General features: G+C 42.0%; 3 protein-coding genes and 1 pseudogene across 3 annotated transcripts; 1 reads left to right on the forward strand and 3 right to left on the reverse strand.

The window, feature by feature from the left end:
- Positions 1-4,812: 4,812 nt before the first annotated feature.
- LOC129339558 (protein transport protein Sec61 subunit gamma-like) lies at positions 4,813-5,401 on the reverse strand (annotated as a pseudogene).
- Positions 5,402-8,291: 2,890 nt separating this feature from the next.
- Positions 8,292-22,092, reverse strand: LOC129339559 (vomeronasal type-2 receptor 26-like). The gene is made up of 7 exons (XM_054994138.1): positions 22,066-22,092; positions 21,304-21,431; positions 18,653-18,944; positions 18,142-18,411; positions 11,538-11,765; positions 10,738-10,864; positions 8,292-9,202 (listed from the first exon to the last, which is right to left on the reverse strand). The coding sequence occupies exons 1-7, from the start codon at positions 22,090-22,092 to the stop codon at positions 8,292-8,294; spliced, it is 1,983 nt and encodes a 660-aa protein (XP_054850113.1).
- An 8,619-nt stretch (positions 22,093-30,711) lies between these two features.
- LOC129339560 (vomeronasal type-2 receptor 26-like) lies at positions 30,712-41,308 on the reverse strand. Its single transcript, XM_054994139.1, has 3 exons — positions 41,282-41,308; positions 36,334-36,529; positions 30,712-31,622 (listed from the first exon to the last, which is right to left on the reverse strand). The coding sequence occupies exons 1-3, from the start codon at positions 41,306-41,308 to the stop codon at positions 30,712-30,714; spliced, it is 1,134 nt and encodes a 377-aa protein (XP_054850114.1).
- Positions 41,309-53,854: 12,546 nt separating this feature from the next.
- LOC129339561 (vomeronasal type-2 receptor 26-like) lies at positions 53,855-62,971 on the forward strand. Its single transcript, XM_054994141.1, has 4 exons — positions 53,855-54,349; positions 57,794-58,021; positions 61,539-61,665; positions 62,061-62,971. Exons 1-4 carry the CDS (start codon positions 53,855-53,857, stop codon positions 62,969-62,971), a joined length of 1,761 nt encoding a protein of 586 aa, XP_054850116.1.
- The last annotated feature ends 8,969 nt before the right edge of the window (positions 62,972-71,940 follow it).

Consider the following 71,940-nt stretch of genomic DNA (forward strand, 5'->3'; position numbering starts at 1 on the left):
GGCAGGGCACCGTGAAACTTTCTAACCCATTGTTCAAGGAGGTTCATCCTGAGCCGAAGCCCCCTGGTGGTCCTGAAGAACTGTGGGATGCCCACATGGCCACTGCTACGATCCACTGTGCTGGCACACCCTCTCTAGGACGTGGCCGTCGCCGTCCCTCTGGCAAGTCCGTACCAGAACCAGGTCAGAACCTGCAGCTAAAAGAGAGAATCAGCAGGGAGCTTAGGATCTAACAATGTAGCTCAGCACCTCTGGCTGCGTGAAACACCCCCATCCACAGCAGGGAATCCCTGGACCATCCTGCTGGGGACCACCTTCCCAACCCCAAAAAGTAAGTATACTTACTGAGCTACCTTAGAAACCCTCATCTGGCAGTATCTGTCTTCATTTTGCAGATGTCTAACACACTTAGGCAAAAGGAAAAGGGGAAAAATGCTTCTTCCGGCTCCTTCTGGCTTTAGATGAGCCATTCTCTCACGAGCCCAGACGTTTTCAACCAGTACTATTTCTTGTAACGATGTCATTTGGTGCTGAAGAACTGATACGTTCTCTTTGCACAGGTGATGTGTACAGTAAGAGAGAGATACTGGCTAGATTTTGATACAACCATAAATGATTTTTGAAAAGTTACCGAATACGAAAGCAATGATACCATTATCAACTTTCACTCAAATTATAAAACTATCTTAACATTGGAAAGATCTGACAACTTCAGTAGAAATTCCAGTTAGGTACATAAAACATTTTAGCTGTGCTGGCCAATTGTGTTTAGTCAGAAGGTCGTCCCGCTGTGTTTTTAGAAGATCATTCTGCTATTTGCACTTTCCATAAAACCACTGCCTGGATTACACTATAAACATCAGAGATGCAGAAAGTCCCAGCTGGCCGCACCCACTTTCTAAAAACCCTTGGTAGATGCCAAGAAAGCTCTTGGGGGGCAAGATGGCACCTACAGGCACCATGCTGGGGCACAGGAATATGGTGTATCTCTATTTCCAAATATGCAATGGACAAAGCTTAGAAAACAGATATAGGATCTGAGCATTGCATATCAACATTATCATCTGTTTTCTCTTTGGAGACAGACATTGCTCATTTACTTCCTTAACACACATAACAAAACATACCTGGGGAAGCTTGATGATATTTAAAATGTTTGACATCTGGATGGAGTTTCGGGAGGTGAGACCACCAACGGCAGCTACTATCTTCATTTTTCGTGGCACAATGGTAATTGTGGACTTTTCCTGGTTGAGTGAAGAGTAGGTCCAGTGCATTCCTACTGGCTGTGATTGGATCAAAACTGTTGTCATAGATCTCAGATTGCAGCGTCATGTTGGGTAGCATCTTGGGATTGTTGTTAATCTCATCAATGGCAAACACAAAAGCAAGTACATGCTGGTAGTTTTTAAGGAGTGGGCTACGATAAGAAAAAAATGGGGGGAGTGATTATTAGAGCATGAAAATATGTTGAATTGCTCAATTTAGAGGAAGGTTTTAAGAATCAGAACACATTAGGTAGCTGAGGAAAGTAGATTTTAAAAAGCCTACAGCATTATGGTCACACAACAAGAGCCTGTATGGTGTAGTGATTCAAGAGTTGGACTAGGACCAGTAAACTTCTATTCAAATTCAAATATCCTCTCTATTAGCCCAATCTACCTCACGACGGTTTTGATCAATGATCAATGAAGAACCACGTACACCACGAGGAGCTGCCCGAGCAAAGGGGCAGAAGAAAAAGACAAATAAATGACAGGTGGAGGAGTTAGATGATCCTTTTATAGGGCAATTCTAGGCAGAGTGTCACTCTTCTGAGTCCATTGACTTCAATGCATTTCAAAGGGTGTAGCTGTTATTTTGCCAGGTCTCACTGTTATTTTGCCAGTGAGATTTGAGTCCAGCGGCACCTCTTCATAAAGTCAGTTTTCGAGAGTCAGAGCTCCCTTATTCAGATGAGTAGGAGACTCTGAAGAAGGGAGCTCTGACTTTCTGGCTCTGAAAAGCTTACGCACTGAAAACCTCGTTGGTCTCTAAGGTGCCACCAGACTCAAATCCTACTGTTCAATTGCAGATCAACACAGCTACCCACCTACCTTTACCAGTGAAATTTCACAGGTATCATCAGTGATTCTTCCATGATACCAGCATCATAATGATCCCCATAGCCCTCAACGCAGAATGGCTACCCTTGCAGAAATTTACATTGCAGTGCTATGAATATGTGACTTTTAACCACAAGAATGAATATTGTGACTGCCAGCAAATTTCAGAAACATTTTCACTCATGGGGTCCTGCAGAGAATTTGCTGAGAGTAGAAAATATCTTTACAATCTTTTCATTTACTATGTCTCCATTTTTTTATATGAATGGTGTTAAAACTGTGGGAAAGTTATTGGGATTTTTTTCTATGATGCATTAGATATGACTCATTGCCTGGCCAAGCTCTTCAAAGACTTCTTACCCAGTGACTTTGGATGCAGGTGGAGTTTCTGTAAAACTGGGTGAAGGCACTTCAAGAAACAGAAGGGATACAAATGCCCCAAGTATGACATCATCGGTGCTGCCACTCATCCATTTCCTGAAAGGTATCCAAGGAAGAATACAACATTTTACAGAAAGATGGAGGCAGCATCAAAAGCAGCAACAGCAACAACAGGGGCTTGTGGGCTTGAAACTCTGAAGCCCATCTCCACCTGCACACTTTCATTGTCACCAAAAGAGACCCCAGTACTGCTACTGGCAACATCAATCTCAAAAGAAACCACATACCGCCATCTTCAAGACCCATGAAGGTCAAATTGGCTGCCCTCCAACTTAAGTTGAAACCTCGGGCTTTGGGGCTAGGGGATAAGAGTTGAAATTGGATGACCGGTGCCTGTTTTAGCTTAACCCCTCATCTCCAGGTAGTGCTTTTACACAAGTCTTTATAGATTGCACCTGGGTTTCCATGTGTATTCAGCTCTTTCAAGTTATGATTTTTTTCCCAGGCAGCTACCGTCACTCGGGGGCTTCAGCAAGAAGCTGAGTGAAATCACAGTCATTTTCATAATTGCAGGGCTTGACACCAGCTTCTCCAAAGCCATGTATCTCTGCGCATCCCAAAAAAACTTGTTTATGTGATAACACCTTAGCCAACATTTTCTTCCCAATGGGAGCCATGGAGTGAGTGAAGTCTGTACATGGATTGTGAGCCATACCTTTCATATCACACACAAAGCTTGGCACAGAATCTGACCCAAAAACAAATCGACTCCAAATGATCAGAAAAGCTGTTTATTATAGTAATGCTTCATCTCATCTTTTAAAAAGGAAATCATTTATGGCTGTTATGGATCTAGGGATGTCATTGAGCTAGCCTTTATATATCAAAGGAATCGCTGGTGAAGCTAAGCTGGTGCTCAGCCAACGGGCAAGCGTGAAAGAGATGCATAGGAGTAAAATCCATTTACAATAATTGCCTTAATACTTTATGTATTGACTTTATGTCAATACTTATGTATTGAGTCCAGAATAGTCTATGTATTTGTTGCATTCAATAATCCAAACAGAAGAGCAAGATTCAGGTCCAGTAGCACCTTAAAGACCAACTAGATTCCCAGGGTATGAGCTTTTGAGTCAGAGCACCCTACCTGGAGATCTAGTGGGTCCTTAAAATGCTACTGGACCCAAATCTTGCTCTTCTACTACAGACCAACATGGCTACACACCTGAAACAATCCAATAAGGTATCATATAAGAACCCACTTTGGTCCCGTCAGTTTGAATCCAATGGGAAGAAATCAGCCAACTCGGGCATGATAAAATTGCATGAGCGCTCCAGAAGCATGATTCAGGGTCCCCCCAGGAGTCTCAGTGGGGATGGGCAGATGTGATGCAGCAAATACACAAAGAAAGGATATTTTTAAGCCGTTGCATATGGGCACTCCTTTGAGCCAATTAAAGATAAAAATGTGTCAAATCAGAAGGCTGAATGTAAAACAATGATTGTAAAAACAAGGACTGTGAAACCGAATTAATACTAACATAGAAGAAGCACCGACATCTGGATGTTTGGAAAAAAAAAACACTTTCAAGTGAAATACCGCAGGTATTTTTCAGCAGTAAAAATTGCTAAAAGAACTGAACATTAACATGCTTGTATATCTTTATGTCTGGTACTTCACTGATCTGAAAAACTCCCGATGTCTCGGCTGTTAGCCACATCCTGCTTTTTCCTTGCCAATGGTTTCAACATCACAGCAGTCTGATAATGAGTCTTACGACACAGAAGATGCAAATCTAGGTACAGTGTCACACTGTCTAGTATGTCCCTTCCAGTCACAACCAACTTCTGGTGACCTGAACAGGGGCTTTCAAGGCAAATGAGAGGCAGAAGTAGTTTTTGCCATTCCCTTCCCCTGCAGAGTCTTCCTCGGTTGCTGTCCATCCAAGCATCAACCCTGCTTAGTTTCCAACATTTGATGAGATCAGTCTGTGCCATGCCACCTTCAGTCCCATGCACGGAGTAGTGGACAACAACCACTAAGAAGAGACAGCCCCAGCTGTTTAACTCTCCATTAAAATGGCTTATTAAAGCATATTGAAAGTAAAAAATAAATGAAATGCCGGCAACCCTATCAGCACAGTCCTAATTGGAGCTGCCCCCTTATATTGACTTTGCTTAACTGTTTTTTTTTTAATTTTAAAACTTGGTCTATATTGGCAAGTAGTTAAAAGATTCAGTTAACTAGGTGAATTGTTAAGCTAGACAGCAACAACATTTTCTGACGTCACCATGTGTAGTATCAAAACAAGATCTTGCAGTGTATTCAGCCACCCACAATGATATTGATCGGGATATGAATCAGTTTTACAAAGAAACCAATAAATCCCATTATTGCAAAACTAGGGTTGCCAGCTCCAAGTTGGGAAATTCCTGAAGATCTACGGGGTGAAACCTGGAGAAACATGGAGAAAGTGGGGTTTGGGGAGGGAAAGGACCTTGGCATGACATAATTCCATAGAGTCCACCCCCCAAAGTAGCCATTTTCTCCAGGTGAACTGATCTCTGTGGCCTGGAGACCAGATTTCCAGCCACTACCTGGAGGCTGGCAACCCTATGCAAAACCTATTGCTGTTGCCATGACAATCTTCTGGAATTCTTTTGTCTGGTTTTGTGCATCTTTTAACAAGCCTGATGGAATCTTTCACAAATTGCCGGTTGGGCTCCACGAATTGCGTTACTTGATCCAAGATCAACTGCGTCTAGAGCTATGGCTCAACCCCCCCGACTCTGCTTAAATTCAAACTGTAAATGTGCAAAACAAACCAAATTTATGAGAGTCTTTTCCTTACTCAGGTCCTCCTCCTGTTTCCTGGAACTCTAACCCTGAAGGTCAAAGTGAGAACGAAGGTCATTTGAGCGAAGGCAGCAAAGGAAGCCAATAAGGCGATAGAGGCAATGAACATATTACATCATTCATTCTTTCTTGATAGAAGAAACTTGGCTAAATGTATGTATCTCAAGTCCCCACTCAGATATAAACAGCATTTGGGGCCACTTTCACAAAGTACCTCACAGAGTTGTTATAAGGACAAAATGCATGGCATAGAGCCATGGCTGCTACTCTCAGCTTCTTAGAGGAAGTATGGGACAAAAAAGGATGGACAGAAGGAGAGAAGGATTGCTATTAGCAGGGCTCATTTTGAGGGGGAATGCGCAGGAACGCAGTTCCGGTAGTTGTCCCAAGAGGTCATGTGTCAGGTGGCCCTGCCCACCTGATTTTTGGCCATTTGGGGCCTGTTTTGGCCTGGATTGGGGCTCAAATGGCCCAGATCGGGGCTGAAACAGCCCAGATTGGGTTGGTGCCTGGCAATGGACCCCTCCCCTGCCCGGCACTGACCTGGTCTGGGCTGTTTTGGGCCTGATCAAGATCTAAACGTGCCCAAAATGGCCATGGATTGGGCCTGGATTGGGTGGTTTTGTCCCAAATTAGGGCAAAACCAGCCCTGATTGAGCCACTGCCAGGTGGGGGGCCACTCCCCCATCTGGCAGCAGCTGAATCCCAGCCATTTCAGGCCCAATCCTGGCCATTTTGGGCCCCTTTCAGCCATTTTGTGCCTAATTTGGGCCCAAAATGGCCAGGATTGGTCCTGAAACAGCCAGGATCAGGCCTCTGATGGGTGGTGGTTCACTCTCCTGCTCAGCAGCGGCCCAATCCTGACCATTTTGTGTCCCTTTTCAGCCATTTTTAGCCCCTTTTTGCCATTTTGGTCCCAATTTCAGCCCTGAATGGCCAGGATTGGGTCCAAAACAGCCAGGATAGGTGATGTCAGGGGGTGTGGCATATGCAAATCAATCATGCTAACGACACATTTCTGGTGATGTCAAGGGGCGTAGCATATGCTAATGAGTTATGCTAATGGGTTCCTGAGGCTCTTTTTCTACAAAATGACCCCTGGCTATTAGAAATAGCTTTTTAAGAAATGAGGACAAAGATTAAGGTTTTCCTAAAATCAGGGAAACCATTGAAGTTTTAAAATAGATCCCCCTTCTTGAGTTTAAATATCACTTTGGATTCCATTAAAAGTCTTTTAAGTGAAGGGAAGGAAACTTAGTACAAAGGGAGATATTTGTACCCCAAAATGAAGACTCGAGAGTCACAAGTGTGTGACTTAAACTAGGTGTTTATTCTGGGCTGATTGACAGGATTCAATCATTCATAAAGCTAAGTGCATGCTTCTGCTAACAGATAGCCTCTAACAGGTAACAGTGTGGTGGAATAAAATCTACCATGGTTCCAAACTTGTTCACAAGGATGCTGGAACAAATGACAGCTGCTGTAGCATAGTGGTTAAGTGGTTGGGTTGTGAATCAGCACTGTGCCTGTTCGACTCCCACTACTGCTGGTTCGACTCCCACTACTGCCATGAGCTCAGCAGGTGGCCTTGAGTAAGCTGCTCTTCTCAGCCTCAGCTCCCTAGCTGTATTGTGGTGATAACAATAACACTGACTTTGTTAACCACTGTGAGTTGAACACTAATATGTGTAGAAGAATAGTATATAAGCACTCTTATTATTTATCAGCTAGTTTGGCAGTGCTCCTTCATCTGTAGGTTGCTTACCCATCTTTGGTGAAGAACCCTGACATCTTACTTATTACGTACACAGTCAAAGATCAGCCCTAATTATTGTTTTATTTCATTTGTTTCTTTTACAAAATTTATATCCTGCCTTTCTGCCCCAGAAGGCCACCATCTAAGTGAAATCTATCCCCCAACCCAATAAACATGCATGCAAAAAAGGCTGTTCCAGAAGCCAGTTCTAAAGCCGTCCAAAATATGCTCCCATGACCCATCACTCAAGTGGCTAATCCTGCAACATTCCACATGGCTGGGTGGGTGGATAGGAGGACCACATTTTGGCAAATGCCTGATTTAGTGAGATGGTTATGGTGGCATAAGTACCCCTTCCAGCTGAATGGGCTGCTTGGGGATTAACAGTCCTGTCCCAATAGGGTTCTCATGCTTCAATGAGAAAGGGTCTGGCACAATGAATTTCACCCACTGGAATGCGGAGAAAGAATTTCTAAGTGGGAAGTATTTATCCCCCCCCCTTATGTTCATTCAGAGTAAGCCATTGTTGCAGGATTTAGCCCTGACGTACCTGGGAGGGGTAGAGTGAATGACAAAGGTATGAGCATATGCAGAGTATCTTCTCACAGAAGTGAGAAGTAACAGTGTCAGCAGGGCTTTTTTCAGCAGGAATGCGGTGGAATGAAGTTCTGACACCTCTTGAAAATGGCCACATGGCCAGTGGCCTCGCCCCCTGATCTTCAGACAGAGGGGAGTTTAGATTGCTCTCCTCGCCACTGCGTGGAGGGTAATCTAAACTCTGCTCTGTCTGGAGATCAGGGGGTGGGGCCACCGGCCATGTGACCATTTTCGCCAAGGGCTATTTAAACTTTAAAAGACTCCCCCCTTGTTCCAGCTGACTGAAAGTGACATCATTGTGCCGTCCTGAGTTCCACCACTGAGTTCCACCACCTCTTTTCCCAGGAAAAAAGCCCTGAGTGTCAGCATGTTAAAGAAAGGGGCTGAAGCAGAGGGGGAGAGAGAGGGGTAACCTATCTGCACCTGATAAGTTCCTGGTAGAGGCAATGCATGAACCAGGATTTTTTTGATATGTATTTTAGAGTGCAAGCATCAGCTATGTAAGTCTGTTGAAAACATTGGGCTTGCACCCATCAATACTATTTGGATATAATAAAGTGGGGGCATTTCCTTAAGAAAGAACACACCTGAAGAATTAAGTGTGATATTTCTTCTTCCCTACTAACTGTTCTCGGGAGTTCAGCTCAGGTCGTAGTATCATTATGTAATATTTGGGAAGGAAGATGCAGCCCAGCAGTCCCGCACTTGAGGCTAAGATGGAGAAGACCTCCACAGCCACCATGTACTTCCCCTTGGTGCTCAGGTAGGTTGGGACAAAGGACACCCAAACACTGCAGAACACCAGCATGCTGAAGGTGATCAGCTTGGCTTCGTTAAAAGAATCAGGCAACTTTCTGGCAAGGAAGGCTACAGTGAAGCTGATGATGGCCAGAGACCCCATGTAGCCCAGGACAAGATAGAACATGATCTCAGAGCCTTCATTGCATTGTATTATGATCTCACCACTCTGGGAATGCGTGTCAAACTCTGGGAAGGGGGGAGAGGTTGCCAACCACACAGTACAGATGGCAGTTTGAATAAGTAAACAAAGAATGATGACCAAGACTGCCAGTTTCTTCCCAACCCATTTCCTCATCCTGTTTCCTGGCTGGGTGGCCATGAAAGCCACAACCACAGTGATAGTTTTGGCCAAGACAGAAGAAACTGCGATGGAGAAGATGATGCCAAATATTGTTTGCCGGACAAGGCAGGTCACTATTCCTGGCTGGCCAATAAACAGCAAGGAGCACAGAAAACAAATCAGGAGGGAGGAGAGCAAGATGCAGGTAATGCTCCAGTTGTTGGCTCTGACAATGGGAGTATTACGGTTCTGAATGAAGGTCCTCATCACCACACCGGTGCTTATAAAGAAGAAAGCAGCAAAGGATGCCAAAACCATTCCCAAGGGTTCTCTGTAAGATAGGTAGGTCATGGCTTTGGGGACACATTCATTCTGGTTCTTGTTTGGATGCTGATCTTCTGGGCAGTTGTCACAGTGCTCTGCATCTGAAAATAACACACACAGTGCCAAAGCTATACAATAGGTCTTCTGTCTCAAACACGAAACATTGACCCTCACTGCAGCAACCAGTCATGTATAGACATGAGTACGAATGGAAAAAAAAATGAACACCCTGTTCATCGTTCGTTGCCATCCACGAACAACGAACAATGAACATAGATGAACACGAACTGTTTCTGGACAAGTTCATTGTTCATGCGGGACAGAACCACTCCCACCCCCAAACCTCCCCCACTTAGCCCCCTCCCCTCAAATCCACTTACCTGGCCCTTTAAAGATCCCTTTAAACTATCAGCTGGCAGGCGGCAGGGGGATCTTCCCCCTGCCGCCTGTCAGCTGATAGTTTAAAGGGCCTTGTCCTGGCAAAAACAGCAGTGTCTGCTGGCAGCTAGTTTGAGGGGTTACAAACTGACCTTTCCAATGTCCAATACCCACCAAATTTGCAGGGGACATAGTCCTCACTGTCCTCTGAAGACCCCCCAAGTTTCAGAGAGATTGCACCCCGGGAAGAGCATGATCCATGGGTCTCTCCATTGGCTGTCATTTTCTCTTCACAGTGGCAAAAACAGGACTCTCTGCTAGAAGTACTTTGAAGGGTTAAAGCCAGAAGGAAAGCCAGAAGGTGTTCAGACAGAGTTCAGTCCCTGCCTCTGGTTGCCAAGGGGATTGATTGCAGATGCCAGACTGTCTGGCTTGATGAATGGCTGCTGAAGGCAACGAACAAGGCTTGCAATGACCACCTGTTCGTTTAAGATGGGGCCTCACGAACAGCTTGTTCGCGAACAGCAGATTGGGCTGTTCATGTTTTTTTTTCTGTTTGTAATGCTGTTTGTGCCCATGTCTAATCATGTATACTTTAAATATAGAATGATCAGTTGCATCTGAAAACAGCACACATGAAAAGAACTTCAGAAAGTTCCCTGAATGGGCTTGAATTCTGCTTCCCCAGCAGTCTCGGAGTAATGGGACCTCTTTAAAAGATCTTTTTAAAAGATGTTTTTAAAAGATCTTTTAAAGTGCTCTGCCATCTATCTTTTAAAGTGCTCTGCCATCTATCTTTCTTTGGGCTATTGTTACCTGCATATATATATATATATATATTTGTTTACGTCATTTATAGTCTGCCATTCTCACTGAAACTCAAGGCGGATTACACAGTGAGTGTGTGGGTGAGGTTAATTCAATCAGTATCAAGTAAGTACATTTCAATACAATACCATAAGGTAAACATGTACAAGTTTAAAAACATAGCATTAGCAAGGATTTAACATAGTTTTCAAACATATACACACACACAAACACAACAGCGTTTGCCTCCTAAAAAGTAGCAGACAGTATTTGACAAGTATTGACACATGGATGAAGTATCAGATAATATCTTTATGATATCTGAAGGGACCAATCAGCATCTGATGGTTTCTGAGATTCAGCAGCCACCACGAGCCAATACTACACAGCTGATATGCGGTCGCAACCAGCATGCAGTTCCAGCCAGCAGGAGTCAGATTATTTTACTTACCCCTCTGGATGGATATCATTCTTTCAGGGCACAGAGAACAGTCATAGCAGCAAATCTGTTCCCCCTGCTGAACAGTTTTTCTGTATCCAGGCTGGCAGCTTTTGACACATGTGGACTGGGGCGGAGTCTAATAAAACCAGAAGGAAGGGAGTTAATGAAAGGAAAATGATGATTTTTCCTTATTAAGTCATAATAGTAAACTCTGCCTCCTGTCCCTTTGTCAATATCTCCATAGGAGACTTCATGCTTTACATGGAGAAAGATCTAGAGGAATCAAGTGCTAGATTTTGGGAAAGTTTTTGCTTTTCTAGGTATACTGGGCAGCCACTGTCACGACGAATGCTCGAACATCAGCTGGAGTGGGTCATGATTGCCAATTTTGGTAAGGCAGCGGAGTTTTTGATAGGCTCAATGGTCTGTGACTCATTCACAGCTGTCTGAGGGGTTGCTATACTCTTTCTCAACACAAGACAGTGTACGACACAAGGAAATAGCACTTGATGTTTCTGTCAAGGGACTTTGTGATTGATGTGTGTAATGTTCACACCTGATTCAGCAGGTCAGGGGGAAATGTGGGTGATTCTAACAGGGCAAGTCTGGCATACTACGTATCAACAATTTCGGCTGGAGAGGCTGGGAGAGACAAAGTCTAAACTGTCTTAAGTTTGTAGATCCAGGAGAACATACCTTGATGTTCTCTACAGACTGACCCAAAAGCTGCCCCATATTATTTATCCCACGACTGGCCAGGCAAGATGCTTCATAGTACTGCTCATGAGTAAAACAGCCATAATTCTCACCTGTTGTAGCTTTTCATTCCACACAATGATGTCCTTGTCAATGAAAAACTCTTCTCCTGCAGGAGCCCAGATGTCCACCCATCCTACCTGGACCCTACGGATGGACTGATTTGGAAATGTGACCCAATTTATGATATCACATCTAGCTGCCAACTCCCCATTTTCATCAAAAGAAATTTCTTCCCCAGCACTATTGTTGAAGCGAATGTTTTTCAAAAAGGAGTGAAGCTAGGTTGGAGAGAAACAGGGGATTACAGATTATGGCCAAATAATGGATAAAATTCCTCTCTAATTTGCTGAGTCGACCTTTTACCACAAGTATCCAGCTGCTACTTATTTTTTAGTGTACTTTATTTATAGTCCACGTTTCTCACTGAGACTTAAGGCAGCTTAAGTTGTAAATTGATACAATCAGTATAAGGTATCAAATTAGCGATGTACTAGAGCTCAGATTACAGAAATCTGAAACCAGTCATAATAAGTATTAGATGTATATTAAGCAATGCAGAAAATGTTACTACACAAGACAAAAAATGCAGTGAGAGCAGGCCCATATATGCAGCAATGAGAAAATAATACAATTGTTAAGGTTGGGGATTGGAAGGGTAACTTTTCTTGCTGGGTCAAAAAGAGTCCAATAGCACCTTTAAGACTAACCAATTTTGTAGCATAAGCTTTCGAGAATGACAGTTCTCTTCGTCAGATGCATGGAGGGCACAAATGAAACTGGTCAGATATAGAGGAGGAGAGGGGAGGGCGGAGTAGATGCAAACAACTCCTTCTGATATGGAGATGCAAACAACTCCTTCTGATATGGAGATCAGTTTGCTTCTGTAAACTGATTTCCTTTACAGAAGCAAACTGATCTCCATATCAGAAGGAGCTGTTTGCATCTCCATATCAGAAGGAGTTGTTTGCATCTACTCGGCTCTCCCCTCTCCTCCTCTATATCTGACCAGTTTCTTTTTTGCCCTCCATGCATCTGACGAAGAGAACTGTGATTCTCGAAAGCTTATGCTACAATAAAATTGGTTAGTCTTAAAGGTGCTACTGGACTCTTTTTGATTTTGCTACTACAGACTAACACAGCTAACTTTTCTTGCTGGGGACTCCCTTAGGCCAAGGTTTCCCTGGAAAGCATCCTAGCAATTGGTTGCCACCACTCAAGCATCTCCTGAGAACATCTAGACTGACCAACTGAGAAGATGCCCTTCCAGCTGTCCGAGCACAAAAACACAGCAACAGGGTGGAAACCCTAGGAAATATCTTACAGCAAACTTTGTAGCACCTAAGAGGTCTGGCACATAGGGAAGAGATTCAGTGAAAAATTCAATAAAATGTATTTTACCAAGGAAGCCAAAAATGTCTTTATAGAAAGAAGAGTTAATATAGAAAAAAAGGGGAAATGGTGGGTAGATTCAAAAGGGGTAGGAAAGGGAACTAAATACAAAATCAGGTTCCTCAGAGTTTCCAGCAGTACCAAGATAGGGGAGGAGTCAACCATTGGCCCACTGGTCTTGGTATATCCAGATGTTCCAAAGTTAGGACCAGAGAAAAATCCAGATGATCTGGATATTTGTGGGCAATGGATTCTAACTTGAACCAACCTCCTTGGTGAGATTGATTAGCAGATCTAGCCAATCCCCAACAAAGCTCCATCGCTGATATCTGAGACTATTGCTACCACTCAGAGAATTATTACAGGATAGTCCTGCCATTTTAAACAGCTCTGTGCTTCCCTGACAAAAAGGGACTCTGGCTCAAATTGATTGTCAAAAAAAGATTAAGTGGACCAGGTAATACCATGTGGAATGGAGGATAAAGCTTCATTCTCATGTAAGCTAAAGAGGTCCAAGAACTCAGAAAATCTATGGTTTTTGAGCCATTTTGAATCTCAGGGTTCTGTCACAACTATACTCAGTGGTATAGCAAGATGCTTCTTTTTCCTATATTATGGCCACACCATAACATATTTATTTTACTATCTGTAGAAAAGGGCCTCCCATGCTGAGTCAGGCAATTAACCAATTTCCAAACCTGATCTCTCATGCTTTTCATTTTACGGATGGGGAAACTGAGTCTGAGAGTGAATGACTTGTGAGTTTTGTGGCTGAACAGGGCTTTGATACTGGGTACAGATAACAACATTTTTACCACAGTACCTAACTGTAAGAACTAGGCCTTTTACTAGCTTTTATAAAGCATCTAAGTTTCAAACTTTGCTTCAGGCTTCTGTTCATGCAGACTTTTCACTAGGTCTGTTTGGTGGAAAGTCCATGCCTTGTTAATTGGATGTACCCGTGGTTTACTTTTTTCTTGTGAGAAGGTGTCCTTGAGCAGGCCAGAGCCTGGTAGCTGAACTCAGCTCCTAATCAGCATTCCCTATATTTTCACATGCTGTAATGCCTAGAAGTGTACAACAAAAAAAGATTTGGATTTCCTGCTTCAGTATTTCTGAAACAGGAAAAAAAAAGTTGGAAATAAGCGATTTCCAAAGTGGCAAGCCATTTCAGAAACCACTTATTGACATACTTCAGTATGCTCTGTAAAGATTCAAAGCATACCGACAAACTTCCTGGCCCCGCCACTTATTTCACCTGATGGGTGAGGGGGAGGAGGAGATTCCCTCCTCCCATTGGGTGAAATAAGCATCTGGGGGGTAAGTTTAAACCTACATTTTACCCCATGCTGCTTGCTTCAGCTGATGGGCAGGGGAGCCTCCTCCTCCACCAGTCAGTTGAAGCAGGCAGTGCAGGATTTGAAAGTGCCCCTTTCTGTGCTGCAAGTGGCGTGGAAAGGGGTGCTTTTAAGTTTCAAACCCCATGCTGCTTGCTCCAGCTGACTGGTGGGGGGAGGCTCGAATCTGCAATAAAAATATGGAAGCACCTTTGATAGCATACATTGTAGAAAAGGGACACACTGTTGATGATTTGCAGTTCTTTATACTTAGCAAGTATGTATCACATGCATACAATCATTTTGATGCTCAAAAAATGTTGCTCCATCAAGAGGCGGCTTGGATTTATAAGTTAGAAATATATCTGCCCCATGGACTTAATATAAATTTGGATTTGTCACGTTATATATATGAGTTGCTTATTCCATTTTCCTATGTATAAGGATAAATTTAAATCATTGTGGTTTATTACCCCTAATCCTAACTGATGATTTTCAGTCCAAGTGGATGATTGCCACTAGACAGAAAATTAGGGCAATAGGATTTTCCCAAGTGCTTCTCATGATGGGAAGCGATCAAGCAAGGCAAATGGTTAGGCAAAGGATCGATGATATTGAACGACAATCTGACTTACAAGGCACTCCTGCTTTTATAGCTCCTCCTAGTAACAGATATATTTCTGCACCTGCTTCTTATTTATCGATTCTGGAGGTAAATAATCTCAGGAGAGCGCTTACTTTGGCCAGATGTTCTGCCTTACCCTCTGCTGTTCTGGATGGCAGATTTAACAAGATTCCTTGGAATGAGAGGCTATGTCCTTGCATACTTGGGGAGGTTGAAATCCAGGAACATGTTTTCCTGAGATGCCCTTTCTATAAGGAAGCACATATGAGATTTATTATTCCCTTTCTGGATGGTATCTCAGAATATTCGGATAAGAAAAAATTAGAGAAACTGCTGTCAAACTCAGATTTTACTGCGTTACACCAGATAGCGAAATTTTGTGCTCTAGTCGTTAAAGCCCATTAGAGCGTAGGCCTCCATTTTGGTTGCTTGCTTAGAACTATGCTGACTTCCTGGTTTTTACAAATTTTGATAGATATTAGGAAATTATGTTTTTAAATTGTATATACTTATATGCTTCATGTTTCAAATGGTTGTAAAATGTGCACTTAAATTTTATGGTTAACGTACTGGCTAAGTGCTGTAATAATAAACAATATATATGAGTTGCTTCTTTGAGGCCACTTTGCACTTATATTGCATCTGTGATGGGTTGTATTTTGAAATTATGGCATATTGTAATATTAAGGGCATTATTTAAAAAGTATGGAATATTTGAGGTAATGTTATATATTTTAGTAGTTTGATAATGAGCTCTGTCATAATTGTGATCTGTACCTTTAAAGATGTGGTAGTTTCTGCAGCTGCATGGAATTATGGGGGATAATTTTTCTTAAGAAGGGTAGGTTGTTAGTATGTTTAGCCAGCTTTTTGCCATCTAGTATTAGAGCCAACCTACAAGTGACGCCTTACACAGGTTGGACACTTGTCAGCTTACCTCAAATTTTGATGGGAAATGTAGGCGTCCTGGTTTTACAGCTTGGCTCTCCATTACAGCTGCAAGCCCAGGATGCCTACATTTCCCATCAAAACTTGAGGGAAGCTGACAAGTGTCCAACCTGTGTCAGGCGTCACTTGTAGCTTGGCTGTTAGAGCAGTAAGCTTTGTACCTGATTAAGGAAAGGCTATTGGACTGGCTTGCTTCTTATGTAAATGTTGAGTTGAAAATAAGAGGTTAAACTTCAATAACTTAGCATATGCTCTTTCATAATTTTAAGATTCTGTTCCACTATTTAGTCTTCCTTAGTTACAATGATTATGGCTAATTTTAGGGAGATAACTCCTGAGAAAGATCTACTCTAAGAACAATTTCTGAGGATTGTCTACTACAAAACCAGCTTACATCTAGATGCTTGTCTTGTGATTACTACAAATTATAGAAGCTGTTCCACAATAGCACAAGAATGGGACTTTTCAAATTTGTGATATAGGATCACATTTAGTGTTTTAATTTTCTGACTTTTATGTAGGACTATATGGAATTTTATTGATTACAATATATAGTACCTATAAATCACAGTGGTTGTTTGTCTGTTTGTCTTTTAGATATATGAAGGAGTCAAAATCAAAAGGAGTCCAGTAGCACCTTTAAGACTAACCAATTTTATTGTAGCATAAGCTTTCGAGAATCAAGTTCTCTTCATCAGATGCATGGTACAGAAACTGGTCAGATATAGGAGGGGGGAGGAGGGGAGGAGAGAGAAGATGCAATTGGGGGGGAGAGGGAGGGTGCAACCAAAACATTCCTTTGCTAGTAAATGTAAACATCTCCTTTTGGTGTGGGGGTCAGTTGGCCTCCCCACTCCTCTTCTATATTTGACCAGTTTCTGTACCATGCATCTGACGAAGAGAACTTGATTCTCGAAAGCTTATGCTACAATAAAATTGGTTAGTCTTAAAGATGCTACTGGACTCTTTTTGATTTTGCTACCACAGACTAACACGGCTAACTCCTCTGCATCTATGAAGGAGTCAGACGCCAAAGTACTGCAAACAGTATTTTGAAGTATTCATTTTTCATTTATGTGGGCTGAATTTTTCTCACTTTCGAACAGAACTGCACTGCCTCAAAATGTTTTTTTTGTTTGATGTCTCTGTGTTGTAATTTCTGATATGCTGAAACCAGTAATATTGTATCAGGGAGGGTATCACATCCAACCTCCAATGACATTTCTGCGAAATTTCACTAAAATGATGCGCCACTGAATTATAGATAGCCAGAAGATTATGTGGGATCCAGCCAGCTTTCTCACTCATTCACAATTATCACCGTTCCTATTCCACATAACTTTGGTTCATGGAGGTCCCACAGCCCCTACCATAGAGTTTTTGAGTTATCAAAGAGGTCCTTTCCTCCCTTTTTCATGAGAAGAAAAGCTGGTTGGCTGTAAGCCAAAGTCCAGGAGCCAGATCTCTTCCCAAAGCTATTTTATTTGGACATGGACTGTCAGGAGATGCTTCGGCAGATTCAGCAAACTGCCCATCTACCTTTCAAATATGCCAAGTTATTTCTATACAATGAAAGAGTAAGTAGAAAATTACTTTAAAGAACTTTTTAATCGAGCCCATTTGTATAGTTTCAGATGAGCAAAATATTGCTTTTGGATGAAATGGAAAATGTTTTCCTACATCTTAATGGATGTGAAGAGGAAATCTGAAGTCTGTAGTGAACTTATTCTGTTGACATACGAGGTAATTTCTTCGGCTGATGCTAATGAAAGATCCTACCTGCCATGGGTGAAGATTCAAAAGGTTCCTTGCATCTGCATTCCATGTTATTTTCTGTTTTGCTCTCAACGAATCTATGGCTTGGAGAGCATGTGCTACAGCATAGACAGCATTGTAGATACTATAGCTGTGCCCAGACATTCCCATTTCAAATATAAACTCAGGGAGGATCTCCAGTTTTTCCTCCCCTGTACATGCTTCTCCATACAGATGATTATTTGGAAAGTCACACTTAAATACTAGCTGCCAGAAACCATAGAGGAAAGAAAACATAGGCTTGTAGGGATTTACTTTCTGGAGAAAGTCTTGGAATCCTGGGACCACCTTTGTGTGGAGCATGAGGGACAAGGTGCCGTTCAAGGATTTTAAGGGAGCGGCATGTTCAAAAACTACAGTACTAAAATCCCACTGGAGCGTTCTGATCCAAACCTTGTCTCCACAATGCATTTGATAGAACCAGTTATTTTCTAGAATCCGTTGTAAAAGCAGTATAAATTTGCTTTCACCATAGTCAAGAATGACTTTGGCCTTGGTTAAAAAGAGAGCTTTAAGTATTGGTGAAAATGCATTCCGTACGGATTCCTCACCCGTGGATAAAGCCAGTATTGGAGTCTTTTCCACAAATGCTGTACAAATGCTGTCCTGGGTGAGTAGAGGACTGAGGTTCCTCAGAAACATTTCTCCGCTCTCATTATCTGACACAAATAGGCCAATCCACGTCCATCTGAAATGCTTCAGGAGGTGAACAATCCCGACATACTGAGCATTTTCATTTGGCACCATCCGATAGAAGGACGGGAACTGCATTTGGTCACTCAACAGTGGGTCAAAGGATCCATAACTGAGCTAGCAGGAAATACCAAACACTGAGCTAAAATATGTCTTTTATAAACATTATCCAGCCTAAGTAACTGAATCTGATCCTATGATAATCGTATGCAAAATTCCACAACGTGATACTTGTGAGTGAAGTGAGTCTCTATAGTCTATAGTCAAGCGCCATATCAGAGGTGATCTCCAGAGGTGGAGATGAGGCTTGTTTGAAGACAATCTTCACTTACATTCCGAAGACACATAACAAACCTACCTGTGGAATCTTGAAGATATTTAAGATGTTGGCCATCTGGATGGAATTTGTGGAAGCGAGTCCACCAATGGTGGCCAATGCCTTCTCTTTCCTGATACAATTGTAATTTGGGACTTTCCTGGGTTGAGTGAAGAGTAGATCCAGGATGTTCCTACTTGTTGTAGTGGGTTCAAAACTGTTGTCATAGATCTCAGATTGCAGTGTAGTATTAGGCAGCATCTTTGAGTTCTTATTAATCTTATCAGTGGCAAACACAAAGGCTAGTACATGCTGGTAGTTTTTAAGTACTGGGCTGAAGAAAGATTTTTTTAAAAGAAAAGATAATGGGAACAGTGATTATTAAACAAGTAGAAATGAGGTGTTTGTTTGTATTTGGAGAAATTTTAAAGTTGCAGAAACCACAAACTCACCAAAGAAGTTTAAATTTCTTTTAAAGATAATATTCATTATCACAAAAATTATTAGTGCGGTAATTGTTTAAGTTTGCAAATCTGATGTCACAGATATCATTCAACAGGTAATCAATGATACAAGACAGAAATTATTTCCCCTGCCCAGCCTTCACAAACAAAATGTCTTCCCTTGTAAAGATGGAGTGGAGGACCCAAACTGAAATTGACTGTTGCAAATTTATTAAATTGTTATTTGGACCACAACAATAAATAGAGCAACTTCCAGAAATTTTCAGAAATATTGTTCCTTCATAGAGACCTACAGAGACTTTGCTGTGTCAACTCATCTTTACGAGTTAGTCCTTCCCTACTTTCACTCACTAGGAGTCCATTTTTGCCTCAAAAGTGGGGCAAAATTGTAAAAAAAAAAATTGTGATTTTTTTCCTATGATGCATTAGAAATTAGTAGCCCAGACAAGTAAAGCTGTTTCAAAACCTCTTACCCACTGACTTTGGAGGATCGTGGGATTTCTGTAAAGCTGGATGAAGGCAGATCAAAATTTAAAAGGGATACAAACCCCCCAAGTATAATATCTTCTGCAGTTCTAGAGGACCGATGTTCTTCCATTCCCTGAAAGGTATCTGAGGAAGAATAAAAAGTTTTGCAGAAAGAGGGAGGCACCACTAAAAGCAGCAGCAACAAGAACAGGGGCCTGAGTGTTTTCAGTTCTGGAGACCACCTCCAACCGCTCACCTGCATTGTCACCAGTACAGACCCTAGTGCTGCTATTGGCAAAATGGGTCTCAGTAGAAACCACAAACAACTGTCCTCAAGAGTCATGAAGATGATCAAACAAGATCAAGTAGGCTTCGCAATAACTGAAGTTCCAATCTGTAATCTCTTGGATTAGAGAGACTGGCAAAACTCTGCCTACTTCAAGTTAACCTCCCGGCTTTGGGGTGTGTTTCCATACGAGTCTTTATAGATAGTACAGGTTGCCTGAGTACTATTCAGCTGTTTCACTTACAAATGTTGCCAAGAGGCTACTAGCACTTGGGGGCTTCCATGTAAACTTGAGTAAAAAACAGTAATTTTGATAATTACAGGACTGGTCATAACTGTCCCAAACTCATCAAACCAGTACATGACCAAAGAAAACATGTTTGTGTGATAACACTTTCGCCAAGATTTGCTCATGGTTTCAAGCAGTGGTGGGATTCTTATGTACAGATGGACCATGAACCTGACTTAACTCATGGATGGGAGTGTGTGTTAGTCAGAGTGCATATGCAATTGTGATGCGTGGATGAGCAATACATTGTGCAGGAGATTGCTTTCTGCTAAGCTTTTTTATCTCATACACAAACCACCAAATACTATTGATGCATTCTGCCATGCAGGCACACCAATACGAGATGTCTTGTAACATATATTCTACAGTACTCAGAGTTTCATCCATAGCCTTTGGGCCTGGGGATGTTGTTGTCCTAGCACCTTCTACAATTCAAATAAGGCATGGGACCTTATTGGCTAGGGCAGTAATTGCCCAGTCAAAGGGTCATGAGTCAAGTTTCCCCCTGTTTCCATATCCCTTTGCTGACCGGTTGACAATTGACAGATGCAGGGCATGGAGAGCATGTGCAAAGGCATAAACAGCGTTATAGATGTTGTAGCTACACTCAGACATGCTCATTTCAAACCATTGTCCAGTGATGTTCCTCAGCTTCTCCTTCCCAGTGCAGAGAGGAAAGCCTGGCAGTAAGTGCTTCAAAAACGGAAAAGAACAATTAAATGCTGCTGCCCAGAAAACCTGGATCACAGGAAATGTGTCTGGATTGAGGGTGTTCAGGAAGTCCTCAAATCCTGGCACCACTTGTGTGTGTTGGATGAAGGACAAGGTACCACTGAAGGATGCAAATGCATTACTATAAAACACAGCTGTAATATCCCACTTAGCAGTTATGATCCACACCCTCTCCAGTGGATGCAGGTACTCAAATTCATACATGTATAGAAGTAATCGTAACCCATCCATAGACAGAATATCCCCATGTGCAAGAATCACATTGACTTTCTTCAGCCAGAGAAAAGAATATAAGCCTGTCGGGACAGTCAAGAGATTGTGTAGTCTCTTACTGAATACATTCGGCATCATTTGTGTGAAAGCGAGACAGATGTTGTTCTGGAGGAGCCTGGGTCTCAGGGTCTGCAGAAAAGATTCTCCACTCTCATCATCAGACGTGAGGAGGCCGACCCACGTCCAGCCAAAATGCTTGAGCAGCTGAACGATCCCCACATACTGAACATTTTCATTTGGAACCAACCGGTACAGAGATGGGAACTGAATTTTATCACTCAGTGCTCGGTCGAAGGATCCATAATTGAGCTGATATAAGGGGGAGGGGAAGCACATTAGTTTATTATCAAAAATGCATCACTCAGTTTTCTAAACTAGTATTTACATTTCAGATGGGATAAATGGGTTAATCTTTCAACAATCACCTTAATCTTATTCTTACTATTTCTGGAGGAACAATTCCACACTATAGATGTTAATATGATATCTGCCAAAGTCCAATTTGGGAGAATGTGGTCTTGTGAGCTTTGTGTGCCTGAAGTACCCGGCAGGTACAAATTATGACCTTGCAATGGACCAAAGTGGAATCATAGGCTGTTTCCACACACGTTGGATAATCCACTTTCAATACTCTTTAGTGAACATTTGAAACTGCTTTTCCATGTGTGGAGCAAAAAATCCACTTCCAAAGGATTGCTAAAGTGCATTGAAAGTGCATTATTCAACATGTGTGGAAATGGCCACAGTCTGCCTAGATAGCTACACTGCAGCGCATGAGAAGATGTGAGCAACAGTCCTCAAAAGGAGTTGCAGAAAGAAAATTAGTTTTTAAAAGTATATTGAATGTTACAAATTCTGATGTGGACAAAAATACAGTTTTGGAGGATTTCCTGAGTTTCTCTTCTACAAAGCAATTACTTTGTGTTTACCTGAGGACACTTACATGTGGTATCTTGTAGTTCATTAACATGTTGGCCATCAGAATTGAGTTTTCAACTTTCACTTATAACCAAAACAAACTCCCCACTTTGTTGGAAGGAGTGCGGTGAAATAGGAACGTTCAAACATTGCTGATGGGGATGCCCTAAAATAGAATCTTTTTGGAATGAAATTTTAGATTACATTAAAGAAATAACAGGCTATAAAATTCCTTTAGACTCGAAGATCATTTTTTTAAATTTATGGGATACAATTGAAATCCCACAAATCAGAAAAGACCTCATTGGCAATCTCTTGGTTGTGGCAAAGAACTTGCTGGCTTTATATTGGAAATCCAAAATAATCCCCACAAAAGTTAAATGGTTAGAAAAAATTGGGGATCACTATGTACAAGAAAAAATATATGATAAATTATATCAAACTCAACATTACCCAAGGGAAACTGATTTTATAGCAAAATGGCAACCATTTATTGAATTTATTTCTATCACAGATCAGCATCCTCCCAAACATTTACTTTTTGTTACTCAAGATTGAAGTAATAGCTCCCAAAGAAGATCTAGTTATATGAACCTTAACAAAGCTGACTTATTGACTATTATCTGTTATCCTTGTTTCTTGTTCGAAGCTATAACCAATCGTGATTAAGTATTCCGTACATAATTGTATATAGTTAACTATTACTTTGTTGTTCTTTGTTAACTCTGTTCACTGATTTTAATATGTTAATAAAAATATTACTTAAAAAAAAAAGAATTGAGTTTTCAGAGGAGAGAGTACCTATTTATTTATTTATTTAATTTATTTCAAATTCGTATTCCGCCCTCCCCGCAAGCGGGCTCAGGGCGGATACCAACATATTAAAAATACAATTAAAATACAATAAAAAATTCACATTAATTAAAAAACAACACATTTAAAACAAGATGGTGGATAGCCTTCACAGGGAGGGTTTTATACATCCCTTTTTTCCAGGCCGGTGGAGGCCCAGCCTCAGCCATATGCCTGGCGGAACAACTCTGTCTTGCAGGCCTGGCGAAAAGATAGTAAGTCCTGCTGGGCCCTGATTTCAGCAGACAGAGCATACCACCAGGTGGGAGCCAGGACCAAAAAGGCCCTGGCTCTAGTCAAGGCTAGGCGGGCCTCCTTGAGGCCAGGGACCACCAACAGCTGTTTGTCCCCTGATTGGAGTGTCCTCTGGGGAATATATGGGGAGAGATGGTCCTGTAGATATGCTGGTTCCAGTCTGCACAGGGCCTTATAGGTCAATACCAGAACCTTGAATCTGATCCGGTACTCCGCTGGCAACCAATGCAGCTCATGTAAGAATGGTGTTATATGCGCCTTATTTGGCACTCTCATAATAACGTGCCGCTGCATTTTGTACCAGCTGTAATCTCCAGGTCAGGCTCAAAGGCAGCCCCGTGTAGAGTGAGTTACAGTAATCTAGCCTAGAGATGACCGTTGCTTGGATCACTGTAGTTAAGTCACGGGTTGACAGGTAAGGGACAAGTTGCCTGGTCTGCCGCAGATGGGAAAAAGAGGACCTGACAACCACTGTGACCTGTGCCTCCATTTTCAGGGAGGCATCCAAGTTCACCCCCAGGCTCTTAACCCTTGGAACTGGCACTAATGGTAACCCATCGAGGGCCAGGAGCCGGAGTCCTGAACCTAATCCCCCGTGGCTCAAGTACAGGACCTCCATCTTCGTCGGGTTCAGTTTCAGCTGACTCTGCTTCAAACAACCAGTCACGGCTGCAAAAGCATGTTCCAGGACATTTGGGGCTGAGCCGGGCCGTCCGTTCATCATCAGATACAACTGGGTGTCATCTGCATATTGATGTCACCCAAGTCTGAAACTTCGCACCAACTGGGCAAGGGGGTGCATATAGATGTTAAACAATAAAGGGGAGAGTATTGCTCTCTGTGGGACCCCGCACACCAAAGGGTGGCGGGATGACAATTTCTCCCCAAGCGCCACCCTCTGTCCCCGACCATGGAGAAAAGAGATAAGCCACTGTAAGGCAGTCCCTTGTATCCCCACATCAGTGAGGCGGTGAGTCAGAAGATCGTACACTGCCGACAGATCCAATAATATCAGCAGCATCGAGCTGCCTTGATCCAGATGTCTACGAAGATCATCTGTGAGGGCGACCAGCAATGTCTCTGACCCATGTCCCAGATGGAACCTGGACTGGAAGGGGTCTAGGGCTGAGCCATCCTTCAGAAAGCCCTGCAGCTGTTCCACCACCGCCTGCTCAATCACCTTTCCCAGAAAGGGGAGGTTCGAAACCGGGCGGTAATTGACCAGGTCAGTGGGGTCCAGCGATGGTTTCTTCAAAAGAGGCCTCACCACAGCTTCCTTTAATGACCCAGGAAAACCCCCAGAGCCTAAGGATAGGTTAACAATGGCCTCCAATGAGGACTGCAGCTCCTCGGCACTGGCCTTTACCAGCCACGATGGGCATGGGTCCAAGGGACATGTGGTGGGCCTATCTGATAGCAAGGTCCTGTCAATTTCCTCCCCAGAGAGTGGGCTGGAATGATCAAATATTGGCCCCGAAGATGGCCAAGGGGTCTCCAGCTCATTCACTGAATCAACTGTGGCTGGTAAGTCACGGCAGAGAGACAAGATTTTATCAGCAAAAAAGCTCCCAAAAGCCTCACAGCTAATATCTGATTCAAAATTTGATGTCCTCCCTCTGGCAAGGAGACCAATGACCGAACCACATTAAACAGTTTTGCCAGGTATGAGCTAGCTGACGCGATGAAGACTGCATAAAACTCTTTCTTCACAGCCTTCACCGCCACCTCATAGGCTTTCATAAACGTCATATAAGATGATCTTGCCTCTTCGTCCTGAGATCGCCGCCACACTCGCTCAAGCCATCTTAGCTCCCGCTTCTTCTGTTGGAGCTCCTCTGTATACCAGGGAGCCTGTCTTGCACGGGGGCAAAGAGGGTGATGGGGGGGCGATTTCATCGATGGCTTCGGAGAGCCGGCACTGCCAGTCCTCCAACAGCTCATCTAATGAATCTCTGTGGAGCATTGGATCCGGCAAAGCATTCTGGAACCCGATCGGGTCCATAAGTCTCCGCGAGCGAGCATAAATCAGCTCACCGCTCTTGCAAGGGGGGTGGGTGGTATCCCCAGCTGAGCCTTCAGGACTGAGTGGTCTGACCATGGCACTGGTTCTACCCCTTCCAGATCCACATTTAACCCCACCCCAAAGATCAAATCTAGCATGTGGCCTGCTTGATGTGTAGGGGTCGACACAAATTGGGAGAGTCCTAGTGCTGCCATGGAAGACACCAAGTCCACAGCCTGCACAGAGGAGGCATCATCGACATGGATGTTGAAGTCCCCCAGCACCATCAGTCTGGAGTACTTCAAGGCCCACCCCGCTATCACCTCTGGCAGGCGCGACAGGGTATCTGCTGGTGCGCTAGGCAGTCGGTACACCAGACAGACAGCCAAACTCTCCTCGGCACCCCACACAAGGCCTACACATTCAACTATGCATTGATTTAGATTCCTTAGCCGGGCAGTCCCATTTCCCCGGGAAAAGCTGGCATGGTTGCGGGATCTTAACACTTCTGGCCTGCCATATCAAAAATACACTCTGACGGAGCTACAATCTCTCATAGGTCATGTCAACTTGGCCTGCAGAGTAGTTTCCACTGGGTGGGCCTTTTGTGCGCATTTAGCACAAGCCACTGGGGGGGGGGGTGTTTTCACCCCATCTCCACAACAGGCTTAGAAAAGGGATCTAGGAAAACCTCTGGGTCCAGCAGGCCTTCCTGGAACTGTTTAATGGGGTCACACTATGGCAGGAGCTGCAGGACCTGGGATCAAACTTCCAGATGCACTCCGATGCAGCAGGCAGTCTGGGGTTTACTCTGGGGGGGTGTTGGTGCGCCCAGCAGTGGCTGCAGTCTTGGGCCAGGTTTATCATTCTTTGAGACCTCATGTTCTTAGAACTGTTCCCCATCCTGGTAGCCGTGATAGTTTTGCAGGAGCACCTCCAGAATAAGTGGGTTCTCTTTTGGTGCGACAATCAAGTGGTTGTCTGGGTTATTAATAAACAGTCCTTTAGCTCTGAGCAGATCATGCATCTGGTGTGATATTTCATGCTGGTCTGTCTCTCTGCTAAGATTACCTTTTCAGCCCATAATGTAGCAGGTGTAGATAACAGCTTAGTGGATGCCTTGTATTGGTTCCAGATGGAGAGGTCTTCAGCCTGGCACCGACCGCTCAGGGCACCCCAGACCATTTTCTGGAAGATCTGTGGTAGATTGGCAGAGCTCCATAATGTAGGGAGTACTTGGCCTGGTCGCCATGGCCCCCCTCCGGGCTTTTTCTGTGGTGGCAGAGCACTTGCTGGTCTTTGCGGCAAGGTTGGGGGGTTCTGCATCTTGGCCCACCTCACAGCCCATTGTGCTGCACTACATAGCCCACCTAAAGGAGTTGGTCTAGGCACCCAGAACTATGAGGAGGGAACTTGCCCCCATCTCATTCTTAATATACTGTTTATAAGAAAAAAAGAAAAAAGAACTGTTGGTTTATTGTGTATTCCCGGACTTGTTGTTTGCCCATCTCATTCTTCAGCAAGGCTCATGGTTTCCCCATCTATGATTTTGTGGGAAGCAGTATCTGTCAGTGGAGGTTTCTTTGGTTCTCTGAAATCACTATAACAAACTTCTCTCAGGTAACAACAACAACAACAACATTCGGAACTAGAGCAGACGCTTCTAAAAGATGACAAGAAGGGAATATCTAAGGTATACCAAGTATTGTTGAAATGATATACTGAAGATGAAACAGTTAAAGTACAAATGGTGAAGTGGGCCATAAATTTTAACAAAGAAATAACAATGGAGGCATGGGAATACTTGTGGAAGACCACAATGAAGATTACGACGTGCACTAGTATCAAAGAGAACATTTACAAAATGATTTACCGTTGGTACATGACACCAAAGAAGATTGCGCTAGGGAATTTGAATGCTTCTAACAAATGCTGGAAATGTAAAAAACATGAGGGTTCCCTCTATCATATGTGGTGGACGTGTGAGGTAGCTAGGCAGTACTGGGGGGAAATAATAAGAGGAATAAGTGAGATTTTACAATTTCAAATCAATAAGAACCCAGAACTCCTGCTACTAAACTTGGGAATGGAGGGCATTCCAGCTCATCACAGGACATTGTTATTTTATATGACAGCAGCAGCTAGACTTTTGTATGTGCAAAAATGGAAAGTACAAGAAGTGCCAACTATTGAAGACTGGATCTACAAATTGCTGTATATGGCAGAAATGGACAAAATGACAAGAAAACTGAGAAACCTTGACCCAGGACAGTTTAACACAGACTGGGAGAAGCTGAAACAATATCTGGTGAAGAAATGGGAGGTGGGAGGAGAACTGTGGCAGTTTGAGAACTATTGAAGTACAATAAAATGCAGAGGGGGGTGACTTTACCGGGGGGGAGAAGAGGTAAACGTGAATCTCTAAGCAGTTATGTTATTAGATTGATATATATAGAATAACAAATAGAATATTGATAGAAAATAACTAACCATAAGGGTTAACTATAAGGATTGACTAACTAATAATATTTTCTTTCTGGTAAGATTTGTATAATGTACCAAACTGAATATGTTTATCTGAAGATATATATGAGTCAAATTGATTGACATTATATGATGACAGTTATATAGATTTACTATTGAAGGGGAATAGAAATACTAATGTAATCAAATATAACTAAAACAGAAAGAAGAAGATAGAATGAGTAACACATAGAGTATAAATTAAATTGCTTGATTTATATGAATGTATGGTTTATATGGTTTATGATCTATAGAAATATTTGAAATTGGAATTATGAAAAATGGGATAAATTGTCTATCCAATATGGAAATAAGGACTCATAGTTAGGGTACAGAGTATTAAAAATAGTTAAAGAAGTATTGCTTAGAATAAAGGGAGAATATACATTTGTTAGATAGAGGAATTTAAAAGGAGTAAGGGAAAAGGGACAAAGGGTTGGAAAACTGTTGGAAGTCAACAAAAAGGGGGGGAAAGGGAGGGGGTTAGAAACTGGAAAATGGGAGAATTGATTGTAATGTGAAAATAATTGATCCTAACCCAATAAAAATTTTTCAAAAAAAAAAAAAACAACAACATTCGATTTATATACCACCCTTCAGGACAACTTAATGCCCACTCAGAGCGGTTTACAAAGTATGTTATTATTATCCCCACAACAAAACACCCTGTGAGGTGGGTGGGGCTGAGAGAGCTCCAGAGAGCCGTGACTAGCCCAAGGTCACCCAGCTGGCTTCAAACGGAGGAGTGGGGAATCAAACTCGGCTTTCCAGATTAGAGTCCCACACTCTTAACCACTACTCCAAACTGGCTGTCAGGTAGAACATTGGCAGAGCACTTGGGATCAGACCTGTGAGCAATGTTACACAAACTCCACATAGTTGTGGGTTGAACTCAAATCTATCTTCTTTGCAATTTCAGCAAATGGTGTTGTTGGTTTTCTAATGTTACCAAAGGGTTCGTGATAACTTCTGTCATACTGCCAGGTTGGCTTTCCAGGAATGGGACCTTCCTGTCCTCCTTTCCCTCTTTTTATGCTTCCTCTGGGCAAAGGGGTTTTACCCCTTCCAATTGCACCTTAGTTTATGGAAATGTCTTTATTTGTACAATAGTTTGCAAAGAATTCCCACTCCATTTCCTTTTCCATTCTCTGGTTAATATGCTTCTGACTGTCCCTCAAGCTCCAATTTCAGATCCTACTGTGGAATGTTTATACTGGGTAAGACTGCTTTACTGGCCATTATTTTGTTTGCGGGAACACAGCCTACAAGAGGTTACCTAGAAACTGGTATGGTTCTTGTTTCCTTGCCCATCTTCTCCCTCACCTGTCTGTTTATAGTGAGCTTCTGGCAGAATAGGTCCAAAAATACCGAGATCTTGTCCAATTCCAAGTCATTGAGAAAAAGTACACTTCCTTCACTGTTTCCCAATATTTTTGATGTGTAATATTGCCTATGTATGGCTCAGGCAGGATCGGTGCTGCCCTCCTACATCTACAGGAAGTGGTTGAGATTTTAGCAAATGAGATTGCCACATCTCTGTTGCTCACTGCTAAAGAACTGGTCCTACGAAGTCATATGGCTTTAGATTCGCTCACAGCAGTGTAAGTAATTAAAGGTAAGTAATTAAAGGTTTATTGTATTTAGCCATAGGCCATTTCAAGACAAACAGTAAAAAGTAAAAAGCAGAAACATATAATTAAGTAAAATTGGTATGACTTAGTCAGAACAATAGTGTTTAAAACTAAATAAAACCAATAAACCATTTTCAGTTGTCAAATTCAGATAAGACAATAAAAGAGTTCATAGGTGATAAAAACAGTAAAAATTCTGAATATTCAGTATTAATTGAATCCTTTAAGAACCGCATTAACCCGTATTTTTGTTGCAGCAAGTGCGTATAAAGCTATTTTATAAGATATATTGCCATCAGAACCGGCTAGTAAAGCTACAATCTTATAGAATCTGAGAGGGTACAGAGGTCGGACAACATCTCAGAAAGAAATTTAGTCCAGGGTTGGACATACAATGGGCAGTGAAGAATATAATGGAGTAAGTCCTCATTTGCGGATATTCCGCATGGACAAAAGTGCTGATTCTTAGGTGTTTTACTGTAGTGGCAAGCTTAAACTGCAGTTGGCATTGTTTCAACGCAAAGGGAAGTAAAAGCTGCTCTAAGATTGTAATTTGCAATACTGACTAGGGGTGTGTAGGGCCAGGTCGATTTGGGTTTCCCGCTTATGGTTTACCCAAAGTGGGAAAAAAAATTGGGAATACCATAATTCCAAAGCAGCAAGCTGCTTTGGAATTATGGTATTTTACTTGCTTCGGTATGCTCCTTAAATATTTGGAGCACACTGAAGCGACTACCCCACCAGCACCTCACACCCCCTGGGGCAACCCCTTCATCCCCACCCCCCGGGGCAAACTCTCCACCCCCCACCCACTTACCTTGCGCTGGAGGGAGAGGGGGAGGGGGATTAACTGAGCGGTGGCAGGCTGCCATGTGGCAGCAGTGCGCATCATTGTTGTTTCACGACAGCAGCCGTGGCATTGGTGTTGTTGCTCAGCGGTGGCCACGGCAGTGGCAGCAGTGGCAGCTGCCATATGGCAGCTGTACGGTAGCAGCAGCAGCCTGGAGCCAGCTGGCTCCTTTGCCACCGCACCGCCTCCTGCCACACCGCCTCCTCCACCACTCCATGGACTCATGGGCAGTAGGGAGGGCCAGAGCCATGGCTGACCATGGGGCCAATGTAAGTGGGGGTGGGGGGTGGCTGTTTGGATGGTGTTTAAAGGACCCCTCCACTGCTTGCAAGCAGTGGTGGGGTCTTTTAAACTAAGTCCCGAAGCTTTCCGAGGAATTCTGAATGCTTTGGAAAGCTTTGATTTGGGATTTCCAAATCGTGGCCAGCATGCTGGCCCCAATTCGGAGATCTTGAATCTTTACAGATCGGGTCCAGTTCGGGTGTTGGTGTTTCATGTATTCATTGGAGAGTGCTAGTTTAAGAGAGAGAAATCTTAAGAGCAAAAGGAGATTAAGAACTAAGGGAGACCGTTCTTCTTCCTAACAAGTTGCTCCCTGGTGTTCAGCTGAGGCCTCACTAAAATAATGTAGCATTTGGGGAAGAAGATGCAGCCCAAGAGGCCAGCACTAGAGGCCAAGATGGAGAAGATCTCCACGGCCACCATGTATTTCCCTTTGGTGCTCAGATATGTTGGGATAAAGGACACCCAAACACCACAGAAGAGCAGCATGCTGAAGGTGATCAGCTTGGCTTCATTGAAACTGTCAGGCAAATTTCGGGCAAAGAAAGCTGCAGTGAAACTGAGGATGGCCAGAAATCCCATGTAGCTCAGGACAGTATAGAACATGACCTCTGAGCCTTCATTGCACTGCACTGTGATCTGGCTGATCTGGGAGTGCATGTCCAACTCTGGGAATGGGGGAGAAGTTGCCGTCCAGAGGGTACAGATGGCGATTTGAATGAGAGAAGAGAGAATTATTATAGATGTTGCTAGCCTCTTCCCTGTCCATTTCATGATGCTGTTTCCTGGCTTGGTGGCCATGAAGACGAGAACCACAGTGATGGTTTTGGCCAACACACATGAAACCGAGATGGAAAAGGTGATGCTGAACACAGTTTGCCGCAGAAGACAGGTGACCTTCCCAGGCTGACCAATGAACAGGAAAGAGCAAAGGAAGCCGAGCAGCAGAGAGGCCAGGAGGGTGCAGGTGATGCTCCTGTTGTTGGCTTTGACAATGGGAGTGTCCCAGTGCAGAACAAAGAGCCCCATCACCATGATAGTGGTCAAGGAAGATAAAAGGGCCAAGGAAGCCAAGGCTGCTCCCAATGGTTCTCCATAGGATAAGAAGTTGGTTCTTCGGGGTATGCATCGGTCTTGCTTTGCATTTGGATACTGATCCTCTGGGCACTTCTGACATTGATCAGCATCTGAAATTAACAGGGAAGATCTTTGTAAAAAAGATGCTCAGCAAGCTTAATTTTACACAAAATCTTTTTTCGCTTTAAAGTGATAATAGAATTTGACTTTGTATATAAAAATGTGATAGTGACATTAATATGATATAGGAATTCTGATTGTTACTTTCCCTTATTCTTGAATTATGCTAAAAAGATCCTGTATGAAAATGTAATTGGGACTGAAAGAAGAGGAAGAAAAGGGTATCCTTGATAGGAAACCCCTTTGTCAGGTCAAACATGTCCCATAACCATCCTATTTTCTATCCCAGTTCAAGAAATGAGATTTTTGCAAACCCATTTTTACAACTGCGGTTGAAATAAGGGATGGGTATTTGAACTGGCCCAGTATTTAGCTCAGTATTTTTTTCTGACAATTATTTCTTCTTTCCTTACCGATTTGCACTGAAATCCTTCCTTCAGGGCACTGAGAACAATTGTAGCAACAGACTTCTTTCCCCTCCACAACAATTTTGCTGGATCCAGGTTGGCAGCTCTTGACACATGTTGAAGATGGCACCCCCTAACAGGAGCCAGAAAGAATGTTTTTTAGAATGAAAATAGTGTACCTCTAGAGTGGCCAATGCCAGATTAGGAAATGGATGGAGAATTTAGAACAGTGCATGGGAAGCAGCTCTGTTTGTATATGATTGTACATCTTGCGATGTCACATATTTGATGTCACATCACAGTTAAAGATGAGCTCTTGCAACTCCTCACCTTCCCATGAGGTCTTTTCCATCAGCCAAAATCAGAGTTTTAAATTTAAATGTCCTGCCTTCTGTTACTTTGGGTGTTAAGTTGTCCTGGAGAGCAGTATATCAATTGAATGCTATTATTACTATCTCACACTATGTTCTCTACCATAATCTGTGGTTGAAAAGTAAGATAAAAATGAACTGAATATAGTTTTGCTGCTTAACTATAAACTTATTTCTAAGGGATATAACAATAACAACAACATTCAATTTATATACCGCCCTTCAGGACAACTTAATGCCCACTCAGAGTAGTTTACAAAGTATGCCATTATTATCCCCACAACAAAACACCTTGTGAGGTGGGTGGGGCTGAGAGAGCTCCAAAGAGCCATGACTGGCCCAAGGTCACCCACCTTGCTTCAAGTGGAGGAGTGGGCAATCAAACCCGGCTCTCCAGATAAGAGTTCCGCACTCTTAACCACTACACCAAACTGGCTCTCACTTGTGCAACATTGTAACATAAAGATCTTGACCATTAAGGAGACATTAATTTCCTTAAAAGCATGTTCACAGACCAAATGAGGAATGCCACCTAAGTTTGAGATTTATGAAATTATGAATCTGGTGGAGAAAGTGGATATGCAGAGACTTTTCTCCCCTTACTCTAGAATTTCAGGGTATCTCTGAAATTCAATAAGCAGCAGAGTTAGGATGGACAACTCCATGAGTAATTAAATAATAGAATTCACTGCCAGAGGCTGTAGTGATGGCCACAAAAAAAGATTGCTTTAAAAGAGGGTTAGAGAGTTTCATGGAAGGAGATTCATGAATAACTACGAGCCATGAGGACTAAAAGTCAAGTCCATGTTCAGCCTCAGCAAACGTCTGTTTTCCAGTGCCGGGAGGCAACATCAAGGCAAAGGTTTGAGCTCTATGCCCCATCTCTTGGCCCTACAGACTTTATTTTTTCTGGAATTTTTGGTTTCCTGACTCCCATACTAAAGATTAAGCATGAGTCAATAGGCAAGACCCAAATTGCTCTCAGCTTTTAGCCTGTGGGTTGTGCCCTGTGGCCTTGGACAAGGTGAACCACTGGACTCGGGAATGGCTGTGAGTAGACATGGGCACGAACCAAAAAAAATTAATGAACCTGTGGTTCGTGGTTCGGTGCCGCCGCCGAACCCGAACAAACAAACTGTAATGAACATTTCCCGTTACCGAACCGATTTGTGGTTCATGGTTCATGGGCGTCGGAATGGCCCCTGTTGCACCTAGAGAGCCCATATTCACAGGGAGTGTTTAGCAGGCTCTCCTCCAGCCAGTACTCAAGATTGGTCAAGATTGCAATAGGGATCTTGGAGTTATACCCTCTCCAATCGGAGGCCCCCAGGAAACTCCCACTCAATACAATTAGAGCCACCAGTTGACGTTGGCCCAATGTACAAGGGGTTGACCGTCAGAACTGCCTATCAGGGTTTGCAGGGATGAGATTGGAATGCCCATGAGATTGGAATACCCCCTTCCCCCTCCCTCCCCTGGGTGTCTTCTCCCAACTGGTAACTGCTTTGCAGCTCCGTGGTTGGAAGGAAGACCTGTCGATCAAGGTAAGCTGGGCTTCCATTCAGGTTTCCAGGGCAACAGAAGGAATGCAGACAGAGTTCAGGTATTGCTGGCGCCTGACTGTCTGGCTTCCCGAACCATGGCCGAAAACACCAAACCAGGCTTCTTCCGAATGCTGGTTCGTTGGATGAGGACAATCACGAATGGCTGGATCATGATCGCGTGATCGCCAATTTCATGGGTTTTTGAAGTTCGTAATGCAGTTCATGCCCATTTCTAATTTCAGGCCATAATTACCTATCCATGAAGCGAGGCAGAGCAGTCCACAGAAGAAGAGGGCTTTACATGCATTCTTGACCAGGAGATTCTTATGAAAGTGACCCTAAGGGTACAGTGCTTGGATCCAGGAAAGCGTGCAAAGTGTGTACAGTTTGAATGGGGAAAAGCCCATATTCTTATAGGATGATTTATGCCCTGAGGCTGGAAAGCCTCCTCAGCCATTAGGATAAAAACCTTAAAGGTCAGCTCTTGGGAATGACAAAGGTTTTCATATCAGTCAGTCAGTTGGTTAGTTAGCCTTTATTGGCATCCATTGGCCGAATGTGTATCAAGGGCAGATCAAAGAGGGTGAAGGCTGGGGGGTCAACGGTTCACAGGGGGAGGTCCTTAAATTATGGCAGTCAAAAATATCTTAGGTTACAAAGGTGAATAGCAGCACCTTGAACTGAGACCTGCACAATATTGAGACTCAGTGTTAATGGATCAAAAGGGGAGTGATATTTATTATTACTGCAACCCACTCCATTCAACATTCAGTATGACCTGCAGCTTTTGGACATGGTGAAAGGCACACCTGGCTGCCACTGCCAACTCTTTCTCCAATAGGAGGCCTGGGTGCAGTAGCACCCCCATGCTATGAAGCTGAAGCTTTAGGAGATCAATCCTTCTCCCCACCATCAGTACCTCTGGGCAACTCAGCCCAAATCTACAGTGTACCTTTCCCCAAGACTTCACTTTGATGTAGAGAAACATGGAGGAGACGATAGAACCCTGTGGCACCCAAGACACCAAGGAGCAGCAGTCACCATCACCATGGTCCCAAAGCTGGCCTTTGAATTTATACTAAAACCACTGCAAATGAGTGTTTTCCAGTCCCAGCTCTGAAAAGTGGTCCAGAAGAATACCATGGTCAATTATATTATATCAAAAACAGCTGAGAGATCCAGGAGGATTGACAAGGTACTCAGGGAAAGGTACATTAAATGCTGTATTTCTGTTCTTCTAAAAGGCACTGCCTTCCTATGGATGGTCTTCTTTTTAGCGTTCTACCACCCAAGAGGTTTTAGAAATATTTCAATTAGCAGCTACGATATTGAAAGTAGAATAAAATGTGGGCTTAGAAAGCGGCCGTGCTGAAACAGAGCCCCCAAATGAGATGAAATCACTTGGGAGACGTGAGGTTTCAGTGGCTGAAATCAAGCCCCCCCCTCACTCAAGGGAAGATATTGGTACAGTAAAGTGATGCTGAGAAGTGGAGAGGAGAACTTTTCTATTCTGAAACAGAGCCCCCAAATGGGCAGAAAATCTTTGGTGTTAAAGCTGCCACAGGGAAATCACAGTTCCCACAATCCTGTTCACTTATGCATGCATGTGTGTGTGGTTGTGGTAGACATACCTGTGGAGCAGCCCAATCCTGACGAAAGGCTCAGAGATCATGTGATCCAATCAGTGATCAATCTGGGGCTTTTTCACAACTGGCTATTATGAAATGAGCAGATTCTCTCTACACAAGCAAGGATAGCTTTAAAAGAGGGTTGGAGATTTTCATGGAGGTCCTTTAATTACTATGAGCCATGAGGACTAAAAGTCACCTGCAGCAAACATCTGATTACCAGTGTTGGGAGCCAATATCAAGGGAAAGGTTTGAGCTCTATGCCCCATTTGTTGGTCTTCTGGGATAACTGGTTGCCCATTGTGCTGAGCACGATGTGGGCTTGATGGAACGCTGGTCTCATTCTGCTGGTTTCTTGCTATTTTCTTATGGACTCGAAGAGGAGCTCCACGCTACAGGCTATGTTTTTATTAGAATTTTTGGTTTCCTGACTCCAGCACTACAGATTAGGCATGAGTCAAAAGGCAAGACCCAATGTGTTTTTGGCTCATAGTCTGTGGCTTGTGCCCTGTGGTCTTTGAAAAGCTGAACCATTGGACTTGGGATGGGTCCCAAGATACAGATGAGTATTCTTCATGTTTATAATGTAGTATGTTTTGATTACTGTTTAATTTTTGTAAAGTCCTTTGTTTCTTTTCAGGCAGAAATGAAACGAAAATGGATTCTACAGAAACTTTCTCAGATCTTAATATTTAAATTTCAGTTGAAAGAATTCACACCTGCTTATACTTGTGATTCCATATGATCGCACTTCCATTAATGGTGAATTCTTGGCCTGCAGGAGGTCGAGGGTCCACCTTTCCAACTTGGACACTCTGGATGGATTTATTGAGGAATGTGATTGTGTTGATGATGTCGTATCCGGCAGCCAGTTCTCTGTTTTCATCAAAGAAGATTTCATCTCGAGCACTATTGTTAAATTGAACCTTCTTCAGAAAAGTGTGCAGCTGGATGGGAGAGAAAAGTTTACAGACAGAGAGAAACAAGAGGGGGACTTGATTGTACCTTGTCAGGCTAGAATGTACATGTAGCATGATGGTCAGAGCACTCCCCCACTGTGAGGTAGATTTTTCCTACAAAACTGATGAGATTGTTTCCTGGGCTGAGAAGCTTCTGGTAGCATGTATCTGGGGTGTAACTTGGAATTAAGTAGGGGAAAAGCAGAGGCCCACGCCTTCTTAAAAAATGAAAGGGCACTAGAGGTTAAGTAAAGGTCAAAAAGTTAACAGCAGATTTATTCAACAGGCAGTGCTGGTATGTAGATAGGTAGGGAAAGGAAAGCTGAGGTAAATTCTGTTTGTTGAACTTACTACTTCACAAACATTAGGCACAATAATGCTTAGTTTCAAATATTGATAGGTCTTAGAACGGAAAGGTCTGTAGTTTCAGGCTTAAGTCCATCAAAACAACTTAAAAGAAAGTTGCTTCATTGATTTCACTTCACAGCTTAGGTGTTCTGACTTCAACACAGCACTCTTTTCTTTATACTCCACACCCAGGTTACTCTACAGAGCCAACCCCCCCTTTCCAGACGCTGGGCAGCAATTATTCTTCCACTAAAGACATAACTCTGCTCTCTTGACTGAAGGGGAGTCTCCTTACTGCCCACTTCCTCTGCCAACTACACTGTCCCAGTTCTATCCTGATTGAGTAAAATTAGTGCTGGCTTTCCCCCCTTTACTTTATCAGCTAAAGCTTTCCATCAACCTTAAGCTGTCCCAGTTAGGACAAACTTTTCCTCACACAGAGGAATCTCAGGCCGTTTTCACACTACTCCGTGATGTTGCGAAACATCGTGCAAAAAACGCAGAAGATAGCGTCTTCTCATGAGAGTTTTGCGCGATGTCGCACAAAACTCTTGCGAGAAGACACTATCTTCCGCGTTTTTTGCGCGACGTTTCACAACATCATGGAAGCAGGTTAGTAGTGTGAAAATGGCCTCAGTCTGACCCTCTGTGGTGAGAATCCAAGCTTTGACTCTCTCCTGAAAATCCTTTCAGGTCCAATTTGTCACCTTCTCCCTGGCCGATCACAGATTGGAGAAAGCTGCACATCAATCATCCTCCCTTCGGGCCCTTGTTTTAACCCTTAACCGTCCACTCTCTGTATGCAGCATCTGGTAATCCTTGCATTCCACCTATTCCATCACAGTGCAGAATTCTGATCTCTGGGTTGTAAAGTCTATTCATCATCACCCTCTTGTATTTTTTACACACCAGAGGATTTTTCTTGCAGTCTTCCCCAGTTGCCTCACAAACATAACATTTTGTGTGAGATCTTCTCTCAGTGCTCGAAATTGCACAAGATCAAGAATGTGTTCTTACCCATCCTTGGCATTCACAGTGATTGTTAGAAGCTTTTCTACACAGCATACCTCCAAGTCTTGCTGTGTCCTGACTGGGGACCTTCAAGGGAGACTTCCCTGCTGCCAGGGCTTTCCTTCCATCTATGCTGCCTCTGGTACTTAGTAAGTGTTGAGACATGGTCGATGTAGGATACACATTAGGGAGCAATATAGTAAGCAAGACTCATCCCAAATAACAAGCAATCATGTGATTTAGAAATGATGCAATAGAAAATTATTTATTTTCAAGCTTTGAGAGCCACTGGAAACCACTCTGTTATTCTGTTGTTTCCCTCTGGGTTTAACCACATCTTACATTTTTCCTGGGAATATCCTGGATATGTTGGTGAGATGGGCTTTGAAGCTGAACATTTCTAAGACACATGGGATTCAATTCAGATCAGAAGCCCAGTGCACAGTGAAATAGTACTACAACCTCTCTGCCTACATCCATTTCCTGAAATTGCCAAAGGAAAACATTATTTCTCTAATGGGGGCCACCGAAGAAATTTCTATTGTGCTTGAAACCGTCCCCCACTCGAAGCTGTTTGTAGTTTGGGAAATATCAGTGGCAGTTCCAAATCCTCTTCTTCAGGACAGCTTAGTCCTAAGTACCTGAGAAACTTTGGAAGACACCTCTCCACCTAACCCAGGAAACTCCCTTCAGAAAACTCAACATGTTGTTAGGCCCTGGGACTGGCAGGAGGTTGGATGGATTTGGGCAGCAATACGAGAGAGTGACAGCATAAAAGGACACGAGCTTGCAAAATCCGCTGACCAGTCAAAATAAGACCTACCAAATTATGCCATCCTTTGAGTTTGAGGAGAAAAATATAACTTCCCCTAATTCGTTCCCTTTGAAATTAAATGAAGAAAATTTTGTGATGGAAATTAACTCAAGAAATATGATCTGATCATCTATTTGTTTATACACAGGGTAACAATTACATAAAAGTTTGACATGTACTACTGACATCCATAGAGAAGAACTGAACAAATAGATGATCCCTCACAGAATTTCACTTGAGTATGTTTCAGCATGCCTCCCCCAAACCATCATTCTGAGGAAAAATTTATCCGAAGGTATATCTTCTATTTCACCAGATAGAACAGCTTCAAATCTCTCTGTGTGCAATTTCTCCTAAAGCATCCCAAATCCCCCTTTTAGGCATGCACAGGGGACACAATGAGGTAAAATGTATCATAAACAAAGCCCTATGGATGTTCAGATTCCGTATGGATTGAATAAAAAGCGAAATACACATTGCGTGTATACCTAAAGAAATTCAGAGAAATGTTTTAAATATATCAACCTTACTTTTTTTTTTAAAAAGTCCTTATTAAAACTATTTTCTGAACCCCCCACCCCCCAAAAAAGGATGAGGTATGAGTAGGGTTACCATTTCCCTCAGTGTCAAATCTACACCACCAGTCAACATTCCTCAAACAGTGGTTGCCTTTTCTAGGTTACTCATGTAACACAAAACTGACATGGTCTTGATCCATTTTATATATAGTTTCATAGTGTTATCATGATATGTTATTTTGAAGATTGCTAAATATTCTTGTTGTTGTTGTTGTTATTGAATGCTTTTTTCCATAGCAATACTGATTAGTGCATAGTAAGATGTTAAACAAGTTCGTTGTAAGTTTGTGTTTGGAAAAACCATATAAATAAATTTTTTAAAAAACGATGGGAGTTGGGGAATGCACTGGTGTTAAATTACCTCATAAATTGCTTATTTAAATTACTTGGGAAAAAATTCACCCCAACACTAAATTTGAGGGCAGTTTCTATTAAATCGAACCCCAAATTGACCAGTAACTTCAGCGTTGTGAAACGTAGGACAAGGTGTGACTGATAGGGGCTGAGCCTCACCTGCCATGGCTGCATGTTCCCAAGTTTCCTCCTCTCCCCACATCCCTTTGCTGCCTGGTTGACAATTGACAGATGCAGGGCATGGAGAGCATGTGCAAAGGCATAAACAGCATTATAAATGTTGTAGCTGTGGTCAGACATTCTCATTTCAAACCAGTGTCCAGTGATGCTCCTCAGCTTTTCCTTCCCGGTGCAGAGAGGATGGCCTGGCCATAAATGATTCAACCCAGGAAAAGAACATTCAAAAGCTGTTGCCCAGAAACTCCAGATCACAGGAAATGTGCCTGGATTGATGCTGTCCAGGAAGTACTCAAATCCTGGCACTTCTTGTGTGTGCTGCATGAAGGACAAGGTGCCATTGAAGGATGCGAATGCGTTCCCATAAAACACAGCTGTAATATCCCACTTAGCAGTTATGATCCACACCCTTTCCAGTGGATGCAGGTACTCAAATTCATATGTGTATAGAAGTAATCGTAACCCATCCATAGACAGAATATCCCCATGGACAAGAATGACATTGACTTTCTTCAACCAGAGAAAAGAATATAAGCCTGTCAGGACAGTCAAGAGATTATGTAGTCTCTTACTGAATACATTCGACATCATTTGTGTGAAAGCAAGACAAATGTTGTTCTGGAGGAGCCTGGGTCTCAGGGTCTGCAGAAACGTTTCTCCACTCTCATCATCGGACGTGAGGAGGCCAATCCATGTCCAGCCAAAATGCTTGAGCAGCTGAACGATCCCCACATACTGAGCATTTTCATTTGGAACCAACCGGTACAGAGATGGGAACTGAATTTTATCACTCAGTGCTCGGTCGAAGGATCCATAATTGAGCTGATATAAGGGGGAAGGGAAGCACATTAGTTTATTATCAAAAATGCATCACTCAGTTTTCTAAACTAGTATTTACATTTCAGATGGGATACATTTAATCTTCTAACAATCACCATAATCCAATTCTTCTTATTTCTGAAGGAACGATTCCACACTATAGATCTTAATATGAAATCTAGCAATGTCCAATGTGGGAGAACGTGATCTTGTGAGATTTGTGTGCCTCAAGTTCCTGGCAGGTCTCACAAATTATGACCTTGCAATAGACCAAAGTGGAGTCATAGGCCGTTTCCACACACATTGAATAATGCACTTTCAATGCACTTTAGTTATCCTTTAGAAGTGGATTTTTTGTTCCACACATGGAAAATCAGTTATAAATGTTCACTAAAGCGTATTGAAAGTGGATTATCCAACGTGTGTGGAAGCAGCCAGTGTCTGCCTAGTTAGTCCACACTGCAGTGCATGAGAAGATGTGAGCTATAGTCCTCAAAAGGAGTTGCAGAAGGAATATTAGTTTTCAAATGTATATTGAATGTTAACAAATTCTGATGTGGATGAAAATACAGTTTTAGAGGCTTTCTTGAGTTTCTCTGCTACAAAGCAACTACTATGTGTTTATCTGAGGACACTTACGTGTGGTATCTTGTAGTTCGTTAACATGTTGGCCATCAGAATTGAGTTTTCAGAGGAAAGAGTGCCGATGATGGTCAATATGTCCTTCTTGCTGTTACAATTGTAATTGGTGGGATTCTGCAGCCCATTCATTAATTTTAAAGTATTCAGAGTTGTTATCATTGCATTGAACTGATTGTCACCAAATACGTATTTCAATGAGATGTTGGGCAAGAGGCGGATATTCCTGTTGATCTCATTGATAGCAAAAATTAAGGTTAGGGCTTGCTGGAAGTATTTAATGAGTGGCCTGCAAAGAGATTTTCATATGCAACAGTGAACAAAACGTGCTCTTACCAGGCAGTTCAAGTTCCAGAGATTGCATCATTATCAGCAGTTTTAAACCTTACTTTTAAATGACAGTCAGCAATTTAGTCTAGACTGCAGACAATGTGCCATCATGGTGCAGAAAGAGGATACCTGGTAGCTTTTAAGAATAATATTTTATAATACTACTCCATCTCTGATGTTATGTATGGTTTCCTTATAGCTGACACCAGTATCCATGACTGGGTGTCTAAGTGTGATGCTATCACAGACAGACAATCTCCACCTTTAAATTTTCACTCTGAGCTGTTCTAAAAGGACCACATCAACCCCCCTGTCCACTCAATGCCAATAGCTTAACTTGATAGCTGCTATTTCTAAACATTATTTTGTTGGTGCTTCAGGATACACTTGGTTGTAGTTCCAGAGGATTTCCACCATTATATTCTAGCCTCCTCTCTCTACACACAGCCTAGCACCAAATTTCTCACAGCTCTTTTGAGGTTCTTAGGCTTGTCCTTGGGAATAGAAAATTGATTTTACATGGTTTCGTTGCTGATACTGCTTAGAGTTTGCTCAGAAAGATAGGGAATTCTTTGCCTTACAGCCAATCAAAACTACGGTGTCATCTAAGAGTTTAACACATTTTCCAAGACCGACACTGGATAATTTGTCTTTCGATTTATTAAATGGAAAAAGGAGGTTACTCAGTTTATTTAACTCTCTGAACTGGGGTTAGAAAATCTGAAATATCTGGAGATTTAATATGGGTTCAGATGTTTAATAACTGAATTTACCCTTCACTCTTCCATTATGCCTTAATGTGTGAATTGGCTCTATGGAAAAGCCTTGTGCCCCAAGTATTATTTGCTATGTTAGAGTTGTGATGGCTTATTTACAGACATCAGCAATCTTTCCCCTCAGAATGGTACAAATTTCCAGGCCTGTCCCCCAAAAGGTACATTATTCAGACTCAAGGTAAATAACATTTCTGCACTAACGTAAACTGTACCCATTCCCACTTTTTTTGACATGCATGGAAATGCATCCATGAAGAAAACTTTCTTGTTCCCGGTATCTTGGAAATGGTTTAATCCTGAATTCTATAATAGAGTAAAATTCAGAAATATTGCAGACAAATTAATAATTTAATGCACCCTTACGTGTAAGCTTCAACATATTGTTCCTGCTCTGAAAAGTTGAGTTTTTGTACAATTGCAAGTGAATAGGAGCCTAACAAACCAATGCCTCTATAATTGTTTATATGTGCATCCAGTTTATGTTTATTGCACTCAGAACTCAAATTTCTGCTGAAAGCACGAGAAGGAAGCAAGAGGAAGAAGAGTATTAAAAAAAGCCTTTTGAATGTTTCCAGTTTTCTGCTCCAGTTCATGCTGCCCTTCTGGCTGGTGACCAACATGCTGCCCGGCGGCTGTTCACATATTGCACTGAAAATCAAGTTCTTCTCAAGGGCTAGCATTTCTTTCTGGGTTTCCATCTAAGGCATAATTTCAGGATTCAGTTGGGTGGCTCTCTTCCTTCCTCAAAGTACCATCCCATAGCACTGTGGCCCAGAGATTGGTTTTACTTTTCCCAATCTGTAGCATTTAATTTGATTCTATTTTGTAATTAATTTTGCAGATGACATCAGGATCCACATGGGAAGCAAAGTCTGGTCATGGTGTTTTTATAATTACAGGGCAAAGGGAAACAAGTTTTCAAAAAGCCCACCGCTCTCTCAAGAATCAGAACTGTCATCTCTGAGCGGTTCCAATGTGGCCAGTTTATTTCCTTCATCACAACAATAAAAGGATTCAATTAATTCTCTAGGGATGAAAATGTGTCCTGACTGTTAATTTGGAGCTGTGATTCAGTTGGAATGAGAAGGTTCATGAAGAGGCCAGTCATATTGAACAACAATGCATTTCTGTGGGAAAACTTTTCATCTGTTTGTTATTTCTGTGTTGAGAAGCTCTGACTGAGAAACAGTTGAGGTCAACAGGCAACATTTTGACCCTCTTGTTCCTCATAATCTGCAGTTAACCAAAACAATCTAGCAATGGATGCGTATACGAATTGTTATACACCTCTTCAAATTTTGAACTGAATTTTGACCTGAAGTATGCTTCTTAACCACAGCTTTCTTCCCACATAAAGCCATTATGGCAACTAACAAATTAAAACTATACAGATTAACACCCATTTTTTAAAAAATATTAAAACAAACACACATTCATTATTAAAACTAGTAAGAGGTATTTATGTTTGCAAGCCCACTTTTGGTGGCTTTCGAAACATATCAGGAAGCAGAAACTGTAACCTCAACAGAAAGAGACTAGAGTTGGCTAAGACGAATAGCCTAATATCCTGAAGAAGTGGCACCTTGGTTAGCATAAAAGTTCTTATGATTTTGCTGCTGAGAGCGCCTGCCCTGCTGTTCCCCTGACAACCTTGCTGGAACCAGCCAGTGGCTGGACCACCCCAATGACAGGCACTTGAGAGGCAAGCAATGGCACAGCCAATGGGCAAATACAAGTAGGGTAAACTACATGTGAAGGAAGAGCTATGGGAGAAGGAGAGCTATGAGAGAAGGAGAGTCCTTCATGGCTCACACAACACCCTGCCAAACACACACAGCTTCACTCTTGATATGGAGTGTACTAATCTCACACTTTGTAATCCTCCTTGAGTCTCAGTGAGAAATGACATAAAAATAAATAAAATAAACCTACAATGAAGGAGAAAACCCACCGAGGAATTAACTTCAATAAGTGCAACACACTAAAAAATAAATGTATATAAGTGCCAGTAAAGTGCTCTAGTGCTATAAATTCATCAAACTTTTCATCAAAAATGTTTCATCATAGCCCAAAACCATACGAGTATGCATCCAGTGCAGTTACAATAAATATCTTAAATAAATATTACAATTAATATGATTAACTAGCAACCAAGTCTTTTTTTTTTTTTTAAACGGGCTCTAGAAAATGGAGCACCCTCTAGAGGGACAGAACGCCTCACCTGGTCTTCCCATTGCAGTAATGCCTTCTGGTAGTGCACCAGGATAAAAAATGAGTCATCACCAATATGGCTTGCCTTTTATATAATAGGACTAGCAATCAAGCCTGTTTTTAAAAAATGGGCTCTAGAAAACAGAGCACCCTTTGGAGGGATGAGCTGCCTCACTTGGTCTTCTTGCTACAGCACGCCCTCTAGAGGGATGGGCTGCCTTGCCTGGCTTTCCTGCCATAGCAGTGTTCTCCAGAGGGACAAGCCAACTCGTCTGGCTTTTCTGCCACACAGTCCCCACAGTAGCTGACATCCTGTGCTCCACCAGGTTGCCTGGGTGGGATCAAGCATGGGGGGCAGGCATGAATTTTCCTGTACAATGGACACCTATGGGTTATGCCACTGTTTTTCACAGCATAACTTTCTGGCACTGTTCCCAGGCCCAGAGCAATTTAGGGAACTGACTAATTTGAGCCCTGCCCCTGGACGGTCCCCCAGGGTGCTGGTGCAGGGATTCATGCCAAACGTGTGCCCATCCCGGCCCGCTCAGCCAGACATCAGTGGGGGGTGCTGTGGGGGGGCACCCTGGCCAGGTGTTCACATAGAGGGGTTACACCGGCATATGTTCAGTTTACACCAGCATAGCCCTTAATCTGCTCTCTGAGTGCATTCTGCCTCCCTCTTCAGGATTGCAGGAAGATCTAAGTATCAGTACAGTGTTAAAGCAGCCTGTATACTCATGATATGAGAGAACCCATGGTGCTTGCAACTGAGCTGAACAAGGAAAGAGTCTATCTCCAAGCCGGACAACACAATAATATCTTGCATCAAATCTGAAATGTCTTTATATGTGTCTATGTTTGTGTAGGTGGGCGGGGTGGGGTGATTTTCACTGATTTCTAATGGATATCTAAATTGCAAAAGTTGGAAAAGTGGCAATTCTCCCGAAGACCTTGGTGGATCATAACCCGATAGAGCTAACCAGGCAGAATGGAATTAAGAAAGACAGAAGATGTAGATTAAATGATAATAATTTATTGTTGCAAGAGGAGGTAGTACAGAAATGTAAGAAAGAATTGACACAATACTTCTTTTTTTAATTATTAGAAGTTTTATCTTGTAGGGAAGAATTTTCTTTATTAAACTATAAACAGTAACATAAAAGCTATAAACAATAAAGATAAAAGATAAAAAACTGACAACATTCTAGAAAAAGACACATTAACAATACATATATACCTAAAATAAACAAGAACAAGAAAAAAACCCTAAAACTAAAGTACAATTTGGGTTCTGATTTTTTCCGCAACAAATATACATCATTTTCAGTCTCACTTATTCTATGTTAAACATATGAGCCCTCTTTTTTCTACTGTTCATGATTCTTAATCCATAAATCCAGATGTCATTAAGTCATTATCTATTTCATGTAAAAAGTCTATAAACAGTTTCCATTCAGTTAAAAATGTAACTAATGTATTCTCTCTAATCAGTGAAGTAAGTTTTACCATTGATGCAAATTCCAAAACTTTTATCCACCATTTCTCCATTATAGGCATTTTTGTGCATAGAGTAGTCTTGCTGCCATGATCGAATATAAAAACAAAGTTCCAAAGCTTCTTTCCAACTGGCTGTCCAGCATTCCCAAATAAAAAAGTCTCTAGTTTCAACTGGATTTTAATCTTCAAAACAATCTGGATCGATGATTGTATCTGCAACCAGAAACTCTTTGCTTTCTTACATGTCCACTGTATATGATAAAACATCCCTTCTTGTTTAGCACATTTCCAACATACATTTGAAGCATCTTGTACATTCTAGCCAATTTTTTCAGGAGTCATATACCAATGATACATCATCTTATAATAATTTTCCTTAATACTAGAGCTTAGTGTAAATTTCAAGCCCCTTGTCCACGTATTTTCCCATTGCTCCATTAACATGTCAAGTCCACAATTGTTTGCCCATTTAATTATGCAGCTAAGAAAAACAAAAGGGCTCCTCCGAGCTGGAAACAATCCAGCAGCAAAACCTTGAAGGTCTACAAGAATGGACTGATATTATTTAAATTTCTAAGTTTATAAACTTTTATATATTTAATTATTAAGTTCAAATTAATAACATTGTATATAAATATCCAATAAATACAGTCAAGAGTCCAACCGGTAAAGTTCTACCACATGGGTGATGATTCAAGTCCTTCAGAGATGTACTTTGTAATTCAATTCTATTTTGCTTGTTCTCTTACAGGATCGTTGATATCCGTGTGTAGGTAATTCTAACAGGTGTGCTTTAATCTTTTGACAGTTAATTAAAATAATGGACTCTATCGAGATTAATGTTCCTCTATCAGAGATTCAACCAATGGTGATCTCTCAACTTAACTTTTTCTGACACTTCTCAGAGACTTATAGTTTTGTTTTGTAAGTTTGAGTATAACGTAATTTTTTACTAATTGGAAGATTGTACAATAGAAACTATGAATATTCAGTGAAGCATCAGACCAATTATCGTTTGTTTGTGTTATTATGTGAATAGACCTTAAATATTTGCATACGATGATGTATAAAATTGGAAACTCAGATAGAATGGCAGAGCTCTGATGGAAGAAACCTCTTGAGAGAATTTAGGTGAGAACTTATTTTTACCTATGCATTTCATAGAAACTTTGATTATGTTAAACTTGGAATTTATTAAGAAATGTTAGCAAACTTATTTCTTATTGCCTTTCTGTGTTCTGTTTTTATAGGATTTATATTAATAACCATTTATATTTTGATTACCTGCTTCATTAAAAAACTAGGGTGTATTTTTAATAAAGTGAAATAAACTCTAGACAGGTGTCTGTGTGTTTGATAAAGAGTTGCAAAGCAATACTGAACCCTATATAAATAAATGTACTGATAAACAGGTGCTTCAAAGAACTTATCTGTTTGACAGGTCTGAGAACTAATTGCCGAAAGCTTTCCAGGAGAATGATACATCTTTCTTTTGGCTAGTAGAAGCTTAGTTTCAGACACGGGCAAAAGCTTGTTACGTAATGGTTACAGTAGAAGGCAACCTTGCTGGTGGTTGTTAATTGTTCTACTAGAACTCAGCCTTAGATAGTTTACAGGTTTCTTCTATTGACAAAATATGTTGCGTAAAAGCTGCGAAAAACTAATGGTGCAACTACTGTTGCTTTTAGGAGGTTGATTATTTAAAGAGTATAGCTTGTGGCTTTAATTTGCAGCAGCCTCAACGTTTCGGCCTCTGTGTTTCCTAGCCTCTGAAACGCCGGGCGCTTCCTCCCACATAAGAATTAAGATAAGATTTCAGAGCCTGTGTTGACTGCAGTTCTTTGAAGGCAAAGATAAAGAGAGCAGAGATTGTTTGGAGAGCTGAACAAGAAAACAGTGGAGTCTAATGAAGAGGTAAGTAGAATAAAAGTTAACTTGCGGAGAACGCCGACTGGTACTTATCTCGACGACGCCATCTTAGTTTGTTCTCCTGCTTGTGTTATGTCCTAGTAGAAGGCCAGAAAGGCCAAACAGCCTGATGGGTTCTGCCGGCCTGTCCTCCCGTTTCGGCAAATTCTTTATCAAAGGCTCATAAATATACATACTGTAATTAAATTATAATGAATTAAAATATTAATAAGATATTAAAACACCAAAGACATGTTGTTATCTTCTATCATTAACAATATTGAACTTACAGTCACTCCAACACCAAGACATTCATCTCCAAGTAAGGATCTGCCTGACAGACCATTGCTGTGGAATGTATCGTCCCATTACAGCGTTTAAACCAGCTTCTGCAGCCCCAGAATGCAAATTTAAAGATACAGTGTTGCATGACAGATAACAAGAATACTCTGCCTCATTGTTTAAACCACAAGGGGCCAACATGCTAAGTTTAAATATCCACTTCGATTCTTTTTGCAATAATCTTTGTTGCACATTGCAGTTCAAAGAAGGTTTGATTACTGTGAGAACTGACACTTTCACTATGATTCTCTTTCACCATGATTGTTCTCCATGAAATGAGTCACCAGTGGGGCATCTATAGTTTTGTTTTGAATTTTAGAAATGTGTTCCTGCACTCTAATTTTCAAGTGGTGAGTTGTGCTCCCTATATACAATTTTTTGCAAGTAAATTGAATAATAAACAACATTAAATGTTTTACAGTCAGAGAAATCCTTATTGTAAAGGGGTTTCTCACTTAAAGGATTCCTGATCTCAGTAAGTTTTATGTCCCCCAGATTGCACTGTTGATGGTTGACAGTCCTCACAATCAGAGTGTATATGTATATCCTTCAAACTCCTAATTTTCCGGTAAACTATTAATGGTCTTTCTTCACATCCCTGTATGTGTCCTAGAATTGTGTTTGTGAATAACCTTAGCTATTTTCATTGATAAAGGAGTATAATCTAATGCCCATCTTACTTTCTTTCTTGTAACTTGTTGTTTAGAGGTAAATAAACTGTCTCTACATGTCTGTCCTGCTTTTCTCCAAGCTTTCCTTATTATTCCATCTGGATAGCCTCTATTCAGAATAGCCTCTATCTGAAAGGACTTATTTGACTAGGACTTGTATGACATCAGCGTTTTACTTCCCAGCTTTAATTTTTTTTAAAAAAGTAGGTCTCTAGCTCTTTTTGTTGCAGATTTACAAATGGAAAAGTATTGTCTCAACATTTCTCCTTGTAACTCCACAACAAAAAAGGGGAAAGATATTTTTTTTAAAAAAGGACATTGGGAACTAGTACATTCTCCCACCACCATTCTCCAAATAAAGACACAAGACAACCATGCTTGGGTTTAGCTAGTTTATTAAAAATTTGGTTTATATTGTAAATTAATATCTACTTTTAAGAATAATGCTGAATCTGCATGTAAATATTTTGGTATGCCCATATTAAGTTAGCTATGACTTGAGGGCACTTTCCAACACCACTAGCTGTTACCAATTGAAGCTCAGGTTGTGCAGACATAACTCATCAGAAAATAAAGCTAGGAGTATGAACTTTGGGGGCTTTGGGAAAGGTATTACCTCTGCCCTGTAATTGTCAAAATTACTGTGATCAAACTCTGCTTCTCATGCATTGTCTGCTGTCACCTGCTAAATTAACTATAAAAACAAGTGAAATTAAGCTCCATAGCTTGTGAAAAGTCAAACTAATCTGGGAGGTTACCTTGAGGGAGGCAGAGCTCTGTTCAATGAAATTCTGAAATTATTACTTAGAGGAAAACTCAGGCAGGAATAGCATTGATCGGTGTTTTGAGAGTGGGTCTCAGTAACCATACTGGCTGGGGTGTTGGTCACAATGCAGGAGGTCAGCTTGAACTGGAGCAAAAAACTGCCAATAGTCAAATGTCTATTGTTAGCATTATTCTTCCTCTCGCTTCCTTCTCATGCTTTCAACAGAAATTTGAGTGCTATGTGCAAGAAACTTGAATTTGTTTCATATAGGACGAAATATGTTATTCTGGGTGAAATAGTATCCTATTCGTTTGGAGAAACAGAAATAATGAACTTTACAGAAAAGGAATTTCCTCTCTCAGATAATTGGTAAGCCCCAGTCATTGATGAAATGATCTGCAATGTTTCTTAAAGTAAGTCCTGTCTGTGGTAGAGAAGTCAGGTCTCAAGCCTTTCAAAGATATCCAGATCAAGGAAAGCATTTTCACAGATGCATTTCTTCCTGGAAGCAAAATATTGAATACTTAGCAGACTTTAGCCTTTGTCATGTGCCATTTTAGGGAAAAACCTGCAAATTGGCTCCCTTCTGAGAGAAAGGCTGATCTCAGTAAATAAGCCATCACAGTTTTAACTTGACAACTAAAACTTTGATTCCATCTTGGGAACTAGGCTTTTCCATATGACCAATTTACACCTTTGAAGAAGGTAGTAAGACAAGAGGAAGGTCCAAAATAAGATGGCTTGACTTAATAAAGGAAGTCACAGCCTTCTGTTTGCAAGATCTGAGCAAGGCTGTTGATGAGATGTTTTGGAGGTCTTTCTTTCATAGAGTTGCTGTAAGTCAGAAGTGACCTGATATCACATGATATAAACAATTCACACATTAATTCATCATAGGGGAGTGAATGGAAAAATCATTCATGTATTAATTTGAACCCAGATCCTTCTCCATATTTATCAGCTTTATTAATGGCAGTGCAGTGAATTAAACAAAATGAGTAACCTCGAGTCTCCATTTCACACTAGAAGACAAATGATCTAACTTCCATTTTGGAAAATGCTTTTGAACTTTTATTTAAATTCTTCAATCAAACCTCAGTTTTGAGTTGCTGTATGGCACAGAATTTCTTCTTTTTTCTGAGGAAGCTCATTGTATTTGTAAGTAGAGGTGCTAGTATCATGATTCACAAGCCTGCAAGCCATATGTGTAGACTGCAGGATCCGATAGGAACATTCTACAATCTCCTGACATCCTTCCCTGTCCTGTAGAGCTGCTAAGACAGTGCTGCTTTGCAGAATGTACATCAACCTATCCAGGTATGGCTCACTCTTAAATCCCTGCAGAATTGCCTATCCATGCAGGAGACCATGAAACTCTGGCAGAAAAATCAGAGGCAAACTCATGCCCCCTTCCCCCTGGAATTCTACTTGTTATTATAATGTTGCCCATAAAGCACTGTGATGATATAACTAAATATGTGTGCAAGAGTTTTCTTCTTTTCTCTGTAATTGCTGGGTTTATGATGTGTGCAGACAAAGAGGGACATTTTGAGACTTTGAAGTTGCCAGAATCGTCCAGTCTTTTTGCTTCTCTACCTGGCAGATTTGCAGGTAGAGTGGATCTTGGGGTTTTTTTTAGAGAATATCTCTAAAAAGCAAGGTATCAAAGCTTGTGGAATTTTATTGCAGGTTGATCCCTAAAAACTACCAGCACTTATGGGCCTTTAATTTTGCTCTGGATGAGATCAACCAGAATACCCATCTCTTGCCCAACATCTCACTCAAATACTTTATAGGAAACAACAATTTCAATGCAAAGTTAACCAGCCATAACACTTTGGAGCTCCTGGAACGGCACCAGGGGAATCCCACCAATTACAACTGCAACAATGAGAAGAATATAATGGCCACCATAGGTGCCCTCTCCTCTCAAAACTCAATTCAGGTGGCCAACGTGTTAACAAACTACAAGATCCCACAGGTATGCATGCTCTGAGGAATGTATGTAGTTGTCACTTGGTTCACAAATTTGTCCTCCGAAGCTGTATTGTTGCCCAGAACAGGAATTGTAAGGTTCAGTAGACAGACAATTTATATTCTAAGATAATTTTATTCCTGCATATCCTTTCACAGACTACAGACCACTTCTTCTCGTGCAGTGAGGTGAGTATTGGCTAGACATGGGCACAAAGGCGAAAAAAATAGACTGTTCGTTGTTCGTTGCCATCCACAAACGAACAGTGACAAGTATGACCCCGTTTGTGAACATGTTTGTGGCTGCTGTTTGTGGGGGCCAGCAGTTTCTCCTCCAGCCATCATCCAGGTTTGGTCAAGATCCCTACCACACCACTCCCAGAAACCTTACCTGAGCAGGCACCAGGAAAGGTACCAATAATAAATAATATCTTGACAGCAGCCCTGGAACCTGAAGAGGTACACCCACAAATAAAATTCAAGTTCCAATGCACTCTCTATCAAAATACCAACAGCAGCTGTCTCTCCCTTTCACTGTTTGCAAATGCAAAGCCAGAGCTGGGTTTTTGCTCCCCTTTACTGTCTGCAAAGCTCCTCCTTGTACTGGGTCTTTGCTCCCTTTGCACTATTTGCAAAGCTCCTCCTTGTACTGTCTGCAAAGCTGGGGTTTTGCTCCCTTTGTACTATCTGCAAAGCTCCCCCTTGTACTGTGTGCAAAGCTGGGTCTTTGCCCCATTTGCACTGTTTGCAAAGCTCCCCCTTGTACTGTCTGAGGGCCAAGCTACACATGACGAATGACACTTGAACGGCAAGTGGATTTAGTGGAGGGCAAGTGAACAGGGAGAAATACACTTGCTGTTCAGGTGTCATTCGTCATGTGTAGCTTGGCACTGAGTGTCTGCAAAGCTAGGTCTTTGCTTTGTTTGCACTGTCTGCAATGCTCTCCCCTGATCTTTGCTTCCTTGTAACAAATTTTGAACTCCATGGAAGACCTACCTATCAAGCTAAATTGGGCTTAGATTGGGATTTCGAGGGCAACCGCAGGAGTTTAGACAGAGTTCAGGCAGTCCCTGCCTCTGTTGCCAAGGGAATTGATTGCAGCCAGTGCCAGAATGTCTGGCTTGATGAATGGCTGCTGAATGCAACAAATGACACTTGCAACAGCCACCTGTTCAATTAGAATGGGGCCCTCACAAGCAGTTTGCTTGTGAACAGCTGATCGTGATGTTTGTGGCTTTGTTTTGTTTGTATTTCTGCTACTAGGCACCTGCTTAATGACTCCCTTTAATATCTTGAAAGATGATTGTCATAATTCCTGAGGTTCTACTGGAATGTCTAGCTCAAAAATCTCCCCAGGCCACATTCCTCCCCATTAGACTCTACCTCAGTCTCAGAGTTTCATAGTAAGATTTGTAGAAACATGAGAAACAAGGCTTTTCTAGTTATGGCTCAAATGTTAAGATTTGCTTTGTAATATTAGTTGGTGGAACAATTTATTGTGTCAAAAACATAACTCATGGCTTATGAAACTGTTTTTTTCTCAGTATTTTATTTTCATTATATTAGCTCAGTCAGAAAGATAATAATCAACTTTTTTTTAAAAAAAAAGTATATATGTGTAAAACCAGTAATTGAAGATTTGTATTGTGACATCAGTGGGAGGATGAAATCCATTGCATCAAAGATGTAACTCTTGTTTTAAAAAATTGAGTGATGCAGTTCACCATATTAAAAATACATTTTCCCCTTGTATTAGCTAAGTTATGGCTCCTTTGATCCAGTGCTGAGTGATAAGATTAAGTTCCCTTTTTTCTATTGGATGGTTCCAAGTGAAAACGCTCAGTATGTGGGGATCGTTCAGCTGCTCAAGCATTTTGGATGGACATGGGTCGGCCTCCTCACGTCTGATGATGAGAGTGGAGAATCTTTTCTGCAGACCCTGAGACCCAGGCTCCTCCAGAACAGCATTTGTCTCGCTTTCACACAACTGATGCCAATTATACTGCATGACAATCCAAGTAAAATCATAGACAGCATATCTTCTTCTCTCTGGTTGTATGAAATGAATGTCATTCTTGTTCATGGGGATATTCTGTCCATGGATAAGTTACGAGTAATTCTGCTGGAATATGAATTTGATGACCAGCCTCCAATGCAGAGGGTGTGGATCATAACTGCTCAGTGGGATTTCACAGCCGTGATTGCTTGGGATGGTTTCCCAGCACAATCCCTCAATGGTACCTTGTCCTTTGACCTGCACACAAAAGTGGTGCCAGGATTTGAGGAATTCCTTGACAGCATAGGTCCAGGGAATGTTCCTTTCATCCTCGATTTCTGGCAAAAATCATTTAAGTGTTCTTTCCCAGAGTTTAATCAACTTTCAACAAACCTTCCCCTCTGCACTGGGGAAGAGAAGCTGAGGAACCTCCCTGGGTCTATGTTTGAAATGAGAATGTCTGGCCATAGCTACAGCATCTATAATGCGGCTTATGCTGTAGCACATGCTCTCCATGCCCTGCATTCATCGCTTGTCAAATGGAGAGCAACGAGCCATGGAGACAGATGGAAGTTTGGGGATATTCAGCCATGGCAGGTGAGTCTATGTTCCCTTTTTGTCAGACTTCATTATTGCAGTGGGTTTTGAAAATGAGTCAATTAAGGATCTTTGTAAAAATGTGAAGAAATGCCTAGTACTCCACCTCAGGATTCAAATAAAAATTACAGTAATTGGGTCTGCACTCTATCTGCTCTTTCCATAACTTAACAGCCAGCTAATAATGAGAAGGGCTCAGGGGAAGATATCAGTTGGTATGGTGGGTCCAATTCCAATTAAGAACATGGCGAGTGGACAGAAGGACTTTGGACATAACTTCCATGCCCTTTCCCCACTCTGAATCAGTTCGTTGTGTGTATGTGTATCTGCACATGTGTGTGCGCTGTCTACCCCACTGTGGAAACATAACGTGATGATCTTCAGTACTCATGGGAGCTGCTGTGGCATAGTGGTTAAGTGGTTGGGCTCTGAGTCAGTGAATCCCACTACTGCTATGAGCTTAGCACATAGTCTTGGGAAAGCCTCTCCTGCCAGCCCAGCTCTCTGGCTGTATTGTGGAGATAACAACATGGACTTTGTTCACTGCTCTGAGTAGGGCACTAATTTGTCTAGAAGAGCAGTACATAAGCATACTGTTATATTATTATTATTAGCAACTAATGTTTTGCCAGTAGTGTAACAGAAAAACGAGGTAGGGGAGGAGAGATCTATGACCCATGTCTCCATGCTATGTGCTCCTTTTTTAAAAAAAATATATTGGGTGAGTAAAAATTAATATTACAGATTTTCAATTAAAACCCTCACTTCCATATTCTCCCACCCTTTCCCCTCCCCCCTTAATCTAAGACTTCCAACAGTTTTCCAACCCGCTGTCTAAATCTACTACTTATATCCCCTTTTCTATTCTTAACTATCTTAATACACTAGTAAAATATATAATATATATTAGATTAAACAAAACCTAACATCAAACTATCAGTTACATTATGTTTCTAACTTATCTCCTCTCTTCTCTTGTAAAGATCAGTATCTCTTCCTTTCTGCAAAATTAATAGTTATCTAAGAACCATAATTGTCCCTTTACGTCCCACTTCTTTTCCAAATACTGTTTTAGTTTACCCCAGTCATTAAGAAATTCTTCTGGATTCTGTTCTCTCAACTTTCTCGTCATTTTGTCCATTTCTGCCATGTACAGCAATTTTTGTATCCAATTTTCAATAGATGGTACTTCTTGCGTCTTCCACTTCTGAGCATATAAAATTCTTGCCGCTGTTGTCATATAGAATAATAAAGTTCTTTGTTGCCTGGGAATCTCTTCTAATTTCAGATTTAGCAACAGCAGTTCTGGGTTCTTATTTATTGGGATTTGTAAAATTTCAGTCATAACTTCTGTAATATTTCCCCAGAACTGCTTTGCTACCTCACAGGTCCACCACATATGATACAATGAACCTTCATGATTTTTTCATTTCCAACACTTGTCTGACATTTTGTTGTTCCCATATGCTATTTTCTTCGGCGTTAGGTACCATCTATATATCATAAACATTTTCTTTAATATTCATACAAGTCGATATCTTCAATGTATTTTTTCACAAGTATTCCCATGCCTCCATTGTTATGTCTCTATTACAATTTATGGCCCACTTCACCATCTGGACTTTAACAATTTCATCTTCTGTATACCATTTTAACAAAATCTTATAAACTTTAGAAATCCTTTTCTTGCCTTCTTGTAGTATACTTTCTTCCAGTTCAGAGTTTTTCCATTTAAATCCCCATTTTAAACGATCCTTGTCATATAAGTCTTTAATCTGTCTGTATTGGAACCATCCATAGTGAGAGGATAATTCTTCTCCTGTTTTAATCATATTTTGCTCCATTTTCAGCACCTCCTTATATGACAAACATTCCTCTCTGTTGTAAATTGTTCTCCGATCAATAACTTCCAGTGGCACCACCCACGTTGGGATACCCTCATCCAAGTATTTTTTATATTTTTGCCAGACCATGTAGAGGCTTCGTCTAATATAATGATGCAGGAACATAGAGTCTGCTTTAATTTTATCATCCCATAAGTACTCATGCCAACCAAAGAGTTTCTTGTATCCTTCAAGTGTTAAAAGTTTAAGATTCTCTAACAACATCCATTCCCTGAGCCACACCAAACATATTGCTTCATGGTATAATCTTATATTTGGTAATTGTAGTCCCCCTCTTTCTTTGGCATCACATAGAACTTTCATCTTCACTCGAGGCTTCTTCCTCCATGCTATGTGCTCCTGATGTGAACTGCGCTCCCAAGTTCTTAAGAAACTCTGAGTTTTGGAGTCTGCCTCTCCACCTCCTCTAGGATAACTCCCAAATGTTATATTTATTCATGCTCCCAGAAGGGCAAGAAAATAACAGGAAGCTCTGATTTAATTTTGTTCTCCAATCTCTTCTTCTCTATTTATTGAATGGAGAGTGCCCTCAAGTCATAGTTAACTTAGGATGACCCCCCTCCCTGGTGGGGTTTTCATGAGAAGAGACTAACAGAGGTAGTTTTCTATTGGAGATCTCCCATCCATTTTCTAAGCAAGGCCGATCCTGCTTATCGTCTGAGATCTGATGAGATCAGGATGACCTGGGCTATCCAGGCTAGATCCCTTCCATATTTGTAACCTCTTCAAAATTAATCAGCCTCTGCTATTTGAGATAGGTTCTGGCTAGGATACACACTGTTGGTGGCCCGTTCCTTAAGGGTCAGCCTAGACTGGCCATTTTCCGCTGCTATAGCAATAGCAGGAAGGATGGGAAGATGGGCCAGATCAGTGGAAGCGGTGAAGAGTCTCCTTTCAGAATCCCCAAGTAAGGAGAGAGTAGTCTGAGATGCAAACCTTCTAGAAAACCCGTCAGGGAGCAAATCGAATGACAGTTATGGGTAAGTGGGCAATGCAGATCTAGTGCAGTTTCATGCTGAGAGATAAGATCTATAGCAAGGTGCTTCACTTGTGGGGAGATAACAAAATAAAAGTGTTCAAGAGGGCAATTTATAAAGAAATCAGAATTACAATAAAATGGAACCGTCTGGGAGTGCTTTCTTAAAAGGGAATAGGAGTGCTGTTTGTTGCAATGTTTATTGCATCTCGGAATTATGTATGGCATGTCATGGCTTAAACTATTTGCGTAGTTTTCTGATTTCTGTAATCCTAGTGATTTCTCAATGTCTTGCGCTCTTCATTGTTTTCTCTGATTTGTATTTTTCCTTATTTCTATTTTTTTCTGATTAGTATTTTCAGTGAGAAAGGCAGGGTGCAAATGTAGAAAACAAACAAACAAATAAAGAGTTCCTGTGGATGTAGAAAATCCAAAATTTGGCCATTTGTCTCTTTGAGTACTGAAATATTGAACTGAAAGAGAAGTGGTCAAAATGTTGCAAAGTGTCAAGTCACAATCTGCTCTCACTGTGTTTGTCTAATGTTGTAAACTTTTCTTGTCTAGCTGAACTCTTTTCTGAGAAAGGTTCGCTTTAATAATAGCGCTGGGGATGAAATCTTCTTTGATGAAAATGGAGAACTGGCCACTGGATATGATCTCATTAATACCATTGCATTCGCCAATGAATCCTTTCAGAGAGTCCAAGTTGGAAACATAGACCTGCAAGCTCCTGTAGGCCAGGAGTTCACCATTAACAGAAGCGCCATTGTGTGGAATCCCAAGTTTAAACAGGTATGAAGTGTTTTAGATGGTCACATCTGAGGAACTGTATGTGTTGTTTATAGTTCATTAGAATATTGATTCATTTCTTTCTTGACTGAAGAGAACCAAGGCAGAGAACAACATTAAAAATGTGATCGATATAAACTCTAAAGATACAATTAAAATGCTGTTGTGTGGCATCTCACATTTAAACAGATATAAAGTGTTTTACTTGAACTTTAGATGTTCTGATCTGACAAATTTATAGTTTGTTAGAATATTGGTTCATTGCCTTTCTTCCTGAAGACAACTGCGCTGTTTACCAGTCAGTCAATCTTTATTACGGTCATAGACCACACAATAATAGCATACAACCCAGTCATGGTAAGTCATATTATTTACAAATCTATTCACTAAAATTTCAGGGTACAGAGTCTTAAATATTTAAAACCTTAAAACCTGAGTGCCTAAGACCAAATTATTAAATATTAAAATCCTTAACATTATAAAATATTTAAATATTTCCCCCTGTAAAATACTTCCTAATCCGTATGGCTTGCACAGCAAAATTTGCTACCTTTAATGTAATTTCATGGTCCTTATCGGCTAAAAGCTTATCTAGATAGAATCTGTCATTTCTACCTGGGAACTGATTACAAATTGGAGTTATGAAGATTGCCCTAATATTTTGATAAAGCTCACACTCGAAGAGTACGTGTCCCCTAGTTTCTATCTTTCCAGCCCCACATATACATACTCTTTTCTCGAGTGGTTGTTTTGCATATCTGCCCTCTATGACCGCTGATGGTAACGTGTCCATTCTGAGGAGGGTAACTGCTCTTCTATAATCTGCTTTATCCAAGTTTTGTAAGTAAGGCATCATTATCACTTGGTTTAGGCTATCTATTCCTGGGAAATACCCTTTGACTTGACTCAAGTCGTTCTGCCTTTCAATATCCAGGATTCTTTGTTTCACAAAGGGTTTGACCATGTCATGTTCCATATTAATCAGAAACTGTTTGGAAAGACCATAATAACCCAATTTGCGCTCTGTTTCTTTGATCCAAAGTGGTACTTTAGAATCCCATGCTATTAAACCGGTTAAGCCGGAGGGATTAGTTATTAGCTTAAACCAATAGACAATGGTAGCAATCCACAGGCGTGCTTTTACAGTGACCATACCGGATTCCAAACGAATATGTGCATTAGAGACACAAAAGGGAACCTGCAAAATGTGCCTTAAAAACTTGGATTGCACTTTTTCCAGTGACTGCCAATAAGACTGATGTGTTGTTATGCTCAAGGGCGCCACATAAAGTAATTGGGCAAGAGACTTAGCCTTGAAAATCTTGACTGCTGCTGCAACATTCCGGCCCCCAGAAGACCAATAAAATTTCTCAATCGCTCGCGCACTTTTAGCTGCGCTTGTTGTAACATGGTCCACATGAGCTTTTCTAGAGCCTGAAGCCTGAAAGGCAGTTCCTAAATATTTAAAACAACGGACTTGCTCAATATCCACCGAGTCTAACGCTGTTTACAAAAAATAAGAATGCTATCAATATACTTTATAAAGATACAATTTAAATGCACAAACAATGAACAATAATGGCATGTGTTTGGGACCCATCCTGAATCCAATGGGCCAGCTTGATCAAGGTCACAGGGCAGAAGCCAGCAGCCAAAGGCCAGGAGCTGGAGGCAGGAAAAATGTGTAAACCGTAGTGCAGTTCACACATTGTAGCTGGTAGCAATGTTCTCTACAATCTGCTTTTCCTGTTTCTTTCCTTTGATCAGACTATCATTATGGGTTAGAAGCTAAAATGACAAGACTGAGGCTACAGTACTTTGTTCACACATCATGAGAAGACAAGATTCTTTCAAAAAGTCAATAATGCTAGGAAAAGTGGAAGGCAGTAGGAAAAGAGGAAGACCTAAAACGAGATGGATTGACTCAATAAAGGAAGCCACATCCTCCAGTTTGTAAGATCTGAGCAAGTCTGTTAATGATAGGATGTTTTGGAGGTCTTTCATTCATAGGCTCGCCATAGGTTGAAGGCAATTTGACAGCACATAACACACACCATTAAGGGAAAAAGTTTTATGCAAATATTAGTGGTGGGTAAATGTTCTTTCTACAGTATGTGGAACAGTTATCTAAGTAATTGTTCTAAATGACTCTGTCAGACCTGACTGAGATCAAGTCTGCACTTAAGAAACCCTGGAGATCTAGAAAAGCAAGATTCAGGTCTAGTAGCACTTTAAAGACTAGCAAGGCCTAGGCTTTTTGATGATCACACCTCAAATACTTTTGGTTTGTTATGGGTAAAACACAAAAGTAATACTGTCGAAGGCTTTCACGGCCGTAGAACGATGGTTGTTGTGGATCTTCCGGGCTGTATTGCCATGGTCTTGGCATTGTAGTTCCTGACGTTTCACCAGCAGCTGTGACTGGCATCTTCAGAGGTGTAGCACCCATCTGGCATCTTCAGAGGTGTAGCAGAGATCTCTCAGTGTCACACTTTTCAACCAAAAGAAATACTGTTAGAGAATGTTGCTTCGATTTAGTCATTTTTATTAAAACATAAGTGTGTACATCCTTAACCCAGAGTATCTCAAAGAAATGTATCCTATCCGTTACTGGTATATAGATAATTACATTAGACCAATTACACGAGTCCATAAAAATATCTTACCCAAAGATAAGCAAGGGATAGGCTGGATCCTCTTCTGAAGAGATGCTTCCAGTCAATTCATTTCCCCATATTTACTGAGTTTTGAGATAATGTCCTAATACTAGCTAGTTGTGCCATTTCCTAAGGATACACATTCTTGGCAAATTAATTGTCTTATAACTTCAAACACCTCACCAAGAATATGTTCTTGACTATCTTCTTAAAATAAACAAAAACTGTTTTATTGAAACAAAGTCTATTTAAAAAGAGTGATGCATGTTTCTTCAACATATAAATATCTGTGGGTGCTCAATTAATACACACCATCTTTGGACTACATCTTCACTCCTGCGAAGTTGGGCACTCTTACCATTCTAAGATGACTTTGCACCTGGGCCTCAACACCTAGTGTCTATTGGCATGGTTTCTAATCTACAAAAGTTCACATACCTGTGCTACTCCATTGTTAATTACCCCTCTTCCAAGCTATTCTGTTCTGAGTCTGTAGACTTCTTATTTGGCAATTTCCCATTCTGGAATTGGCCACTCTACAAGTATGTTATTTTCATCCTAAAAAACCTACTTTGTGGCAATTTTGAAAGGGTTTTGGTTGAATAATATGAGATAGGACATTTAAATTCAAAAGAGGAATTTTGGCAGGTTGAAATGACCTCACAGGAAGGGGAGGATTTGGAGAAGTAGATTTTTTATTTTGATGTGACATCAAATGATGTGACTTCACAAGATGTAATATCATATAGCAGTTGAGCTGCCTCCTCAGGTATTGCTCTGAAATCTGTATGAAATTCCCAATATGTTGGCAGTGCTAGAAGTACTTTTTTTTCATCCCCAAACCTTCTTTGTGCTGCTCTTAGGTGGTGCCATCTTCAACATGTGTCAAGAGCTGCCGACCTGGATCCAGCAAGATTGCTCTGGAGGGGAAAGAAGTCTGTTGCTATAGCTGTTCTCAGTGCCCTGAAGGGAGGATTTCATTGCAAATCGGTAAGGGAAGAAGAAATGAGAAAAAAGAGCTATACATTTGGATCAATTCCTTATGTCAGTTGTACAAATGGGTTCTCTAAAATCAGATTTATTGGAGAGGGGTACAAAACAGGAAAGCCATGGAGGAAGTCTGACTTGACAAAGAGTCCCCCCCCTCAAGGACACCCTTTTCTTCCTATTTTTTCAATCCCTATTACATTTTCATATAGCACCTGTTGAGTGTAACTCAAGAACTAGGGAAAGTAGCAATCTATATTCCTTTATCATATTAATGTTGCCAACTGATTTCTACACACAAAGTCAAATTCTCTGACTACATTTAAGCAATAAAGATTCCGGGTAAGATGAAGCTTTCAGAACATCTTTGTCACTAAGAACTTCCTTGTTAATTTCAGATGCTGAACAATGCCAGAAGTGCCCAGAGGATCAGTATCCAAATCAAAAGCAAGACCGGTGCATTCTCAGAAGCATCACTTTCTTGTCCTATGGAGAGCTCTTGGGAGCAGCCTTGGCTTCCTTGGCCCTTTTATCTTCCTTGACCACCATAATGGTGACAGGGCTCTTTGTTCTGCACTGGGACACTCCCATCGTCAAGGCCAACAACAGGAGCATCACCTGCACCCTCCTGGCCTCTCTTCTGCTCAGCTTCCTTTGCTCTTTCCTGTTCATTGGCCAGCCTGGGAAGGTGACCTGTCTTCTGCGGCAAACTGTATTTGGTATCACCTTCTCCATCTCAGTTTCATGTGTGTTGGCCAAAACCATCACTGTGGTTCTGGTCTTCATGGCTGCCAAACCAGGAAACAGCATCATGAAATGGGCAGGGAAGAGGCTGGCAACATCTGTAATTATTCCCTGTTCTCTCATTCAAATGGGTATCTGCGCCACCTGGATAGTTACCTCTCCCCCCTTCCCAGAGCTGGACATGCACTCCCAGGTCAGCCAGATCACAGTGCAGTGCAATGAAGGCTCAGAGGTCATGTTCTACACTGTCCTGGCCTACATGGGCTTTCTGGCCATTCTCAGCTTCACTGTGGCTTTCTTTGCCCGAAAGTTGCCTGGCAGTTTCAATGAAGCCAAGCTGATCACCTTCAGCATGTTTGTGTTCTGCAGTGTTTGGGTGTCCTTTATCCCAACATATCTGAGCACCAAAGGGAAATCCATGGTGGCCGTGGAGGTCTTCTCCATCTTGACTTCTAGTGCTGGGCTGTTGGGCTGCATCTTCTTTCCCAAATGCTACATTATTTTAGTGAAGCCTCAGCTGAACACCAAGGAGCAACTGGTTAGGAAAAGGAATGGCCCTTCTTAATTCATCTCTTATTATCGAGGGTTGTCTTTTGAACCAATATCACTAAATGGATACAGTAGGCAATGATTTGTGAGTTATAGTTGACTTTATTGAACAACCGATCTGAATCATCAAGTTCTCCCTTTGAGGTAGAGGACTTCTTGGTGGATGATTCTCACCCTCCTGTCAGGGAGGCAGGAACAACTCCTTTCCACTTCATGCCTCCTCGGTGGGTATCACTCATTTCCTCAGTTCTTTTCCTGCCTCAACATGGAAAGCAATTTATAGTATGTGCTGTGTCATGTATTTGTTTTTTCTACATAATCGTATCTTTAGTTAACCCTGTGGCTTTATGAGGAAAGAAATGTTTGGTTAACAAGCTCAATTCAGGTCAAAATTGTTCAAAATTTGAAGAGGTGTATTTCTTACACACATCCAGCAGAGCACTGCCTGGTTGAATCTTGAAATTATTTCTTAGATGGAAACATAGGAAGGCATATTTGCCTCTGATATGAACTTGATTTTTAGGAAACTCTGTGAATAGCTACCAACTGGCATGTTGGTCACTATGCAGGAGGTCAGCATGAACTGGCTCAGAAAACTGCGAATGTTCAAAAGGATTTTTTTAGCTCTATTTCTCCTCTGGTTTCATCCTCATGCTGTCATCCGAGATCTGAGTTCTGAATGCAGTAAACATACATTTGAATCAGATACAACCAATTATAGTATCATTGGTATATTAGGATCTTATTCACTTGGAATTATACAAATACTCAACTTTACAGAGAAGAAAATATATGTGGAACATTATTGGTAAGAGCTCCTTCATTGATTAATTGCCTATTGTACTTCTTATAGAACTCCAATCTCTAGTAAAAAATTCAGGACTAAAAAAAATATCCATGATATTGGAAACAAAGAAGGCTTCTTCAAAGAGCCATGCCTGGGGGGAGGGGGCCTAGATCTCACACTCCGAGCCCCAGATTCCTCCCGCGGCCCTGAATAAGCGCCTTTGATGTGATAAGCAACACAAAACATGGGGAAAAGCGGAGGAGTGAAAGCCAAGCCTGCCAATCAGTGCAACTCCTCTCTAAATGCATTTTTTGAGCAGGTAGAAGCAAAAAAAGCCCCTTCGGGACATAAAAACGCGCCGCCCAAAATGGCGGCTGCAACATCGGCAGCAGAAACGGAGGGAAATCAAGCCCTAGGGATGGAGGGTGAAATCCAGCTAGCACTAGAAAAACTAGAACATAAAATAGTGAACAGGCTGGAGGGAATAATTTAAAATCAAACCAGCGAACTAAAAGAGTCAATTAGCCGACTTCCGGTTTGGGATCCATGGAGGTCTAAAGCAGCTCTAAGAGCAGAGCTGACCGGGCTGCCGTTTCAGTGGCCAGCAGGGGCAAACAAGCCCGCGGCCACCTATTCTCAGGCGGAGAATAGGCATAGAACGCTCAAGCACCTCAGGGCGCGTTGATCTCGGGCAAGGGGGGGTCCTGTGCAACGGACTCTCTCCTGACTCTTGAGGTCCCACCCTACGACAGGTCAGCTTAAATCTCTGCGGCAGTCCTGGGGCCAGTGCGGCTGGCATAAGACCTACATGCCCAAGCTTCAACAGGGGGAAAGAAGGTGGAAGAGATCTTGAGATTGAAGCAGTGATTACAACCCAGAAAGACGTTTGAAAAGGTAAAGATCACTATCTCTTGAAACGGGACGAATTACTTAAAGTAATGTATTAAAGTGGACTTTTAAACTGCAACATATTGATTATAAGTAGAGGAAGACTCGGCAAGAAACAGATTAGGAAAAGGACTATGATAAATGAAGTTATTAGAGAAATCGGATCATTGTTTTTCATACCTGCGGCTGTGGGGAGATAATGGACTGTGAGAAAGTTTCTACCATCGCGAGAGCTGCTGTGAGGAGACGGGAAACAGGAAGTACGTAACAGGGATAGAGCTGCGGGAGAGAGACGGCCCTCACTGGCAGACAGGAAGAAGGGAATCGCCATTTTTGAAAAGGGAAGGGCACTGACTTCAGCAGAAGAGGAAGTAGGCCATATTGGATTATAAAAACTATTGAAAAACCATAGAGAAAAGACGCTCGACATTTTGTACTCTTTAAACGTCTTTTTTTCTTCATGAAATCGGGACATTTAAATTAAATTAAACGGACATTAAGCCAGGCGCCACGGAGCTAAGGAAACGAGCAGACTCATGGGAGCGAGGCAAGTCAAGCCCGTATACCCTGCAGCTGTGGACAAGTTTACATCGGGACCACAAAGCGTAGCATCCAGACAAGAATAAAAGAACATGAAAGACACTGCAGACTTGGACAACCGGAAAAATCAGCAGTGGCTGAACATAGCTGAACATAGCCTAACTCAAACAGGGCACAGTATCTTATTCCAGGACACCAAAATACTGGACAACACTTCCAACTACTTTGTCAGACTGCACAGGGAAGCCATTGAAATTCACAAGCATAAGCAAAACTTCAACAGGAAAGAAGAAACCTTAAGAATGAACCGAGCATGGTTGCCAGTTCTAAAAAACACCAGGCTAACAAAACACTCCACACCCGATAATAGCCATGCAGAGAAGATTAGCACATCAAGTACCAATCCATATGCAAAAGAACCTCCTCAGGATACAGTGAAGCCTCCCGCCATTAGCATTCCACACCCTGGGAAACTCTTACAGGATGACTCAGCTCAACCCCACCCCTCCTGAGTAGATACAAATGACCTACATCTTTTCCACACTGTGACACTGAGAGATCTCTGTCTTTTGGTGCTACACCTCTGAAGATGCCAAATACCCTGCAGCTGTGGACAAGTTTACATCGGGACCACAAAGCGTAGCATCCAGACAAGAATAAAAGAACATGAAAGACACTGCAGACTTGGACAACTGGAAAAATCAGCAGTGGCTGAACATAGCCTAACTCAAACAGGGCACAGTATCTTATTCCAGGACACCAAAATACTGGACAACACTTCCAACTACTTTGAAGATGCCAGCCACAGCTGCTGGCGAAACGTCAGGAACTACAATGCCAAGACCACGGCAATACAGCCCGGAAAACCCACAACAACCATCGTTCTCCGGCCGTGAAAGCCATCGACAATACAAGAGAAAAAGTATTTTCCACTGGCTAGGGATGTGCGTTTCGGCATTCAGAATGCCGAAAGAATGCCGAAACAAAAGTGTTTCGGCTTCTTTCGGGGAATGCCGAAACGTTTCGGGGAATGCCGAAACGTTTCGGGTAGCCGAAAGAAAAAAGCCGAAACGTTTCGGGATTCTTTCGGCTTTCTTTCGGCTTTTCTATGGGAAAATGCCTCCGTCTTCCAGGACGCCTGGAGGAGGCATTTTCCCACCGAATAAGCCCAAAATTGGTGGGGACCTTCCTCTAACCCTTCTCTAACAACCACCCAAGTTTCAGACAGATTGAACTTTGGGGGGCCATGTTATGGCCCCCCAAAGCAGGTCCCCCCATCCTCCCATAAGAAAGCGAAGGAGCAGCATATTGTTAGCATGCTGCTGCTGATCTTTCTTCATTATTTCCTATGGGGAAAAAATGAAGAGGCAGGCTTCCTTTGCCAGGGGTGGCATTTTGCATGCAAAATGCCCCCCAGCCCTCAGGGGCCCTTCTCCCACCCCTCCTCCCACCCCCCACCAAGGCTCAGCCTGCTCCCACTTGGGGGGGCCATTTCATGGCCTCCCCAAGTAGGTGCTCTGCTCTAATCTCTACCACTGACAGCTGGGGGAGGCTTGTGTTGCCAGGGGTGGCATTTTGCATGCAAAATGCCCCCCAACCCTCTGGGGCCCTTCTCCCACCCCTCCTCCCACCCCCCACCAAGGCTCAGCCTGCTCCCACTTGGGGGGGGGCATTTCATGGCCTCCCCAAGTAGGTGCTCTGCTCTCATCTCTACCACTGACAGCTGGGGGAGGCTTGTGTTGCCAGGGGTGGCATTTTGCATGCAAAATGCCCCCCCAGCCCTCTGGGGCCCTTCTCCCACCCTTCCTCCCACCCCCCACCAAGGCTCAGACTGCTCCCACTTGGGGGGGGCATTTCATGGCCTCCCCAAGTAGGTCCTCTCAGCCCCTAAAGTCCACCCCTTACAGCCCCACACAAACCCAATTCCCCCCCAGCTGCCACACACAGACCCAAATCCCCACATTAGCCCCTCACAGACCCAAATCCACCCCCACCTTCCCCACACCCATAACCCCAGGAACAGGCTGGCAAAGGCCAGCCCTCTCCCTTTGTTCCCTATGCTGGGAACTTCTAAACTCTCTTTCCCTGGGCAATTCTGCACAGCCCAGGGGTGCCACAATGGTGGGCACACTTCTGAGTGCCAGCTGGTCCCTGTGAAAGAGCACCTGAACCACAGACACCCTCCCTCAAATTCCCCCACCACCTACAGAGATGGCTGGCCAGCCAGCCCCATTGTTCCCTATGATGGGAACCAACTGCACAACAAAGAATAAAACAAGAACAACACAAAATAAAGTTTAAAAAAAATTATTTTCTCCCTTCCAAAGTACAAGGTGGCAAAGCATTATGACACATTACACCAGCAGTCCCCCACACAGAAAAATTAAAACAAAACTCACTTAACATCAGAGAATCACAAAACACGATTCCTGTCAAAAACACTTTATTTCTTGAACAGCTTTAGGTTACACAGCAGGGGGGAACACCAAAGGGCATGGCAGCACTATCTTACACAAAAATAACACAACTCACTTAACATCAGAGAATCACAAAAGCACAATTCCTGTCAAAAACACTTTATTTCTTGAACAGCTTTAGGCTACACAGCAGGGGGGGAACACCAAAGGGCACGGAAGCAGTATCTTACCCAAAAATAACACAACTCACTTCACATTAAAGAATCACCCCAAAAAATTGCTGTCAAAAGCACTTTATTTCTGTAACTGCTTTAGGTTACACAGTAGGAAGGCACCACAGAGCAGGAAAGCAGTGTACTACGCAAAAATAACACAACTCACTTCACATCAGAGAATCACACAAACACAATTGCTGTCAAAAACGGTGAAGTGGGTTGTATTATTTTTTGTAGTACATTGCTATCATGCCCTGTTGTGCCCTCCTACTGTGTAACCTAAAGCTGTTCAAGAAATAAAGTGTTTTTGCCAGGAATTGTGTTTTTGTGATTCTCTGATGTTAAGTGAGTTGTGTTATTTTTGTGTAAGATAGTGCTGCCATGCCCTTTGGTGTTCCCCCCTGCTGTGTAACCTAAAGCTGTTCAAGAAATAAAGTGTTTTTGACAGGAATTGTGCTTTGTGATTCTCTGATGTTAAGTGAGTTGTGTTATTTTTGTGTAAGATAGTGCTGCCATGCCCTTTGGTGTTCCCCCCTGCTGTGTAACCTAAAGCTGTTCAAGAAATAAAGTGTTTTTGACAGGAATCATGCTTTGTGATTCTCTGATGTTAAGTGAGTTTTGTTTTAATTTTTCCTGTGTGGGGGACTGCTGGTGTAATGTGTCATAATGCTTTGCCTTCTTGTACTTTGGAAGGGAGAATATAATTTTTTTAAAACTTTATTTTGTGTTGTTCTTGTTTTATTCTTTGTTGTGCAGTTGGTTCCCATCATAGGGAACAATGGGGCTGGCTGGCCAGCCATCTCTGTAGGTGGTGGGGGAATTTGAGGGAGGGTGTCTGTGGTTCAGGTGCTCTTTCACAGGGACCAGCTGGCACTCAGAAGTGTGCCCACCATTGTGGCACCCCTGGGCTGTGCAGAATTGCCCAGGGAAAGAGAGTTTAGAAGTTCCCAGCATAGGGAACAAAGGGAGAGGGCTGGCCTTTGCCAGCCTGTTCCTGGGGTTATGGGTGTGGGGCAGGTGGGGGTGGATTTGGGTCTGTGAGGGGCTAATGTGGGGATTTGGGTCTGTGTGTGGCAGCTGGGGGGGAATTGGGTTTGTGTGGGGCTGTAAGGGGTGGACTTTAGGGGCTGAGAGGACCTACTTGGGGAGGCCATGAAATGCCCCCCCCAAGTGGGAGCAGTCTGAGCCTTGGTGGGGGGTGGGGGGAAGGGTGGGAGAAGGGCCCCTGAGGGCTTGGGGGCATTTTGCATGCAAAATGCCACCCCTGGCAACACAAGCCTCCCCCAGCTGTCAGTGGTAGAGATTAGAGCACCTACTTGGGGAGGCCATGAAATGGCCCCCCCAAGTGGGAGCAGGCTGAGCCTTGGTGGGGGTGGGAGGAGGGGTGGGAGAAGGGCCCCTGAGGGCTGGGGGGCATTTTGCATGCAAAATGCCACCCCTGGCAAAGGAAGCCTGCCTCTTCATTTTTTCCCCATAGGAAATAATGAAGAAAGATCAGCAGCAGCATGCTAACAATATGCTGCTCCTTCGCTTTCTTATGGGAGGATGGGGGGACCTGCTTTGGGGGGCCATAACATGGCCCCCCAAAGTCCAATCTGTCTGAAACTTGGGTGGTTGTTAGAGAAGGGTTAGTGGAAGGTCCCCACCAATTTTGGGCTTATTCGGTGGGAAAATGCCTCCTCCAGGCGTCCTGGAAGACGGAGGCATTTTCCCATAGAAAAAAGCCGAAAGAAAGCCGAAATAATGCCGAAAGAATCCCGAAAGCCGAAAGCCGAAAGAGATTCTTGTTTCGGCTTTCGGCTTTAACGATAGAGAATCTTCTTTCGGCTTTCTACTTTCGGCTATAGCCGAAAATTTTTGGCTTGCACACCCCTACCACTGGCTATTAAAACAGAAATGTGACATTGTGTGCTTACAAGAGACTCACATTAGAAAACAGGATATAAAATATCTTAAATTGAGCAAATTGGGCAATGATTTTGTAGCGGCCTCAAAAAAGAAAAAAGGGGAGTGGCATTATATAAGAGAGGAGCTACAGCCAAAGTTAGTGATTAGAGATGTGGAAGCCAGATTTTTAGCAGTGGAATGTACATGGAATTTAAAGAAAGTGTTGGTGATCCGAATTTATGCACCTAATGGAGCAAAAGAGAGCTTTTTTGAGGATTTGAGGAAGCAATTAGATGAACTTTCTTATGACTAGATAATTCTTGCAGGAGACTTCAATGGAGTCACAAATTTGGAGCAGGATAAAAAATCAGAAACGGCACAAAAGAAAAGAGGGTTACTACCAAAGACTTTTTTCGCATTAATGCAGCAGGAAACCTTGGAAGATGTATGGAGAATACAGAACCCTACAGGTAGACAATATACATTCTTCTCCGTAAGACATTCCACTTTATCACGAATTGATATGATTTGAGCCTCAAAAGACTTAGTGCTTTGGACTAAGGATGTAGAAATAATGCCCATGGTAGGCTCAGATCATAACCCAATCATGTGGAAGTTTGGAAAAAGAACTAAGAGGAAAGGATGGAGAATAAATGAGGACTTGCTACAAGAGGGAGAAAATATGGAGTTGTTGAGAAGGGAAACTAAGTTCTTCATACAGTACAACATGAACCGAGAAGTACCAACCAACAAGGTATGGGATACATACAAAGCAGTAATTAGAGGTATATTGATGGACTTAAATGGAAGAGCTCGAAAGAAAAGAGAGGAGAAGAGACAGGAGATTATGGAAAAAATAAAAGCCAAAGAAATACAATTAAAGAAAAGACCAGGGAAAAAGAAAATTTACCAGGATATTAAAATCCTTCAAGAGCAGTTGACGGCAATGAATAATAAAGGACCGGAATGGAATCTTAAGAGATTGAACCAAAAGTCGTTTGAAGGTGCAAACAAACCTGGGAAATACCTGGCATGGCAATTGAAAAAGAGAAAGGAGAAAAAGACAATAAATAAAATATGTGAGGACAATAAAGTACATTTGGAACAGACTGCTATTAGTAGAGCTTTCTACAAATTTTATGCTAAATTGTATGATAAAAAAGAAGCGAATAAAGACTCAATAGCGACATATTTGGGGAAAATGAAGCTTCCAGCAATTTCGGAAGATTGGTGAGACAAACTGAATAGTGAAGTAACAGAGGAGGAGATAAGAAAGGCATTTCAGACAACAAACCTGGGAAAGGCGCCAGGACCTGATGGACTTACAGCTAAATTTTATAAGGTAATGGTCAATGAACTGGTACCATTCCTAAAAGAAGTGATCAATGGTGTTTTGAGAGACCAAAGAATTCCAGATACTTGGAGTGAAGCTAATATATCATTGATCCCCAAAGAAGGACAAGACTTGATTAATGTTAAAAACTATAGACCAATTTCCTTACTTAATAATGATTACAAGATCTTTGCGAAGATCCTGGCAGAAAGAGTAAAGGGATGGTTATCCAAAGTTAGTGGAGAAGAACAAGCTGGTTTTTTACCGAATAGACAAATTAGGGACAATTTAAGGACAGTTATAAATGCTATTGAATATTATGACAAGTGTTGTAACAAGGAGGTTGGGTTCTTCTTTGTGGATGCTGAAAAAGCATTTGACAATTTGAACTGGGACTTTATGTTCGCCACTATGGAACAGCTACAAATGGGGGAAAGATTCATAAGAGCAGTGAAAGAAATTTACAGAGACCAGAGTGCAGCAATTGTGGTGAATGACGAGCTGACTAAAAAACTGACTATTGGCAAAGGTACAAGACAAGGTTGCCCGTTGTCTCCACTGTTGTTCATTTTAGTCTTGGAAATTCTGATGATACAGATTCGAGAGGACAATGCGATCCGTGGAATAAAAATAAAAGACTTTTCCTATAAGGTCAGAGCATTTGCAGATGACATAATGTTAATTGTGGAAGATCCAATTGAAAACATGCCTAAGTTAATAGAAAAAATTAAAGAATTTGGAGACCTGGCAGGTTTCTATGTAAACAAAAAGAAATCAAAGATATTATGTAAAAATATGACTAAACAAAAACAACAGTTATTAACGGAAATAACAGACTGTGAAGTAACAAGTAAGGTGAAATATTTGGGAATTGAACTGACTGCAAAAAATATAGATCTATTCAAGAATAACTATGAG

The sequence above is a fragment of the Eublepharis macularius genome, chromosome 12 (genome assembly GCF_028583425.1).
Source record: "Eublepharis macularius isolate TG4126 chromosome 12, MPM_Emac_v1.0, whole genome shotgun sequence".
NCBI classification, from domain to species: Eukaryota; Metazoa; Chordata; class Lepidosauria; order Squamata; family Eublepharidae; genus Eublepharis; species Eublepharis macularius.

What these genes read in the sequence shown, in the direction of transcription:
- LOC129339561 (XM_054994141.1), top strand. Translation starts at nt 53,855, where the DNA reads ATGGATAAGTTACGAGTAATTCTGCTGGAATATGAATTTGATGACCAG. An exon ending in GGAATCCCAAGTTTAAACAG is followed by an intron (nt 58,022 to 61,538) that starts GTATGAAGTGTT and finishes TGCTGCTCTTAG; the next exon opens with GTGGTGCCATCTTCAACATG. An exon ending in GAGGATTTCATTGCAAATCG is followed by an intron (nt 61,666 to 62,060) that starts GTAAGGGAAGAA and finishes TGTTAATTTCAG; the next exon opens with ATGCTGAACAATGCCAGAAG.
- LOC129339559 (XM_054994138.1), bottom strand. Translation starts at nt 22,092, where the DNA reads ATGTTAATGAACTACAAGATACCACAT. An exon ending in TGAACTACAAGATACCACAT is followed by an intron (nt 21,432 to 22,065) that starts GTAAGTGTCCTC and finishes CCCTTATATCAG; the next exon opens with CTCAATTATGGATCCTTCGA. An exon ending in AATGATATCCATCCAGAGGG is followed by an intron (nt 9,203 to 10,737) that starts GTAAGTAAAATA and finishes TGTTATTTTCAG; the next exon opens with ATGCAGAGCACTGTGACAAC.
- LOC129339560 (XM_054994139.1), bottom strand. Translation starts at nt 41,308, where the DNA reads ATGTTAACGAACTACAAGATACCACAC. An exon ending in CGAACTACAAGATACCACAC is followed by an intron (nt 36,530 to 41,281) that starts GTAAGTGTCCTC and finishes TCTCCCATCCAG; the next exon opens with CTGCACACTTTTCTGAAGAA. An exon ending in AGAATTCACCATTAATGGAA is followed by an intron (nt 31,623 to 36,333) that starts GTGCGATCATAT and finishes TGTTAATTTCAG; the next exon opens with ATGCTGATCAATGTCAGAAG.